The sequence below is a fragment of the Bactrocera dorsalis genome, chromosome 5, assembly GCF_023373825.1.
Source record: "Bactrocera dorsalis isolate Fly_Bdor chromosome 5, ASM2337382v1, whole genome shotgun sequence".
NCBI classification, from domain to species: domain Eukaryota; kingdom Metazoa; phylum Arthropoda; class Insecta; order Diptera; family Tephritidae; genus Bactrocera; species Bactrocera dorsalis.
In genome coordinates this window covers 33,095,316-33,165,736 of record NC_064307.1, presented here as the reverse complement: position 1 = coordinate 33,165,736, position 70,421 = coordinate 33,095,316, and the positions used below count along the sequence as shown (strand labels likewise).

The window sequence follows — 70,421 nt, the reverse complement described above, 5'->3', positions numbered from 1 at the left end:
GCTATAGCATATAGGCTTTAGTTACAAACTGAACACAAAGTTACTAACAGAAATGCACCTGTGAAGGGTATTTAGCTTCGGTGCAACCGAAGTTAACGTTTTTTCTTGTTTTTTATACAATAATATATTATACCTGTATTCCCAAAATTTTTGTAATGACCAAATATATTGGTCATGATCCGATTTTTTTATGATTGGGCTGGGGTCTTAATTCAATGATGCTATTCCCGAAAAATTTTCCGATGGGTTACGAGTTATTCAACATAATAAAAGGCAAATTTAAATACTCAATACAAAAATATATTTACTATACGTATATTAAACTAACAAAGTGAAAAAAGAGGTTATGTTTTATGATGTCACGTCTAAGCACATAAGCTCACAAAGTTTAACAATTAGCCATGTTATCACATCTGCTGGCATTGCATATAAAGGAAATTGTTAACAGAAAATATTTAGGTTTACAAGTAAAGAAATCTATTCACTGTGACTGACTTCTTCGGAATTTAGTAATAGTTTTTAACATGTCGAAAAATCAAATGACTGCAAGAGTATGTATAGAGATATAAAAATACAAGAGAGTAATCCTAAGCATTTAAACTTGAGCACAAATATGTTATTTTACGTTTACTTTACTGTCAACTGTTGCTTCTAGTATTTGCGATAGGGAGCGCCATATTGTTGTTGCGGTGCCGATGCACGAGAGTGCTGCGAAGCATACGATTGTTGCTGTTCCTCCTGGTATGGGTGGGTGCGAATGTATTCCAAAGCCTTGAGGATAGCTTCTGGCACTGGTGGTGGAGTGGGCAGATGAGCACCTTGTGGTTGGAAGCCATTCTCATCGGCGGTGTATGTGAGCTGGATCAATTGACCCTCTGGTGAATAGTATTGTGAGGAGCCGGTGGCATAATGTCCGCCAACGCCAGATTCTTGTGCCGCAATACCGTTAGTGGTTTCGAATTGGTAATTGTAGCTGCCGTCTTCTTTCAGGTCATTGGTGAGGCTGCGTATTTCGGCATGAGCGTCGGCACTGCTGGCAGCACCACCACCACGACCGCCAGCACCGTGATGAGGGGCACCGTACAGCTCACTGACACCGGGCAAAGCGTTCGTTAAGCAGATGGTGGCGCTAAGAGCGATGACGGCAAGAGCGAACTGTATAATAAAAAGTAAAGATTTTTAAGAATAAGAGTGATCAGAGAGATTATAAGACGGCATTCACACGACAACTCCTTAGTTTATTATTATTGTATTATAAGCAATTTATCTTCCGGGGTCGCACAAGTGACACCAGTTTAACTACTTGAGTTAGACAATTTTCTGCATTTTCATTCATATCACATTTTCAAATTCTTGTAGGGTTCACATGGCGCACAAAAATTAGCTATGTCTAGCCTTAATCTGAGCAGATGCAGTTCATTCGTCTTTCCTTGTCTTCCCCTCGCCTAAAAAGCCCCGGCATGAACGCCAAAAGTGTCCTTGTGTGAATACAGTCTACTATAAGTAACAGTTGGACTATGGGCGGGAATATTACTTTCAATGAGAATATGGTTATCCCTTCGTCTAATATACTTAGCAGAAGTTGAAAATTGGGTGTATGATTGGTTTGCTTTAAAAGACGAACATTTCTATTGACGTGAAATTGTGGATTTTAAATCATTGTTCTTAATAAAGAAAAGAATCAACTGTTTTGAAATTCCCCATATCAGTAAACAAAACGAAAAAGAAATACAGAAGTAAACTGGTTAATAGATTAAAATCAAGATCTTCGACAATATATTCAATTTATACTGCTCTACTATAGATTATTTCATCGATAGTTTTACGTAGTTTCATATGACAGCCCACTAGTTTTATGTACCATTTTTTGGAACCACAAATCAATATTAAGCAAATTGAGTCATTCGATTTTTTATAATATTTTATTTTTTTTTATACCCTGAACAAGATATATTAAGTTTACCATGAAGTTTGTAAGATATATATGTACATATATATAGATGATATGAGCTGAAATTATTAAGCAATATCCGTCATTCTCTTAGGAGCTGTTCGTTTGCCGAAACCGACAATAAAGGACCACTATAGCACGCAGCTGCCATACAAACAAAACGATCGGAATCAAGTAATTGTATAGACAACTTTTTTATTTGAAAAACGTATCTTCTAGTAATTTGGTATGGATTATTGTTTAAAGCAATGGCGGAAATTGTTCATATCGCCTCACTCTAGCATATAACTGTCATAAAAACTGATTTGTCAGGCTCAAGTCTTTATAGGGAAATATTTTTTATTTGACAATGAATCGTCATTTTTCTAAATAAAACGATTCAGGTTGCTTTTTGTCCCAAATTCGACAATTTTGCATGTTTATATATTCATTGAGCCAGAAATCGGCCTCATTGCCAAACAAAATTTGGCTGGAAAACGTCGTATCTTCTTGGATCTTTTCAAGACTTTTTTATTTCACAAGATCTCGTCATAAAAATTAGCAAAGCGTATAATCCAAGGCACTGGTACACTCTTTGACGAAATTGTTCAGATTGGAGCACTATAACATACATGTCATATAAACTGACTGATCAAAATCAAGACAAATAAATTTTTAACCGTTTTAGGGTATTACAGCTTCCGTTCAGCCGTATTTAAATATTTTCTTGTTTCAGCCTTGACTTTAGAATTGAGTTTTTTGTACGAAATTTGAGAATTTGTATTCTGTAAAAAAAAAATTGTGTTTTTTAAGTATTCTTCTACCAGAAATATTTATTAGTAGACTAAACAAAAAAATTTGGTCATCCTTTTTTGGTATTCCTTCAATTTTTTTATGTAATTTATATGTTATATCGCTTAAGGGGTTAAATGAGGAAAGTTCTCTGAACGCTATTCCCTTGGAGTGGCCAGAAACGATTACTTTACATATGGCTCAAGCAACTTACGAATTCCAGTCTTGGACCAAGTATCTTGAGGGTAGCCAACAAACATCCATTTGAAGACGAGTTAAAGTGAGAAGACGAAACATCCCTCCCCAGGGTTATGCGCTGGGTTTGGGACCTACCTAACCGAAAAGAAGAAAACAGCGTGGGATGAGAACGCTGTTGTAAACTGGGTTATAACCGCGTAGGTGGTGTCTACGCCAATAAAGAAAGTGTTTTTGAAGTCGTTTGGCAAGATTTCTCGAGAACTACTCAACCGATCTGCATGAAATTTTACTCAGGTCTTTTAAATAGAATTCTTAAAGACTTGGATGTTTTCGATTTGAAGAAAAAAATGTCGCGAAATTTTCACTAAAATTTTCATTTTTTGTAAAAATGTCTGCCAAAATCAAATTTTAAGGTTTTTTTCCTTCGTCCAAGTTCTAAGTTAAAGTTTTAACTAAAACAAGTATTTTTTCACTTTAGATGATCCTGCAAGACGTTATCCTGCCAACGCAGGCGCAGCTTTTACCGTGGGGTCAACAGAAATGGCGTCGAAATGACCGAGTAAAAAATATTTTTTCCTAAATTTTAAAATTTCTTTGTTAATAATGTATGTTTATAACAATAAAAAATCCTAATAAAATATTTCATTTTTATATGAGAAAAAAATTGTTGAAAAAGGCTGTTTTTTACCCGAAGAAACCCATGTAGCCTCTTAATTCACCCCCACCTGTCTATGCGTCTGCCTATATATACGCCAACTAGTTCCTGAGGTTTTTGACATATCGATCAAACATACAGATATACAAATTTTTTAGTAAATTATGTGTAATTTATATATTAAAAATTAAAATTTTGAAATATATTCTTTCAAAAGTTATTCTTTATTATTAGTTATTTTAATACTTTTAATACATTGTTTCCTTTAGTAAATTTTAAATATTTCATTTTGCTTGTTTTTCAAAATTTAAATATTTTGATATATATTCTTTCAAAAGTTGTTTTTTATATTATTTTATTAATTTTCGCATTACTTCCTTCCAGTTCTTTAGTAAATTTTCAATATTTAATATTTATTATTTTTCCATTTCCAGTCCTTATTATTGGCAACACTTTTTTAATAAACACGTCCATTTTTTTTATTTAATAATTCCCTGTTTTTCAATATATTTTTCAAATATTTATTATTTCACTCTTTTTTTTTTGCTTTTGCTTATATTTTTTTTATGTCAAAATATCCTATTTTTTAAATATTTTAAATTATTATCAAATTTTTAATAAATAGCACATTTGTATCCTTCAACTTCGACTACACTTACGATTTTCGACATTTTCTGAGTGCTTTGATTTGCGATCTAACGGTAACGGTTGGCACGTTGTGGATGCTTTAAAATACAAATTAATTTTGAGTGAAGAGCTGTCAACGTATTCGCATTTATACACGAAGATTTTAATTGCGACCCACAATTACTTAAGTGACTAAGCACACGCTTAAGTACATACCCACACACGCACATACTTAAGCAGAGCGTAGAGTAACTAACTGTATATAATACGTTCGTATGAATTGGCTACACTACGAAAATCGAAAAGTCAAAATCTATTCACAAACTGGAAATCAAAATAGTGGTAAAATAATAATTATTACAAAATACATAACTTGCGAATGTGCATGAGCTTAAAATGTATGTACATATGTATGTGCGGTATGTGTTTACTTGTTGTTGCAAGCGCAATGTGACTTAACCAACAGCGACACCGACCCGACACCGAGCGTTTGGCCTCTTTGAAGAGGAAACAGATTCGTAAAATGAAAAATTGAATAGCGGAAAATCGCCAAATGAACTTGATATGCATACAACACTACACACATACATACATATGTACATACTCGTATTTACGCCAGCGACTCATCGAAGTCCATCAGCGGTTTCGCATTCAAATAGCCATAAATTTCAATTTCGATACCGATTTGTTGCTCTCATTGCTGCACACTGAATGTGTGTGCGTTTGTGTGTGTGTGTTGGGTCACTTTATGCTCACAAGTTGGCAGTAAAATTTTAAGTGATTCGAAAAATATATTGGCAATCAACTTATTACACCGCCATTACAATAGCAACTCGTTGGCGCATTGGTGTTAGTGAGTTGCTAATTATTTTGTGGAGCAGCAAGTAGATTACAATGTTAATGATGATTTGAAATTTCAAGCATTTTTGGAGTTCGCTCCGCAGTATGTCGCCGTATTTGTTTCGGAATTTCTTTCTTTTTTTCTTCAAATTGCTCGAGGTATCTTTTTTTACATTAATTATCAGCGCTGTTGGCATTGGTGCAGCTAGTAATTTTAGCGTATAATGTTTATGGTATCATTAACAAGTTGGCAAAATGCGAGCGGCATTGCATTAAAGCCGCTGTGGCATCATGCAAGCTGCGCAGACTAATTAATATTCAACCCACATAAGTGCTTATTTGCACACCTATTCTTCTAAGAATTTAAGTTTGCCATTCTAGACATTCCTCAGAAGGCATTGAAATCAGTGTAATTGCCCCAGCATTTGAACACTTTTTGAAGGTATTTAAAACAGTTAAATTTCAGGTGCAATTTCAGACTTTATGGGTTAAATAGAACCGTTACACAGTGGTTCCATTTGTATGGAGGATAGCGACAAAAATAGTTAGAATAGAGATACTGACCTGCAATATACACAGCATATTTCTGTTCATGCAGGTACGATATTCTGAAAAAATCGCAATTGTATAACGCCCACTTTTCATATTCTACATACATATATAATTCTCACGTTAAAATACCTGAGCATGTGATAAATTTTGTTCCAATTCCCGGATTTATTATTAATAAATAGAAAGGAAAACAGATGTGGCATTTAATTTTATAAAATTAAACAATTTATTTTTTACAGTTCAAATAAAATTTGTATTAATTTGGAATAAAAATAAGGACGTTGTAAACCTCAATAAAAAATTCCTTTACGTAATTAGTCTTCCAACAATTCTATTGCAGATTTTAATAATGCGCTTTTCTTTTTGCATGGCAATTTTCGTTGACCTGTAATAAATGGATCTGAGCTCAACAATAACATATTAAGTAAATCCGTATTTGTTGCAATTCGAGAAGTTTTCCTCGTATGTTGAAGCCTATACCTCTTAATATCCTTGTTTTTGGCTTCCGCAGCTTCCTCTGATAGTTCTCCAATGGATATTATTGCACTTTCGATGACTTCGGAACCATGCACTAGGATCTTGTGAACTGAAGGTGGAAGATAGAACCAAGGGTACTTCTCTACAAGCCCTTTAGCAGTTTCAAGTGCGAATTGCTTAAATTTGTCCGCGTTTATTTTAATCTCAGAGAGAGAGAGTGAGACAACAACAACTAATTCCTACATTTGTTTATTGACATTACTTGCAAAAAACCAATGCTATAACACGCACATACATTTGATGTACAAAATACACTTTGAAACTAAAAAGTTAGGTTAGTTTAATGAACTTTATTTAGAAACCTGCAAATCCCTGCACATGAACTTAATATTATTTTAAACTATATACTTTTATCAACATTTACACACTAATCCGGTCACTGCATTCGGTTGACAAAGTTACTAAATCTCCAAATACATTTAACAAAGAACTACAAAACTGAATCAAAAAGACACTTCATTAAAATTTGTTATTCTAAAAACAACAGCACAATTTAAAAACTTGTTATTACTGAAAAATAATACTATTACCATCTACTTTAATTTCCATTTTCAGTATTTTTATTAAGAGACTTTCTTATATTAAACTTTTGCAGTTGAATGTACACGTTGCTTTCGCTTTTATTTTTGTCAACTATTTACTTCTGTGCAAGGCCGTACATATGTTGCTTTCACTCAAGAAGTTCCGTTAGAAATAATCAAAACAAACTCAAAATACATAAATTTGATGGCATATGCAACTATTTATTTAGCTACAAGCCCAATATATAAACATAGACTTTTTTATTTTTGTCGTATGGGAGGAACCACCGTGCGTTACTGCTCCACACCTTCAAGTATTAGGTAGCAATCACTAGTATTTCCTCTAGATACGCATAGAAGTACATATGCATACGTTAATATACATGCATTTTTATAAATTATCTAGAAAAAATAGTCATTATGCATCTTCACCTTGTTGCATTGTACATGTAACTTATGATCAGGCTATCTTGAAGTTTTGAAATTTATTAACGAATTTCTAACATCTTCATCTACATTTTATTCACTCCTTATTTATTCTGATCTAACATGCCCAACGATAGGAATCTAAGTGCACTATGCCTAACCCACAAAAAGGGAGACACACAATATGCGCCAACTGACGTGGGAAAAGTCTCCTTAACATCGCGTTTAAGGTTCTGTCGAGCGTATTGTGTGAAAGATTAAAGCCCACCGTCAACAAACTGATTGAACCTTATCAGTGTGGCTTTAGACCTGGCAAATGAACAACTGACCAAATATTCCTCATGTGCCAAATCTTGGAAAAGACCCGTGAAAGGAGAAACGAAGCCCATCACCTCTTCGTCGATTTCAAAGCTGCTTTTGACAGCACGAAAGAAAGCTGACTTCCTGCCGCGATGTCTGAACTTGTTATCCCCGCAAAACTAATACGGCGGTATAAACCGTGGAGTTGAATTAAACATCAACCCCTCGAAGACAACCATAGTCCCTTTTACAAGGCGCAGGTCCCCACCCGGCCTGAGGAATCTCACACTTGGGGGCAGAGAGATTGTAATGACTTACAAGGTTAAATACCTAGGTCTCACTCTGGATTCTACCCTGCGGTGGAAGCAGCACGTGAACCAAACGTTAGCCGAGGCAACAAAAGCACTGATGGTGTGCAAACGTGGTGGGGCTGTAAGCCAAAGAGCGTTAGGTGGTTATATACCATGATTGTCCGACCGATAATTACGTACGGGGCGGTGTCCTGGGCCTCCGTGGTGGCGCAGGCTTCGGTGGTAACCCAACTATCCAAGCTTCAGCGGCTAGCATGCGTGTGCATGACGGGAGCCATGGGGACCTGCCCTACGGCGGCTCTGGAGATCCTGATGGAACTCACTCCGCTCCATATAATAATAGGTCAAGTAGCCAAGCACTCACTTCTGCAGATAACAGCAGAGGGTTGTGGCAAAGGCAAGATAATTTCGTCCCAGAGGATGGAGAGGATAAGTGGCGATATTCCTATTGCCCTCCTCCCGAGGAACGGCATTAGCAAAACAACTCATTTCACAAAGAGGTTTAAGATTACCCTCGGTAGCAAGAGTGAGTGGAACGACCCCACTCTTGAGCAAATGCTTAGGGATAGTACATTGAGGTGGTACACCGACGGCTCGAAGACGTCGGAAGGAATAGGTGCGGGTATTGCGGGTCCTCGTACCAAGCTCTCCATTCCGATGGGGAACTTTCCGAGCATTTTCCAAGCCGAAGTTATGGCTATAAGACGGTGTATTGAGATAAACCTCCACCGCAACTATCGCAACGAGCGAATAGCTATACTCAGCGATAGTCAAGCGGCACTAAAAGCGATCTCTTCTCACGAGATCAAATCGCTACTAGTGCAGGAATGTAGAGGAAGGCTTGACAACGTAGCCGAAAAGAACCAGGTACACCTGATCTGGGTGCCTGGTCACAGGGGAATAACCGGCAATGAACTGGCTGACGAGCTTGCCCGCGCCGCAGCCTCCACTACTAGGGTGGGGCCCGAACCGTTCACTGGAGTGGGTCCCCATACGGTGAAGGAGCTGCTCCGCAAAGAGGAAAGAGCGTGCAGGGCGATACATTGGCAGCGAGCGCACGGGATGCGTCATGCCAAGCTATTAGTTGGGGGGTATAACCAAAAGAGGTTCGAGTCGATAATAAACCTCCCAAGAAATAAATTCAGGCTCCTGGTCGCATTCTGTACCTGCCACTGCAAGTTAAAGAGGCATCTAGCGAACATGGGCCTTTCATCTTGCGCTAACTGTCGGTTCTGCGACAGTGAGCCTGAAACCCCGGAGCACCTGCTATTCGACTGCACTGCAGTCTGTAGGCGCAGGTCGAAGGCCCTCGGATCCATGTTTCCGGATACGGATCACATCGCCTCGATAGCACCCAGCAGGATATTGGACTTTATCAATATGCTGGGGCTAAGCGAGTCTCTGTGAGTTAGGAGGGGGCACAATAGACCCATGGTCGCAGTGCATGCCTCAATTATTTATCTATCTATCTAAGTCACTCATTATTTCCGTCCTGATATATGGTGCAGAGACATAGACAATGACCACATCTGATGAGTCGCAACGGCCAATATCTCATTCGATGGAAGGATGAGCTGCATGAGATATACGACGACATTCATAATTTAGCGAATTAAGAGACAACGGCTACGCTGGCTAGGTGATCCCGTCCGATTGGATGCAAGCATTCTAGTTCTGAGAGTATTCGATGCAGTACCCGTCAGGGGAAGTAGAGGAAGAAGAATACCTACACTCCCTTTGAAAGGTCAGGTGGAGAAGGATCTATCTGCACTTGATATCTCGAATTGGCGCCAAATTTCGAAAATAAGAAACGACTGACGCGCTGTTGTTAACTCTTCTATAACCACGTAGTCGTGGTCTATATCAGTAAGGAAGAATAATAATGTTTTATTCATTTTAATTAGCTGACAATTTTTTTGTTTATAGTGGAAATGTGACATGGTTATACCTTTGCTCATTTACATTTACTTGCGAGGTGGTCAGCCATTTTTGACCAAAGCCTAATGCTCTGTAGTATCCTTGAAACTCTTATGGGACATGTATTACGGCATACTAAGGCTGTGTGATCTGCAAACCTGAAATCAATCCATTATTACCAGTAGGAACGATATTTAGAGTTATTCCCAACATACTCCCCTAAGCTGCACAAATACTTATCGGTCGTTCATTTGATATATATTATTTTCATATTTGACAGAAACATTTTTAAAATATTTTGAAAGGCAGAGGAGGACAGTTGACTTAAGTCTTTCCTGGTGTTTATTTAGCAACTTTTTCCATACTGAAAGCTTTATTAAAGATTCAAGGTATATTCAGATATTATGAGACGGAAAATGGAAATAGGTCAATAATGAGCGCTACTGGCAAAGGAAACCGATATTGATAAGCGAATTATGTCCAAAAATGTTCATATTAATTCTAAAAATCTCTAAAGAACACATCATAATTTTTATACTCTTGCAACCTGTTCCTACAGAGTATTACAATTCTGTTCAGCTAACGGTTGCATGTATCACTTAAAACTAGATAGATATAGTGATCAGGACGACGAGAAAAGTTGAAATCCGGGTGACTGTCTGTCTGTCCGTCCATCCGTCTGTGCTGTGCATTAATAGTATACACATATAAGATGCTTAGTTACTTGACAAAGTTTCTCCTCCCTTTTGTGATTTGCACTCATGTTAGCAAGAGTATTACAATTCTGTTCAGCTAACGGTTGCATGTATCACTTAAAACTAGATAGATATAGTGATCAGGACGACGAGAAAAGTTGAAATCCGGGTGACTGTCTGTCTGTCCGTCCATCCGTCTGTGCTGTGCATTAATAGTATACACATATAAGATGCTTAGTTACTTGACAAAGTTTCTCCTCCCTTTTGTGATTTGCACTCATGTTAGCAACGATTTGCTGAACATATTTTAAGATGATTGTTAACGGCTAATAGTTGTTAGAAAATACTTTTATTTATATGGCAGAAAAACACAAAAAAGTTTGCAATTTCCTGCAGAGAGGGCGAAAACTGGAATCGGCCGGAGATCCGCGAAATCTGACAAGCTACTTCAATTATAACATACTACAATACAGTATACAAATCAAAAAGCAATTAATATTAATATATTCAATTAAAACCGTTCAAGCCACTTTATACCTAATAATCGGACACCAGTGCCTATAGTTGACTTTTTACCGAAAATATTTTTCAATATCAATGTTCCTGTCAACAATATGTCTATATATCAAAAATGGGTTGAATCGGGTCAATACTTCCTTTAGCTCCCATATACGCAATACAAACATTTTCGAACAGTTTTTGTGGCTAAAATGGATAAAAAAGAGCAAAAACCTGACCTATCCCCCATATAAAAAACACATAACATCCGGGTGACTTTACTCCAAACGATTGGTGATGGTACTCGTATGTGAGGTGCCTAAATGAGTCTCAGAGAACATTTTATTAATATAATATATGGAATGCTATTAGCAAGTGGTACGAGTATTTGCAAAAATAGAAAATCGGGTTGATACTACCCCTAAATCCCATATACAACATATGATTTTCATTTTTCTAACAAACCTTATGTCAAATATTGGTTTGTCAAAAAAGTCTAGCGGTATTTTCTACCTTTTGGAAAGCTCATTTCCCGCGCTAACACGTGTTTGATTGATTGTCGTTTCTCTTAAGTCGTTCGTGAAATCAAAATTATGTGGATTCCTGGTCACGCTGGAATTATTGGCAATGAATTAGCGGATCTGAAAGCAAAATCAGTTGCAATGGAGCCATTATTTACTTTCAATTATATGGTGAGGAAGGATATCTTTCTACTCGTCAATAACTTCCTTAAAGAACAGAAAATAAATTCTTGGAACAGTGTGCAAAACCATTACTCGAACTCCAATACAACTGGCATGCAGCCGCATATTCCGTCCACTTGCCGAACAAACGACATTATTGCTTTTACTCGACTTCGGATTGGGCATACTATAGCCACGCACTCGTACCTGCTAAACGGTTCAAATAGGCTACGCTGCGAATTCTGCACTTATCCATCGCTTACAGTTAAACATCTTCTCGATGAATGCACTAAGTTCAGTACAACTAGAAACGTACTATTTGATGACCAACCCGTTTCAAATACGCTCAAGGTTTTTGCTGAGGAAAACATCCACAAAGTAGCCGAATTTTTGTCCAAAACTGGCCTTAGAAAGTTAATCTAATTCTCTAATTGTAAGTTATCTTAGATCCAATTAACTTCCTTTACTAACATCAATTATTTTAATAATTGTACTGACAGTAATATTGATCTCATATTTAACTTTTACTGGCTAATATATTAATATTCTAAGACAATATAGTTTTATTAGAGCAGTAAGCCGTAAGCCCTGGCAGCTAGTGCTTCTTACTCTGTAAGATAATAATTATATTATTATTTTTCTTTTAATAAATAAATAAATAAAATAAAAGAGAAAATACGGCATATTTTACAGTACTACTACGATAAAGGAAAAAATGCATCTCAAGCGCCAATAAAATTTGTGCAGTTTATGGACCCGATACAGTTTCCATTTCCACCGCACAACGATGGTTTCAACGTTTTCGTTCTGGTGTAGAGTTGGTCGAAGATGCGCCACGCTCCGGAAGGCCTGTCGTCGAAAATTGCGATAAAATCGCTGAATTGGTCGAAAGAGACCGCCATAATAGCATCCGTAGCATCGATCAAGAGCTGAGCATGAGTCAACAAAAATTCATTTCAATTTCAATAAAAAAAATTCAGTAAAAATACCGCAAGACTTTTTTGACAACCCAATATAAACAGTCACTGACGAACCAGCCTTTCTGTCTAGTTAACACAGTTGTCCGCTTAATAGAGCGCTCATTTAAAACAGTTTTCACTGTATTTCTTATTTCTGAATTGTTTTGACTATTCCTTCTTCAAACTTATATATATATACAGTTAAATTTCCATAACACCAACTCTTGAATTGGCAATAGAAGTCAAATTTCATAAAAAATTTCTTCCATAACTCGAATTTTTTTATGGATTAAGGTGATTTGAGTTAAAGAAGTTCAATTGTACATATAATTGCTTGGATTCCGAACCTCTGGTTGGCGGCTTCCAAGGGTATAAAATCTTCGGTTGCACCCGAACTGAGCCTTTCCTACTTGTTTTTAAATAAGGATACATAAAGATAAACAAACATTTCTTTTATAATATTTCAGTTGGCATTCTCTTTTTAAGGACCAGCAGTTCATACACTTATCTTTTGATAGTAAAGTCTAAGGTTAGATTCAATACTGGTGAAAATAAAATATTTTATGCAATCCATCACAGTTTTAAGGAGTCATTCTGCTTTTTTTAAAAGGCAACAGTACAACAACTCTATGGTAGCCTTTTCGGAGCTATCACCATCGGATATTTTATCAACCATATACTCCTCTAAATAACAAATCGCAGTTGTGTATAATTATATTATAAAGTACTCTCTCACATACATAGTTTTCACAACTTCGTAAATTCATACAGAAATTCACAGATATACATATATGCATAACTATACATACATACATAAATACATATGTACATAAGTGAGTTAATTTTGATTTATTATCCCATGACGGTTTTTGATTCATTAGCTCTTCCTATGGCAAACAAAGAAAAGGTTAATGATTAAAACTTTGTTGCAAATTAAGTTCAGCTTTCATAAAGCAGAAATAGTGTAAATTGCAAATGTGCGAATTTTTGAAGGTCTTGTCAGTCGGAAACACAGTATGCAGCTCCTAACTAATAACCCAATATAATAAAAAGAAAGATCATCGACTAAAACCCGGTCGGTATGTACTTTAATTTGCAAAGGCCATCACATGTCTGTATATTTAACCCTTGCTATGGCTCTTGGTAGTTAATTGTTAGACTCTAAATTTAGTATAATGCATATATTCTTGCTTAAGATCACCTCTTCGAGTATATTCCTTAGCAAGGGATTAATATTTCTTTAAATATTTGAACTTAAACAGCTAAAGATAATTTTATATGTATGTATACATATTACCCATTTTGTAAGTCGTTTATCAAGTCTTAAACTTCCGTGTCTAACTTAGTGCTTGATTAACAGTATATGTCAATTAAACTCTTTGCAGTTGCACGCTTTTTTAGTAAAAAATTAACGATCCGTCGGAGGCTAAACTATGTGACATTTATAGCAGTCGATAAATTCAAACGTCTTTTGTTTTCGTGAGATAGAAAAACTCTCAAATCAAATACCTGAAGCCGTTGTAGCTACTCGACAAAGATATCGCAGATAAAATGCTTTTGGTTGTGGGTCCGCTGCTTTGAGGCATTTGCAATGGCAAAGGTATGACCAATTTATTCCAGTAAAAAAACGCTCCAAAAGGAAAACGTTATCTTCAATTGAACCTGTGATCCTAAAACTATGATACAAACTTCGTAGTAAACTTAAGTCATCTTTTGTCAAAAGATTTACAGTTCAGAGTTTTGGGAACCGATTACATTACAGAAATCATTATGGTATATTGAAGAAAATGGGCTTAGGCCGTGAACATTTCATTCGTATTTTTTGAGACATTTGTTTACGAAAATAAAAAAAAAAATTAAATAACACTTTCCTCTGGCTTTTGTTAAGATACACAATATTTTTAACAAAAATTATGTTGTAATCCAACCGTTCAAATATTCGGTTTTAGGTTTTCGTTAAATGGCGTTTTGTGGGCGTAGCAAACGTCCAATTACGTCACCAATTACTTTACGAACACGTTTACCAAGTTTCTTCACGATATCAGAATTTTTACTCAAGTTACTGCTTGCATAGACAAATAGACAGACAGACGAATGAACACACAGTCATCCGAATTTCTAATCTCTTTATAACGGGTGATCCAAGTAGAAGTACTTTTTTCAAAAGCCTTTTTTGACAGATCACGCATGAGTCATGTCAAGCTGTCATGTTATTGTTCTTCGAATTGTTTGGCATTCCATCGCGGAAAGACATACATTCAACTTCATTACGAAAATTTGTGTTCTGAAAAGAATGAGTTTCGCTCGCTACACTCAACTTATCGTCAACATAATCGGCCTAATAGCCATACTATTCAAAACACCATCACCCATCTTGAGACCCAACATTCACTGTTAGACTACGTTCAGCATTCAGTGAAGAAAATATAGCAGTCGTAGCTGAGAGTATACACGAAGACTGTGGAAAGTCGATTCAGCGTCTTTCGCCGCAACTAGGAATGACGTATGAAACAATTGGCGAATTTCACGTCAAGATATAAAAAGCGTTTAAAATACAACTTTTGCAAGAACAGAAATCGCTCGACCATTTCAAAGCTCAATGAAAATTGCCGCATTTGGGACTAAGAGCAATAGTTTGTGGGTCGGTGGAATCATCGGTCCATATTTCTTCAAAAGCGTTAACCGTTATAGCAATATTGGTTGAAAATTTGGCGAAAAACTCACGAAGAATCAATACAGTAAGCGACGATGCATTATCGTGGTGCAAAAACCGAGAGTTGTCGGTCCATACGTAGGCTGCTATATATATCTCTGACGTAGGCAACACTAAGTGTTGCCAGGTGCAATCTGACATTTCCATTGGAAAGAACGTTTTGTCGTTTAATCGTAAATTGTTTTATTTTCAGGGAATTAAAAAATTTGTTGAAGTAAAGAAAGAGCGACCCTTTGTACTAATAAATACAACTCTGTAATATCATATGTTTATGCTGAATTAATGAATAAATATGTCCTCTCTCTTCCGGTTTGTATTTCACGCTAAACAGGTTGTTTTATTCTACTGTGTTAAATTATATCACAACTTTAACAGGTTATGGGCCTATGACACAAAATAAAATAGACAATTTTTCGGGAATCGTGTAAAATAAACGTTTTGGTATTTGTTAAACGCGGATTAATTATTTTTAACGAAATAATTTCGGATTTTGCTGCTTAAAAAATGGCGACAAACGCGGTAGCTTTCCCGTTCGAAAAATTGAAAGGGCGTGAAAATTTTGACACTTGGAAGCGCCACGCGAAGTCATATCTAGTGATAAAAAACTGCTGGAGGGTAGTTGAAAAAGAACTACCTGCAGAAATTTCGGACAAAGATAAAGAGTGTGACGAGCGTGCATTGGCTGAAATAACTTTAATGATAGAACCGAATAATTTTTCTCACATTGCCACAGCTGAAACGGCATATCAAGCGTGGAATGCATTGTTCTGTGCGTACGAAGACACGGGTCTTACGCGGAAGGTAGAACTTTTAAAACAATTAGTGCAGTGCAAGCTTAGTGACTATGTATCAGTGCAAGAATACGTGAATGCTGTTGTGATGACGTCACTAAAAGTCAGAAATGCTGGTCTCAATATAGACGATGAGCTGACAGCTTCGTTAATGTTAGCAGGTCTATCGGACGAATTTCGCCCACTCGTACTTGCCGTTGAAAATACGAAAGAGAAACTCACCATCGATAGTGTAAAAAATCTTCTGTTGCAAGACGTAAAATTTGATAATTCAAATAAGAGTGGTGAGAATGTATTATATTCGAAAGAAAAATCAAATTCGAAAGTGAGTTCTAATAAGTTTCGATGTCATTCTTGTAAGAAAATCGGTCATTTTGCTCGTGATTGTCCTAATAAGACTAAGCAAAATTATAACAATACAAGAAACAAAAATATTCTTTTCGCATCTTTACTTTCTCATGACATTCGTAATAAAGATGATTGGTTTATTGATTCGGGTGCTACTTCACATATGACAAAAAATCGTGAAATGATCGTAAATGAAGTGAAAATAGAAAATAAAAACATTCTAACTGCGAATAATGAAATAATTAAAGTTAACTCAAAAGGCGACGTGAATATGTGCTTATTTGCTAATAAAATAAAGACAAATGCTGTTGTAAAAAACGTTGAGTATGTGCCGGAGTTATGTGCAAATTTGTTATCAGTACGACAAATGACGAAAAATGGAAACAAAGTAGTGTTTGAAGGCGATAAATGCAAAATTTACAACAATGATAATAATTTGATAGCCACCGCAAATGTTGTAAATGATCTGTATCGTTTAAATTGTAATATTGAGTACAATCGTGATTCGCCAAATCAAAATGCATTTTATACTTGTGACGATTATAATTTATGGCATAGAAGAATGGGGCACATATGTCAAGAATATTTGAAAAAAGTAAAATGTACTTCTGATGGTATAAACTTTGGAAAAATTAATATGGAGAAATGCGTAGTCTGTGTGAAAGGAAAGCAAACGCGTGCATCCTTTAAAAGCAGTGTTACTCGGGCAGAAAACTTTCTCGATTTAATACATTCGGATGTAATGGGTCCATTTTCGGTAAAATCGTTTTCTGGTGCTCGTTTTCTGTTGACATTCGTAGATGATTTTTCGCATAAGCTGTTTGTGGTGCCAATCAAGCACAAATCAGAAGTGTTTGCTGAATTTGTAAAATTCAAAAAAACGATTGAAAATCAGTGTTCGCGAAAAATGAAAGTGTTTAGATCGGACAATGGCACAGAGTATGTGAATGAAAATTTTAAAAAATTTTGTGATTCAGAAGGAATTATACATCAAAAAACATCACCGTATACACCTGAGCAAAATGGTGTTGCTGAGAGACTGAACAGAACAATTATTGAAAAAGTGCGTTGTATGTTAATTGATTCTGGTTTACATAAAAAATTTTGGGCAGAGGCGGCAAATACAGCTGCGTATATATTAAATAGAGTTCCGTTCGGGTCACACGCGAAAAGTCCCTATGAAATGTGGACTGGTAAAAAACCTAACTTAAAGTTTTTAAAAGTGTTTGGCTGTAAAGCCATGATGCATGTGCCAAGTGAAAAGCGAAAGAAGCTGGATGATAAATCGATTGAATGCATAATGATGGGTTATTGTAATGCATCCAAAGCATATAGACTGTTCAATCCCAAAACGCAAAATATTGTAATAAGTCGTCATGTTGTTTTTATTGAAACAAAAAATAAAAATGTAATTGAAACGGACTATTGTTGTGAAATTCCTGACGGGTGTGAATCTTTCAACATTGACGATTCAGAAGAGGTAGAGAGTAAAGAATCGCCAATGGTTGAAAACATGCAAACGGAATGTATTAACAAACGCGACAGTCAGTTAGTGAATAATAAGGTAGACGCTGATTCATCTGAATATGAAAGTGCAAATGACTCTGATGAAATTAAAGTTTTGGGCAATCATATCTTAAGGCGTTCGAAAAGAATCGCGGCCAAGAAAGATAGCTATAATTTTTGTGTAACTGACTTTGTATCAAATGATCCTCAAAATCTAACTGATGCTATGACTAGTGAAAATGCAGATGAGTGGAAAGTGGCAGTTCAAGCTGAAATAGACTCTCTCAATTGTAACAAAACATGGTGTTTAGTTCAATTACCTGTTGGTAAGAAAGCCATTAAATCTAGGTGGGTATTCAAAACCAAAATGAACAGTAATGGTGAAGTGATACGACGTAAAGCTAGATTAGTGATCAAAGGATATAATCAGACAAAAGGTGTTGATTATGAAGAAACATTTGCTCCTGTAGTTCGATATACGTCATTACGTTTTTTATTGGCGTTAGCTGCACGAAACGACTTGTTAGTACATCAAATGGATGCTGTAACAGCATTTCTCAATGCTGAGTTAAATGATGAAATATATATGGTGCAACCTGACGGTTTTGATGACAACACTGGGCGTGTGTGTAAGCTGTTGAAATCCTTATATGGACTGAAGCAGTCCAGTCGATTGTGGAACGAGAAATTTAACAACGTTCTGCTGAAGTTAGGTCTTCTGCGAAGCAATGTAGATCAATGTGTTTATTACAAAGTAAAGGGTAATTCGATGCTATTTGTAGCTGTGTATGTTGACGATGTTCTGTTGTTTTCAAGCGACGAGAAAAGTATGAAAGCGTTAAAGAAACAACTTTCATCAGAATTTCATATGAAAGATCTTGGTGAAGTATCTTCAGTACTTGGTATGCGTGTTACAAGAGATACTACAAAGGGTACTATAGAAATAGATCAATCGCAATATATCTTCGATATGCTGAACCGTTTCGGAATGTCTAGCAGCAATCCGGTTGCGACACCAATCGACTTAAATCAACGTCTGAGTAATGAAATGTGTCCAACAGATGAAGCAGAGCAGCATGAAATGTCAAAAGTACCGTATATGCAGGCTGTTGGTTGCTTGTTATTCGCCTCACAAATAACTCGACCTGACATCAGTTTTGCAGTTAATCTACTAAGTCGTTTTTCTACAAATCCAGGAAAAGCACACTGGGTTGCGGTAAAACGTGTAATGCGTTATCTAAAAGGTACCATTGACAGCAGAATTGTGTATAGCAGGGAAGTAAATGATCTCACTGGATACTGTGACGCAGATTGGGCTAGTGATCTTGACGAAAGACGATCTACGACGGGGTATATGTTTAAGCTTCAGGGTGGTCCGATATCCTGGTGCACACGAAGGCAGCGTACTGTTGCTTTATCATCGACAGAAGCCGAATTCATGGCCATGACATCAGCTATTCAAGAAGCAACTTGGTTAATACGTCTACAGTCTGAATTGACATCAGTTATGGTAAAAGGTATGGTACTTTACTGTGACAATAAAAGTGCTATACAAGTGGCCTTGAATAACTCATATTCACCTCGTACAAAACACGTGGATATAAAAGGTAAATTTATTCGGCAGCATCTAGAAAGCGGCAAGATTAAATTGATTTATATTCCAACGAACGAGATGTTAGCAGACATTTTGACAAAAGGTATTGCTAAAGAAAATCATTTTAATATTTGTAAGTCACTTGGACTTTTTAAGAATTAAAATAAAAAATGTTTTCTTTTCTATTATTTAAAAAACGAAACTATGTATCAAAATGTATGCAAGAAATGTAAAGAACAAAAGTTAATTTATAAATATTTATTATAAAAGTGTCGTTCAGGAAAAGTGTTGAAGTAAAGAAAGAGCGACCCTTTGTACTAATAAATACAACTCTGTAATATCATATGTTTATGCTGAATTAATGAATAAATATGTCCTCTCTCTTCCGGTTTGTATTTCACGCTAAACAGGTTGTTTTATTCTACTGTGTTAAATTATATCACAACTTTAACAAAATTCATCTCTGGTACAACGAATTCAATCGTGGCCGACGCTTGCTCAAAGACGAATTCCGTGAAGGTCGTCCTAAAACAACCGTTGTGCCAGAAAACATCGATGCCGTACGTGAACTGATAATGCGAGACCGTCATGTAGCATACCTTCAGATAGAGGCATGCCTATGCATTTCTCCCACCAGCATACATTCGATATTGCATGAGCACCTGGCCGTAAAAAAGGTTTGTTCTCGTTGGATCCCGCACAATTTGACAATCGCTCAAAAAAAGGCTCGTGTGGATTGGTGTAAAGAAATGCTGAAAAAATACGATCGCGGTGCTTCAAAAGACGTTTATAAGATCGTCACAGGTGACGAATCATGGATTTATGCGTATGAGCCCGAAACAAAACAGCAATCGACCGTGAGGGTCTTCCAAATCCAACGAAAAAAAAAAACAAAAAAAAATACCATTTTCGTTGATAAATATGCCTATTTACATTATTAGGCCAGAAATATATATAGCAACCCTCGTAATTCTGAACTCCTTTTACGAATAGCTTCACGGAAACGACGTATAACACTCCTCGTTGACATTTTGGCCGTTCGGAATACACCACATCTTGATAATCGAAGAAAACCTTGAATTTTGACCTGCGTTGACGTGGTTTTTCGGCTTCGACTCACCTTTGCCACTATATTCGGCTGTTCTGTTTCTGGGTCGTAAGCATAGATTCAAGACTCATCGCCAGTAATAATACGTTTCATGACATCTTAGTTCTCGGAAAGCATTGATTCACAGACGTTAACGCGACGCTGTTTTTCGAAAAATTTTAGTGATTTTGGATTCAGTTGTAGCTTCACTTTTACTAAGCCCAAATGATATTTAAAGTGGTTTTCACTTTTCCTTACGATGCCAGTAAGATCTTTGACTATTAATCGTAGACTCGCAAGCACCAATTCCTTTATTTTAATGACGTGTCGGTAGATGTTGATAACGCTCTTTGAATAATTTTTACCGGAATACAAGCTTATGGTCTTCAGAAAGACAAAAGCGTATGTTAAACACTAATGATTATTTTGATGTGACATTTGGCACAGATGTCAGTGACTATTTTTTGCTCACAGTAATAACTCTATATCTGTCTCGATAAGTTTTAGGTGACACAAATAACCGTTGGGTGAACAAAACTATTACACTCTGTAGTTGCAAGACAAATATGAACAAAAACTTGCTTTTGACAATACCTAACTTAAAGCTAAAAAAAATATTTCAATGGTGCATCAAATGACAAATTTGTTATCGATCCGGACATGTATTCGAGCAATGAAATGGGCAACAATTTACAGAACACTTTAGAAAAATAACTACCATAAGTACTATTGTCGCTCATATGCTGCTTTGAACAATGACTGAAAACTTCCTTCCATTAAGAGAAAACAACAGAAGACAAAGAATACCTCTCAGTTTTTGGCAGTGAACAATACTTGTACATCCTTTGAGAATCTGGAAACTGAGTTTTTCCCCCCAAAAAAGCAAGTAAAATGGCGTTGATAAATTGTTGGAATTAAAAAGGATGACTTTGTGTGCATGTGGGCTTGAAGGTACGAACTACTCTGATGTACAACCACTTAGTTGCGCGCCGATGTGCTGTCATATACACAATACAGAAACGCACTTTTCGCGGGTTTTTCGACAGGTGAAGTCAAACGGCACACATTACCAGCTACCCGCCGCTTACGCTGTTAGCGCGCCGCATACAAAGTGGCAGTACTTAAAACCTGACATACGCGCAAGCTTCATAAATTGCTGGCGATGTGCGCGTGTAGAGATTCCCACATTCAGGCGAATATTCACTCAAACGTAGCTGTCAATGTGCAACTGCGCGGCAACACGGGACGTGAAGGCGAACAATGTGTAGACTGATAAAAGCATCGAGCCATATGCCAGCGCCGGCAGCAAAGCTTTCGCACGTGTTTAAAAGCGTGCAGCGGTGTGTGTGTTTACGTCCGTGGAAGCATGTTGCATTTGCACAACGGAATATTGCACTTGCTACGTACGTGCAAAGCAGGTTCTGTGGCATCATATTCTGCCTGCGTCCCCGCTGCCACTGTGCGCTGTGCGCGTAGGTTCATATCCAATATTTCCTGTTTGTGGCACGTACTCGCCAGCTTCGCTACGGAGGCAGTGCTTTTCATTTTCGTTTTTGCGAATTTCGCTTTCGGCAAACCTGACCTAAATTCAATGGGATGCATTAATCTTGAACCGCGTTCGTTCATGTATACATATGACCAGCGGAGTCAGCGAGCAGGGAAAGGCGTTGCACAGTGAACCACTTTTTTGTTGGCTAACAAGGTCAACATGAATTCAAAGTCATCTTCCTGTCCACGCTGGGCAGTCGTCCATTCACCAAGCACACAAAGCACCCAGCATATATTTACATATTCATACATACACCTGTTTCCATTACAAAGCCTACAATGTAAGCGTGTAGCTTTGCTCAGTCAAAACGAAATGCTTAATCACTATAGACATATTTTAGTTGGCTTTTGTGCGCCATTTAATTCACAGCCATTTATCAGCAGTTTATGCTAATTTACGTAATCTTTTGTGTAGCTAATATGTAGCGGCGTTGAATGAAAAATGTTCAAAAGATATTTTTAGCAAACATTTTTTCTAGCTACACAACAACAACAAAACGACCAATCGGCCACTCTTAGTTTCTCATCCATTTACGTTATATGTTATTGCTATTGTTATTACTTTTTCGTTTATATTTTTGACCACCTTTGCAAGCCATACAACAATAGCTCATCATTATTGTGTCTATAATGGGTCTTCAGCTGTTGCTTTTACAGCTTCTTCTGCTGCTCCATTTGTGTCATTTCGTTAATTCCAAAGATAAATTGGTCATTCGAACAAGTTTCGATTTCTTTGGCTGTTGGTCGTTGCCATCGTAAGCTTTTCACACTTAATGATGAACCAAAATAAAGAAACAATGTAAAAATATAAAAGACGAACCACTGTCATTTTCATAATATTAAATATTATGCCTGTCAAATAGCATAATATTAAAAAATACAGTAAAGCACGTTTACATCAGTCAGAGACCCTCGGATTTATTTAAAAATTACACCAACGTTGCAATGAGCTTTATTAACATGCCAAAAGGTCGTCGTGCATTCATTCAACCTACATAGATCTCTTACCTTTACCACATATGTACGAGGTATGACAATTAAGTAATGAGAGTGATTCCATAAAAACCGTATATTTGAAAATTATTCTACAACTCTGTCATCCCCTTCAAAGTAGTCCCCTTGGGCAGCTATACAGCGATTCCAGCGCGTTTTCCATGCTTCGTAACATTTCTGGAACGCTTCGACTGGGATGTCCGCGAGTGCCCTCGTCACTGCCGCCTGGATGTCCGTAATCGACTCAAAATGGGTTCCTTTGACCACCGATTTTGATTGACAGTTTTCCCCGGTAGAACGAATTTTTTGTGGACGATTCCACGGCTATCAAAAAAGGCAATAATTATCGTTTTCACCTTCGACTTGCTCATGCGAGCTTTTTTCGGGCGGGGGGCGCGCCATTGTGAGCTTTGGCGTTTGGTTTCCGGGTCGTATTGGAAAAACAGCTCTCATCGCCTGTTAATAACTCGATCAAGCAGCGTGGGATCGTTTTCCAAACAGTCTTCGACGGTCATTCGAAGTGCTCTAGATTTCGTTTTTCCATTTTCATGACGAGCACTACAAACACACGTCAACTCGACTTGACGCAGCAGGCGAACTAAACAAGCTAGAGCGATGGTACATACATCAGTGGAGAGGGGAGAGATGCCGGAAAAAGAGAAAGGGAATTTCAAGGTCACAGGTTTACCACAAGCGCGGCAATAAAATTAGTCTCATTACTTAATTGTCAAACCTCGTATATCTAAATTTTCATAAAATATTCCACATTTCAAAAAATTTCGACACAAGCTTTGAAAAAAGTAATATTCATTACAATTGAAATGTGATGCACGTCGAATCTAGTGCCGAATTTTGATCTGAGATTCTGGTCAATTAAGCTTAACCTAACATTACTGCCCTTTTGTTGTCGTTTTTGTTGTTGTTGTAACAGTCGAATTTACAGTCCTTGGCCGAATAAATAATCCGGGTTTGTTCCGGTTACATAGACCCTACTGTCGTGGGAACCACTACCATGCTATAAGTATTATTCAATAATTCTATAAGTATTTAAATGAGCACAACTAGGTCATCGGAGACAAAGAGCGTTATGTGGGTTAGAAATTTTTTTGATCGAAAAGAACAAAGAAAAAGTTTCGCACCCAAAAGTTTAAGTTCCACAAAATAATATTGTTCTATTTATCTTCATATATTTTCTATTTGAAAGGAGTTCAGCCATAAATTTTAATGAGTTCAACAAAGCCACATAATGAGTTGATTCATCCATCCGTATTTACAGCAGAAGCAAGTATTGATTGATTTTACCAAATACCTGCCCAAGACCGAGTTTCCAATAGATTAGGGTCTAAGAGTCATTTTGGCCATTTTTAATATCTTATGAGCTGTAATCGGTTTTCATGGTATTAAGTAATGTTTACAATTTCAACACGGAAAGATATTCTCAAGAACGAGCGTTTTACATCCCGGTTATTTGTAGATAACATTACCTAATTTTAATGTCATACTGAGGTTAAATTATGGAAGAGATTATTGATTGTTGCTTTGAGCTTTAATTCAAGTGAGGGCTTTTATCGGATTTGAAATCCTCACTTATTTTATGTGGACTCCATGCGCTGATATCGTATTATCGAAACAGAGTGTTCCTTAATATTCCCTGGAGTTTCAACAACGTTTTTACAGATTCTATTCTGAATAGTATAACAACATTTGAGTGTACCTAGATCCTCTTAAGCTAGCCTCTAATGTATCAACAGATCCAGAGTCAGCATCTACGTAGCCCTCGTATCGCATATCGCCCAAAAGTGCCTTGGGAAGCAGTGCAGCTGTGGAGAATGTCGCCAGGAACAAGTGACTTCACTTCTACTAGGTGCCAGATCACAAATGCATCGATGACAATGAGATAGTAGACGAGATTGGCAAGAGTGATGTACGGCAGTCAAGCGAAAAGATGAACGATATTTATAAACCCTTGCATTATCTAAACGATGATATGGTAAGAAGCATAGCAAGAGGCAGATTAAAATGATATGGAACGGTCTACTTGGGTGCATTGATCAGAAATTCACAAAGTTCTTACTCTTGATAGAAGAGACATGCTTGGAATACTCACTGGTCACAGTCAGGTGACAGCACACACCTTTAGAATGCAGTTGACAGATCGAGAGAGCTGCTGGAAATGACAATGGGAAGACACCAGACAAATAGTGTAGCATCTCTTGTGCACTTATCCTGTACAACAACGCTTCTCAACAACGCTTAGCAAGTCTACGCTTCTCAGGAACTAAGAACTTCAAACAAATGTACTGTTTTACCAAAGAAAGATCTGATCATAACATAAATTTGTAGAAATTTTGAGCTCTCAAAGGTATGAAAAAGTACTATAACGGGTCTTCGAATCAATGAAGGTCAGCCACAGAACCTTTTTATCTGAAAGTACACCCTCAATACAGATATAGTCTGTAGGCGAAATTTTCACATAAAAAAAAAAATCATAAGAAATTTAAATAAACCAATTCTAGCACCTTTTATTTGGATTAACACCAAAAAAATTCCAGAGAAGACTTTCGGTTAAACATTACCTTAAATAAGAAATATCATTTTTTTATAAAAAAAAGTTATCAAATTCATTATTAATCATCAAACGATTGGACAGCTGAAATATTTTTGTAAAACAACTAGCATCCCTAATTAATTAGATGCTTCTACTCGGAACACACCTCATCCGTCTTCTCAGAAACAAATCGAACAAAAGCGTTCTAATGTTGAGTTCTCACAGCGCAACTTTGTATTCTAAAGGTATATACATACTCATACATATTTACAACTAAACCACTTGCCAATTTTTATTATAATTAATTAGCGGGTAACCCGTAAATGACACAAAGGTATTCGGTAACCCGTCAAAAAGGTGGTGATGCTGTTTGCTTTTGAAAAATTAACGCTCAATATAGCTTTTAATGGGAACCGCCATAAAACCGCAGAGCATATGCAGCATAACATAAGCAAATATAAAATAAAAGAAATACAATAATCAGATGCCAGTAGGAAATACATAACGTTGTTATTTGATATATCTGAAATAATTCTAAAGGTGTGTGATGTCAGCTGACTGTGTGGCATAGTAGATAAAACGCAGAGACGTGCTAATTTTTTTCTTTTCTATAACTTTACATTATATCCCATGATTATTAAAATAAAAAAGTGTATTTGCTGATGAATTCAAAACTGGAGAAAAATACGATTTTTTGACATTAGTAATAATTCAGCCCTGAAAACATCCCAAGCTCAAGTTCTTCATACTGTATATTTCTCATCACTATGTGAAGTATCGCACATTTAATATTTAGTCGACATAATCGCCCATCGGTACTTGGAGCAACCATAAATCGGTTTCACACCACATTTACTATAAAGGATACCAGGGACGCCGTTCAGGGCACTCCGAAAACTGTGTAGCAGAATATCGAAGAAGACCCGTATAAATACATCTGTCATCAGACGCAACAATTGGTGCCGAGCACATTTACTTTATGGAAGCTTTGGCGAAAGGGTCTGACTGACCATCTGCCCGTCTCAGATTAGGTGAATGGGTCAAAAACGTGATGACCACCGATTCTGATTTTCACAATCCAAATTGTCATATTTGTGATGGTAATCCACAAGCCATTGTTGAGACGCTCTTACATCCTAAAACAGTCACTGTTTGGTGTGCTCTATGGCCATATTTCTTCAAATATGCAGACGCCCATAATGTTACAGCCAATGGGGAATACTAAAAAGCCATGATTAATGACTTTTTCGTGTCTGAGTTGGAGGATATTGATGAAGAGGACTTTGGACTGTGAAGATGATGCCATGGGTGAAGATAATGCTGATGAAGGTGCTGGTGCCGAAGAGATTTGAAGAATTGGTTGTTTAAGATTTTAAATGAATTTTTATAGAGTATGTAATAAAGAAAATTATTTTGTGAATCCTGAAAAAAAAAAAAATAAAAATAAAAAAAAACAACCGCCACAGTCACTTGCCCGAAATTGTATTCAAAATATATTCTAAAAATATACACTTTAGTTGTACTACTTTAGCTCTAGTTAATCTACAATTTCCAAAGAAAACTAAGTAAGGCAGGCTCGCACTTCCAGTCTTCCTTAATAATGCTCCGAAATTAGAGATGATTTAAAAAGACTTCCCTAGCATCCGCTCCCCAGAGTTGTGCGCTTGGTTTGGGACCGGCCACGTCAAAAATACTACCAATGAAAAGAAGAAAACAACCTCGGTTGAAAGGGGAATGCTCCTTGATGATACTTCGGACTGAGTAAGCAATTGAGAAGTAAAGTCCCCTCTCGACGAAAAAGACCAAACTCTATAAGTTACTCATTATTCCCGCCCTAGTATAGGGTGCATGACAACATCTATTGAGTCGGCGTTACGAGTTTTCGACAGAAAGGTTGTGCGGCAGATTTATAGTCCTTTACGCATTTGCCACAGGGAATATCGCATTCAATGGAACGATGAGCTCTACGTGATATACGACGACCTTGACATATTTCAAGAAATTGAGAGACAGCGGCTACGCTGACTAGGTCATGTCGTCCGAATGGACGAAATACTCCAGCTCAGAAAGTATTCGACGCAGTACCCGCCGGTAAAAGTAGAGAAAGAGAAAGACCCCTACTCCTTTGGAAAAACCAGGTAGAGAAGGGCCTGTCTACACTTGGAATTGGTAAACAGTGAAAAAGTAGGACGACTACATGCAGGAGAATAAGAAACGTGTCTAGCTTCTCTGCCGACATTAAAACAAGGGCTCACCCAACACAGAGACTCCCACAAGATGAGAAAGCCCTTTCGTTTCTAGTAAGTCATCGCTCTGTATTCCTTCGAAGTGTTTGTTTATGTCTTTCCATGCATACGTAATCTTGAACCCCATAAGATTACATATGTAACAGATCACATATGTAAGGAAAGACATAAACAAACACTTCGAGGATAAAGTATCGAAATACCCAGCGATGACTCACCAGCAACGAAAGGGTTTTCTCACCGGGTATGTGACGGCAACAAATTTGTGTTAGTTTGTGTCATTAATGTTGTGGAACTATTTTTTATGTGCACAAACACTAATTCACGCCCCTTAAATTTTATTAGGAAGCCTGTAATGACTGAGGGAAAAGTAAACAAACACTGAAAGCTAACCGAAGCAGCTCAAATAATGTTCCGCATATTTTGGAGCATAAAAAGTGTTAATAAAGTTACACAGAGCAAAAACAAAATTTATATTTGAGGCAATTTAAAAATGAAAATGCACTACAATGGTGGCCACTGTGCAGCTCGGCTTTAATATTTGGGCTTTAATTTGATTATTTTTTTGCTCATCTCGGCTTTATTTATCGTTTCGTAGTAATCGTGTTTTTTCTCCAGAAAGGTACAATCTGGTTCAGCGACTCGATGAAACACTTCGAAGTGAAACAGAAGAAACTGGTACAATTTCTTACTATAAATGCGCCAGTGGACACTTGGACACATATTCATTCTTGTGTAAACTTTCGAGGCAGAAGCATCTATTTCAACAACAAGCCAACACCAGTCAGCCAGCAAAATGTCAAAAACAGTAAGTGTTGAGAGCGAGAGCTCGTGTATATTTCCAGTTTTCGAGAATGAAAAGGCGTTGCATTCACAATTGTACATTGTCATCGAATTACTTACAGCGCACCACTTCCATTGCCATCGCATTCGTTGCCACTATCATACTCTGTCATTGCAACCACTTCGTAGCAGCGCGTCCTGATCAATACGATGCCGCTGCTGAGACGCGAAATTTCAAAAGCGAAGTGAAAGAGGACGGCAGTTACCAATATCAGTACGAAACTTCGAACGGCATTGCCGCTGGCGAATCCGGTGTAGGCGGCTATTATGCGAGCGGCTCTTCAGCCTATTATGCGCCAGATGGTCAGCTCATTCAACTGAGCTATACCGCCGATGAGAATGGTTTCCATCCGGCTGGCGAACATTTGCCCACACCACCGCCAATACCAGAGGCTATTCTCAAAGCGCTTGAATACATTCGCACACATCCGCAGCAGGAGGACCGCAAGGGAGCCAGCGGCCAAGCTCAATTCTAAGTCCTTAACTGAATAAGTCCACAAACACATACATGCATATAATGTAGAAACATGTGTAAGCATATAAATGCGAGTACATATAGTGAGTAAATGGGTTTTTTACTTTTGTTGAAATCGAAAAAAATTATTGTTGTCTACGTTGCTTTGATTGCAAGCCTGCACAATTCGCTTATAAATATCATTAGTATGTATATACATATAAATCATGAATTTTTGTTATAAAATGATAATAAAATACATTCTTAAAATCAAAAAGTGTTGTTGCCGATATTTTAGTCAACTTATTGGATCCCTAAAATGGTATTCGCTAGCCTCGGCCAAACCTTGGAACTTGTAACTAAATTCATGTTTCTCACAATATACTATATAACATCCATATTATTTGTTCGATTTCGTATATTCATGATACAATTTAGCGATAATGCTGATCCTACGAGTGGTACTTGAAGGAGTAACAGGACCGTACATATACTATATATTTATTAGACTAGCTTGCTAATCATTTTGCCACCCTTTTAGTAAAAAAATTCATTGCTCACAAATCTCTTCTTATGATTGATAACTCATTCCCTGTGTTCTCATTTCTCTTCTTCTTCTTTGGCACTACAACCGTGGTTCGTGGCCGAAAACACACGTGCAGACAGGTCGTTGTGCTCTTGGTCCTTCTTTTGGATGCGAGGGCGCCCTTGCTACTGTTGTCCATCCAAAGGTCTCGAGTCGAAAGAGCTTTTTTCTGGAGCATCATCTTCCAGAAGAGCAACATAGCCTAACCAGGCCTTAACTATATCCTTGTCACCATAGAGCTCATACCATACAGTTCGCGGTTCCATCTTCTATTCATCACTTATTCGGACGGCTTCAAAGATTTTGCGGAGAACAGTTCGCTTGAAGTGCTTTTTCATCATCTTGAGAAGGATCTGCTTCTTAATGCCTACTGAGCTCAAAGTAGCACCTTTTGGTAAAAGTTATTTTGTTTAGATTATTGGTGGAATTTATGCTTGTTCCGATATACATAAAGTTCTTAAGTTTTTCAAATGTATAGCTGCCAATAATGACGTAGCTCCCAAATCGACATGAACATTTATGATTACGATACCGCTCACTTTAAGGTAGAATTTCATATCTAAGTAACTACTCGATCAACTTCATTTTCTTATCATTCTTGTAATGCAACTTCAATATGGGACTACAACCATTCCTATTTCATATGGATCCCCGTATTAAAATAGATCAGATTTTTTCGCTATACATTACGTTAATCATCACCAATAATGATATCGGAACAGGAGCTGAGACAACTTTTCAGATACAGGATATGAAAACCTATCTTAAAAATTAATAACCATACCGGTAACGTAATATACGCTCCCCTAAACCCTTTCATACCCAATATAAAGGGTACATAATCAGAACGTTGTGACAAACAAGCGCTATTAATGTTTTTTACAGTAGAAATAGAATAAAATTTTAGGTTCTGCACCGCGACCTAGGGTCTATTGTGCCCTCCCCTATATCACATGACCTCCCAGAGCCCCAGCAGCCTGAACAGTTCCAGTAGTTTGCCGGGCGCCAGTGAGGTGATGTGATCCCTGCTGCTTTTTACAATAACTTTAAATATTCATCTCGGCCATAAAATGGAACGAAATCGCGAACTGTGGATTAACTCCAACAATGCATCGATGAAGTTTCATTAAGGAGCAGTGTTTATCGATGGTATGGTAAATTCATTCAATGCCGCAGATCACTCCATGACGAACCTAGTGAAGGTCGTCCAAAATCAGTTGTTGTTTCGGAAACGATAGCGGTGCTTCGAAACACGTCTATGACATCTAGATGATAAATCACGAATTTACGCGTAACCGCTCGAAAGTAGAGAGCAGTCGACTGTATGGATGTTTCCAAATGAGCCGATTCTAACAAAAGTTGTTCGACTACGAAGTATTTGCAAGCAAATGGAAAAAAATGGAAATGTGGCAGCCATACCGCTAGAACAACGCAGAACAGTAAACTCTTTCAAGAAATCAGGAAAACCAACCGCCATAGACAGATCATTCTTCACATCACATCTCACACACCGAACGGCGGTTGATGCGTTCATACTCCGCATGTTTTGGAGCTGCCTCAATCATTGGGGCGGCAATACTTCAACAATTGATTCACACGCGTACAAAAAGTTTATAGAGTTTAATGGAGAAAATTTTGAGAAACAACAATGCGATTTTATATGATTCATATTTTCTGTTTTTCTCTAATCCCGATTATAAAAAGCAACCCTCATGTAGTGATATGTGTTTGTAATATTGATTTTAATACGATAATAATATTTAGTCATATGTCTAGCATATGACCTATAATATAAATTATTTGTATACATTATTAACAAGTAATTCGGATATAACCAAACATTTTATACCCTCCAACTTCAATAGACCAGACATTTTTAGACAAATTGTCCACGTAATTTCATTAAAATATCCCCCATATTAACAGACATAAATCAAATGGGATGGAAGTCACTATATTGAGTAAATTAGAACTAGAGAACAAAACTCAAGTATACATTGTGACAAAAAAGTTCAGCTTCTTCAGCGAATTTTGTTTTAACCCTCCGATCGACTGAAAACAAATTCAACCGAGCCGCAATTTCAATTTCAGGGACAAAAAAATCACACGGAGCCAAATCTGGTGAATACGGTGGTTGATCGATGGTATTCATTGCGATATTGGCTTTAAAATCGGTTACAATCGTCTCGATATGAAAATAAAAATTGCTTTATCGGGAGGAGTCAAGCAAGAACGCTTTCATACCCAAAGTATCTATCAAAATTACTCGAACGGACTCACGGAAGATATCGAGCTCTCTTGGCATCACTCTAATACTTGTCTGACGATTTCCAAGCACCTTTTTTAAAACTTTCATTAACGTACTACTGAGGTGTACCGACTTAAGCAGTTTGTGTAAACAACTTGGTCCTTATATTTCGATCATTAAACATTATATGATCCTTAATATTCATTCAGTATATACGGCATAAAGCCAAGTTTACAATTCTTATATTGGATATATTGGGGCTACGGGTACTATTACCCGATGTCATACAATTTTGCCATTACGACATAAGAAATTCATAAGATATATCACCGGTTGACCAATCTATTGTGGGGGTTATGGAAACCAAACCGATTTTACCCATTTTTAGTAACGGGACAAGGGGATAAAGTATCAGAAAAAAACGTTCTCTTCTTGGAGCTTTTACAGAGCCCATAAAGCGAAGCTATGTCGCTTGTCGAATGGCTTCATTTTGTACGCTTTCAATTTAAGATCTCGATGTAAAATGCTCCAAATCGTTCCATACGTCAATTCGAGTTGCTGCGAACGGCGCCGGATTTTTTTCACTGCTTGCTGAACGTGATCTATCCGGTCGAAAATTATCCAATAATAAATGCTGGGTCCCAAGATGGGTGATGATGTTGCGAATAGTACGCTCAAAAGGCCGATTATGTTGAACATAAATTGAGCGAAGCGCGCAAAACACATTCTTTACAGAACGTGAGTTTTCATAAAGACTATAGAAAAAAGTGCCTAACTTGGATCACCCGTTATTTCTAATTCTAATAATGTTCAACTGCAACCAAACGAAACACTTCCCAACATATTTAGTAGAGAAATAAGACAAAATATGTACATTTGTGTGCAAATATTTTTATTTTTCGATTTTCGATGCGAAGTGTGAATTTTTTTTTTAACTCATAACCGCCTTCTGAAATGTAAGTTTAGTCACGTTATGACGACTTACGAAGCTTTTTCAAAGCTTTTACATTTCGTGCTTTGTTTACTACCAAAATTAATTTTTCCATTTCCTGACAGGTTATAACCACTATTGTCAAATATTTTTTCTATTATTAAAAAAATGAGCTTTGTTTGGAACTCACTTACACGCCAGTAATAAATTTGTTAGCGTATTTAGTGCCAAATTTAACCATAAAAGAAACCTACAACTTTAAAGATTCCGTGTACATATATGGCTACATTCAATTTGAAATAAAAGATAATATTTTTTTATTTCCATATAGTATTAACTTACTAAGTTTGTGTATGTTTGTGTGCTCGCGGTTCATTCAAAAATTAATGATGCTTAACCAAGCAAGACAAACGCTTTTCTGTTATTTTAATTAGTTTTTATATATTTTACATTTGCTAATTTTATTAGCCCTCGATGCACTTGCTCAGACTAAATGTGTGGTCATATGAATATGTTTGTATGTGTATGTGCATGTGTGATGTTGTTCACATTCGTTTATTATTTGACCGCATTTCGCTTTCAAACCCTAAATAGACAAACCGATCTTATACTAGGCATGTTCCACACCCATTCAAGCCATATGCAGACGCGTTCACCGGGTCAATTGTCTGAGCTATAGCTCGATACGCAAGTCGCTGATTGTGATTAACGCCTTGACGCTTGATATGCATAACAAAAGCCAAACTTGACAGCATTTTGATGTGAATCATGTAGGTTGACAAATGATTTTTCGTATAAAACTAGAGCGATTTTTGCTAATCTGCATCAAATCGATTTAGTGTCTTCGTTAGCAAACTACTGCTTCAGACGTTTCCGAAAGATAAACCGATTAACTTAAAAATGAATAAATTTGTGAGTTTTTGGGATTGGAAAAAATTAAGATTTTACTTATTTGCCGCCCGCTCGTATTTTTCAGATCCTCATTGCCACCATCGCTTCACTAGCCTGTGTTGCCCACGGAGCCATTAGCCACGGCACTCACGCTGAGACGCTGAAGCATAACAGCCAACTGAACCAGGATGGCAGCTACAAACACGACTACCAGACTTCCAATGGTATTAGCGCTCAAGAAGAAGGCTACGGTGGTCATCATGCCAGCGGCGGTTTCGCATACTACTCACCCGAAGGAGAACTCATTCAGCTCTCCTATTTGGCTGATGAGAATGGCTTCAAACCACAAGGCAATCACTTGCCCACACCTCCACCAATTCCACCACAAATCCTCAAATCTTTGGAATACATTCGCCTACATCCATACGATGAGGATGCCGCTCACCATAAGCAACAGCACCAGCAACAACAACATCGTCCACAGCAACAGGCTCGCCAGCAACAGTTCCATCATGTGGCGGCACCAAGCCATCAAGTGAAGAACTTGCGTCGCCCAGCTCAACGTAGACACTTTTAAGAAACCAAAAGACGAATAGTTATTTTTAATAATGGACAAGTTCCTACATCAAAGCTCAAAGCATTGCATTGTACATATTATTCCTAATGTCAATAAATACCATTAACAAACGAAAGATTACTATAAAACCTCACAAATTCAAACCAATATAGTTTAATGTTTCTATAAATAAACAGTCCTTTCCGTATTCATTAAGACCTGTTATTCGGTAAAAAGTACGGAAATCAAGCTCGCATGTGAATAAGATTCTGCCTACTCATCGTCGACTGTGCGTACAAAACATAAATCACACGAAGAAGCGATAACTCTAACGTTCTCAATAATAATATTCCACAACTTTAGAGAGCTAGTTCCATAAAAGCTTAATAGTTGTAAAGCGTTCAACCGACTTGTTGACCAAAGTGAAATTGTGTTGAGTTCCCGATGAATTAATATCTAAAAATCGCCATATTTACCTGCGGACTAAGGTTTCGCGTTATAAGGCATCTGAAATGGTGCTACAATCTTCGAAACATTTGTTAAAAAATACATATGTTAGCTTCACAAAATAACCTTTCTACTTTTTATGACGTATATTCTTCATGCCGAGAGTATAAATTTTAGGCCTTTAAGTAATTTGCATATTTGGTGCCTGTACTTCGCTTTTTATCTGCAGAATACTTGCGCTCAATAATGAAAGTCTTTCCAAGATAATTAGTCAAATATATTGAAATATGGTAAGTTACATATTTATACCCTGAATAGGGTATATTAAGTTCGCAACGAGTTTGTAACACCTAGAATGAAATGTCAGAGCCACTATACAATATGGCATGACCGGAGTCGGTCGATTTGTCTGTATATACGCGAACAAATCCCTAAGTTTTTGAGATATCGATCAGTACACGTCCTTTTCTCTCTAAAAAGCTTTACTCAAACCGTCGAAATTGGAATACTATAGCATATAGCATTTATCAAGTGCTTGCAGGATTATTAACTAAGGCAATAATGTTATCTCCCAGGAAATTGTTTAGATTGAATCGCTATAGCATGTACAAACTGAACGATCGGAATCAAGTTCTTGTAGGGAATGCTTTGTACATGTGGAGGCTATAATAGCTTCGTCTTCCTTGTAACTTCGTGGAGAATAGCCCCCAAGGGAATCGGAGGTTGAAAGTCGAAGCGCAAATTTTTGTTGGGATAGAGCGAAAGGGTATGTCAGAATGCGTGGCCTTCTGAGCTCGGTTATTTTAGGTGTGGATAGGCAGTGCAAAAACGCATCTTATTCGCCCAGCCATTTCTCCGACAGATGTAATAAAAAAATTCCGAAGAAATTTGTTTATGCACTCCACGATATACCTCATGATATGTGAAAAATTATTAAAAACAGGCCAGATTACCCTACTGACCCCTTAATAATCATGGCAGTTTTCCAATAACTCTCTCTACCCAAACTCTGCTTCGTGCGGAACAGCTGTTTTATGGTGTGGGACCGCACCGCAATGCAAGGCTCTGGTTCCATGTTCGTAGAAGAAGAAGGCTGCAGCGACTTTTATGAAAAATTTGGTCAGATAACAATCTTTCCTTCATACCTAGGATATAAAGATTACCTTTGCTATTCTCCGCGGTTCTGAGATATACGCCACATCAGGTGTGGCAATAAAGCTTTCACTACTTGTTGCAAAAATGTTGGGAAGATGCCGTCTTGCAACGAATAAGTCCCTGACAGCTGTCTAATCCGCGCGATCGAACCTATGTGCGACTACTGGTGGAATTTCGTCGGCCCGATTGTGCAACCAGGAGTGTCTTTGTCCTTTCCTTTGTGTTGGTCGTATAAGTCAAATCAGATCTTTTGGCTAATGGTGTGCCCGTCTTACCTCTAGCTAACTTTATACAGTTGGCTATCTCTAGGTCTGGGGAGACGTTATCTCACAGGTATATTTTCAGATGGTCAACATTTGTGGGAACTGATACTTGCGAGGCAGCTTCGCTATCTGTATGCCTTTTAGGGCTACCGAATATTTGCGTAGGCCCACAACCACCGATGAAGTGGGGAGATATTAGGTATTTGGAGATCGCCTGTTGCTGCTTCCTCTTTTGCCTGTTAGAACCGGAGATTCCTGAGACGTTATTTGCCCTATCTTCTGTTTCGCGGTTTGTCCTACTGCATTCGTTGGGGTAGGGGTAATGCACTACCACGCATTTCTGAAGGAGTTGTAGTAGGATCCACATCCCCTGCAACTGCTGCAGTAAACACTGTCTTTTGAGAGCCGCTGTAAGAGCTCAAAGGAAAAAGCGTCAAGGAAACTAAACTTATGCCGAGTTACAAACTTTATGACAAAGTTAATATATCCTACTCTGGGTATTAAAATAATTGACCTATTATCTTCGTCTATTATTCTTGCCTATGTTCCTGGAGAAACGGCGGTTACGCTACCGTGGATCAACACACCATCATGAAAAGGCTTCCGTAATGCAGAGGGTTAAAAAAGGAAGTTATTGGCATGCAGAAGAGATTGGAAATTTGACTCCACAAAGAGTAAGAGTAAGATCATTTACCGAAATGTACATATACTTTTATACTGATCACAGAAGAAGTGATCATAAGAAGAACTGAAGTTTGAAAGGCACATTGAATTATTGACTGCTGTGCATAGCATAAGAAAAATTTATCCTTGCATACTTTTAGGTGCTTTGAAAATTTAGTTTTCTCATTTATGTATAAATAGTGATGGTAGCTGATGATCAATGATGCCTTCACATACATGTATCAATGTATCTTAAAAAACACATGTTTGACTATTGTGGCAGCAGTCAACGGTTTTGCTATTTGTTTTATTCACACTCAATATGTGGTCGTCCGGTATTTTCTGAATAGCTGCTCATTTATTTCAAGGGTTTAGTGACATCTGCGACAAGCGTATGCAAAATATGATAACCGATATGCAAATACAACTAACAATAAAACTAAAAGACGATGCATGTCAACTGCATGTTTTCAAAATATTTTACGCGTAACACTTTTATGGTCAAAACATGCGAAATACATATTTCTAAAAGTATGTGCAGATGTATTTATGTGTATGTATGTATATGTATATGTGCATATGAGCATAACTTGAACATGATGAGACAGATTTGCATATTAATAATGACTTTCATTATTTTTCTAAAAACGCATTATTCGGTTGCTCTGCTTTGGCTTCGTCAATGGAACTCTCTGTGGCTAAATCCGATTAATAAATTAAAATAATCTGGCATTTATTTGTTTATGTGCGTATCGGTCGTTACATTTATAATCAGTTTTTTACAACTATTCAGCTACTGACCCGTGCTAAAGCGGCGCTAAAACATATACAAAAACAACAAGCAACAGAAAGCTCAGCAAACGCGGTCAAATGGTCAAATTAGAATTGCAAACTGATAAGCGCGTTAAATAAACTTGTTTCGAGCACATACAACAATTGTGTTTCGGAAATAATAGTAATCGACATAATCTTCATACTCGGATCGATTATTTGCATATAATCGGCGATATTTCATATTTCCAATGATGGTATTGTACTACACACATACGCACGCACATAGAGCTGGCGCGCATCGATGGGTGCAGCAGAAATATCTAGTTGTGCTTGAAGCACACACCAGGGGTCTACACTTGTGAAATATATAAAAGTGTTTAGAAGCTCATAGCAAATCAGTAACAGAATTACCTCCACAACGCAAGACAACGCAGAGACTCGTAGTCTACATACCTAAACAAAATTTAATAAAATCTCAATCACAAACAAAACCGAAAAACAAAATGTTCAAATTGGTAAGCTTGGCTTAACCGGCCAAACAACTACAGTTTACCTGTCTTAACATTATATCCACTTTCTCTTCTTTGTTGCACAGCTTCTTGTCGCCACAACACTTTTCGCCTTCACCTACGCTGCTGGTGATCCTGCGGATGCTCACGCCACCATCCTGAAGTATGAGAATGAAGTGAACCCCGATGGCAGCTACAATTACGCGTACGCAACGTCAAATCGGATTCAGGCGCAGGAGAGCGGTGTTGGGAGCTCGTATGCCGCCGGCTCATACTCGTACACCTCGCCCGAGGGCCAGCCCATCCAATTGACTTACACAGCCGATGAAAATGGTTATCAACCCAAAGGTGATCATTTGCCTACGCCGCCACCAATTCCAGATTACATTCTGAGAGCGCTGGCTTACATTGAAGCGCATCCTTTCGAAAAGATTCAGCTGAAAGGAAAGTAAATAAGAATTTGTAGAAAAAAGTGGAATTCCCAGTCTCATCTGCCTTTCTAGAAAGCGCATTAGTTTAAGAAATTAGCAAGTTTTCGTTTACTCACTTTAGACAAATATCACTCAGGCATATACATATATACACATACCATATACTTTGCATAACACATTAACCACTGTTGTTTACTTACATACTATATAAACATAGATAATTGTATTTGTAAATTGTAAATAAAATCATTACTGTAAGAGTATGAAAAAAAAATTTACTTACATTCATACATATATTGATGAACTAATTTAAAAAGGGAATTCTCATATTACTCACAGAGGCTGATTAAATACTGATAACTGTCTCATTTAAATAGCTCCAATCTGTCGAGTAAGTGATGAGTGGAGTTGATGATGTAAGCCCTTCACATTTGTATACCCGTTGGTCTGGATTCCAGTGGAACCAGGCTGTTCTGCTGAGCTCTAAGCTACCGGGGAGGTCGGCAGGTCGCGGATAGCCGGACGGCTTGTAGTAGCAGGTTAGTTGCGAAATAACTTATGACGAATAAGCAACCCCTGACGAGGAGCGGTGGGAGTGAAGAGTGCGGTATAAAAGTCAGCTAAGCCAATGAAACCCCTGCAACAGAGGCGAGTAGATACCGCCTCTCAATAATAGGTAACCGCGACCCCCATCACCATGTCAGGTAGAGCAGTTAAAGTTATTTGACCGATATACATTGGGACGCACGCAAATCTCGACAACGACTTCCCTGCTACCAAGCCCTTTAGACTCTAGTCAAAGAGTTCTTCTTCTTCTTTATTGGCGTAGACCCCGCTTACGCGGGTATAGCCGAGTTTACAAGAGCGCGCCAGTCGTTCTTCCTTTTAGTTGTTTGAGATTCCAAGTGTAGCCAGATCCTTTTACACATAGTCTTTCCAACGGAATGGAGGTCTTCTTCTTCCTCTGCTTCCCTCGGCGGGTACTGCGTCGATACTCTCAAAGCTGCAGTGTTTTCATTCATTCGTAGCCGCTGTCTCCTAATTCGCTGAACTATGTAAATGTCGTCGTATATTTCGTACAGCTCATCGTTCCATCGACTGCAATATTCGCCGTTTCCACTGCGCAAAGGACCATAAATCTTTCGCAGAACCTTTCAGTTTTCTAGAAAACTGGTAACGCCGACCCATCAGTGGTTGTCATCGTCCATGACTCTGCGCCATATAGCAAGATGGGGATGATGAGTGACTTGTAGAATTTAGTCTTTGTTCATCGAGAGAGGACTTTACATCTCAATGACAGGAGATATTTCGTCTTGCCCTCGTTCACTACCAGACCCCTTTGCTTCGCATCTTTGTCTATTCTGAAGAAAGCAGAAATAACGGCGCGGTAATGAGCACGTTCTCTGGCAGAAATATATGTAAAACGACTGAATTCTTCCGAGAATGAATAAAGAGAAATGCTTTGAAGAAAAATATACAAAGTAAAGAAGCATTCTCTACGTCACATACGCATGATTATCTTGTATCATATGAACCATTTTTTTCAGAAAAATGGTAAAAACGTTAATTTTTTTTACAAAATCGTGAAATTTTAAATAAAACATAATTTAATTTTATTTTTTAATTTTTAAATTATTTCAAAAAAGTTATATTTATTTCGAATATTACAAAAAGAAGATGTGCCAATTGAACTGAAATGTGCTCATATAAACACGTCATTCCTTTCATTTCTTCAAAAAAAATCTAATGACCTTCAAATTCGTACCAATTCTACGGCTTACGCACACAAGCTATAGAAGCATAATACATACATATGTACATACTTATGTAGATACTTATAAATATTCATACGCATGTGAAAAAAATTAGAGCTAAGTCAGAGAAACTAAAAACATACAAAAGGTGCAAATTGAGTTCTGTTTGATGTTCGATTGGACGGCTAACAGAACTTATAAGATTGTAGTACGGAACGGTAAAACGAAAAGATCAGAGAGAGTTGCTCAGAGACGGTCAAAGAGTACAGTCGCAAATATCAGAATCAGTGAAACCGGGCGCTACGCAAGACTTGGTTGACCGTGACAACGGAGATGCGAAAGATGCGTGCGACACTTGTTATTATGAATGTACTATATGTACATATGTATGTGGCTCGCATTTGCTTTCGTAAACATACTGACAAATGTGCCGAAGAAATAATATATGTACATATGTATATGCCATAGAAATTCTATTGCTGCAAATATGGAAATGATAAGGATGTAATGCGAATATTCATATTTCATGAAGGTCATCAGTTTTCTTTCAAGAAATACGTAAAGTTCATTTGACACATCTTCACTTTGTAATAGTCGAAATAAATATAACTTTTTTGAAATATTAATTTATTTAAAAATTAAAAAATAAAATTCAAATTATTTTTATCAAATTTTTCCCGATTTTGTAAAAAAAAATTAAAATGTTTACCATTTTTCGGAAAAAAGGGTTCATTTGATACAAAATAATCACGCATATGTGACGCAGTGAATGCTTTTTTACATTCTCTGTGTGACTTTGTATATTTTTCTTCAAAGTATTTCTCTTTATTCTCTTATCTCGCATGAATTCAGTCGTTTTACATAAACGTCGTTTTACATTGAACGTGCTCAATTCTGCTAAATAGCAGCGAGAATGGTGAAATTCCGTATCACAATCTTGTAAGTTCTGTTAACCGTCCAATCGAACACCATACAGAATTCAATTTGCTCCTTCTCTGTTTTATGTTATCTGGGTGAGTTCCGTCCTACAACCCTATAAAAGGTTCGACATCGCACGTGTACCTTCTCTATGTTTATACATTCTCTGGCTGGTACATATTAAAATCGGAATCATTTTGTTTGGATAACGTGTAGTTCGTATTGTGCGACTAATTTGGATATTTATAATAGTGAATCACGCATTAACAGTGACTGAGGTAAAAACTTAAAAAATCATCGTACTTGTTTCGTTGGTCATCCCATACATTAGCTGGTGATCTATTAGGGGAAACGGAACATTTGGAAGTCGGGTTTTGTGTAAACAGCGCATTTTGCGCCAACACAGATTTCTGGGCTATAAGTCCAAATTGCAAACGTATATATGTACATACATATATATCACAACAGTCATGTGATTTCTTATTCATTTACTTGCAGTTTGTTTTGTATGTTTGTATTTCGCTCAGCGTTAATTAACGTACTTATATCCCAGTATTTTCAACAAACTTACTTCAACATATCCACATATGTACATACATATGCATGTATTTACAAAAATAATATGTAAAACATGCTTAGTGTGATGACGAAGAAAATAGCAAAGTAGCAGTTTTAAGGTTCTTCATTTTTTGGCAAACCGCAGATTTTATATGCTTATCAGCGAGCGTTTTGTTGTCAAGTACTAACAAGTAAGGAAGGGCTAAGTTCGGGTGTCACCGAACATTTTATACTCTCGCATGATAAAGTGACAATCGGGATTTCATTATCCGTCATTTACATATTTTTTTATTTTGCTGTAAAATTAATCAGAATTAAATTCTGAGAGATTTACCGATATTTTCGGTGAAAAATTAGGTTAGGTTAGGTTAGCCACTGAGTTCTTCGTGTTCGATATCAGGGACCTTGAAAAGTTATAGTCCGATCACGACAATTTTTCCACAAGGGATACCTCAGCTCAAATACCGTATTTGTGTAAAGTTTTATTCCGCTATGATCATTGGTTCCTAATGTATATATTATACAGAGAAGGCATCAGATGGAATTCAAAAGAGCGTTATATTGGAAGAAGGCGTGGTTGTGAACCGATTTCGCCCATATTTCGTACATGTCATCAGGGTGTCAAGAAAATATTATATACCGAATTTCATTGAAATCGGTACAGTAGTTCCTGAGATATGGTTTTTGGTCAATAAGTGGGCGACGCCATGCCCATTTTCAATTTAAAAAAAAGTCTGGGTGCAGCTTCCTTCTGCCATTCCTTCCGTAAAATTTAGTGTTTCTGACGTTTTTTGTTAGTCGGTTAACGCGCTTTTAGTGATTTTCAACATAACCTTTGTATGGGAGGTGGGCGTGGTTATTATCCGATTTTTTCCGTTTTTGAACTGTATATGGAAATTGCTGAAAGAAACGACTCTATAGAGTTTGGTTGACATAGCTATAGTAGTTTCCGAGATATGTACACAAAACTTAGTAGGGGCGGGGCCACGCCCACTTTTCCAAAAAAATTAAATCCAAATATGCCCCTCCGTAATGCGATCTTTTGTGACAAATTTCACTTTAATATCTTTATTTATGGCTTAGTTATGACACTTTATAGGTTTTCGGTTTCCGCCTTTTTGTGGACGTGGCAGTGGACCGATTTTGCCCATCTTCGAACTTAACCTTCTTATGAAGCCAAGAAATACGTTTACCAAGTTTCATCATATCGCAATTTTTACTCAAGTTACAGCTTGCACGGACGGACGGACAGACAGACATCCGGATCTCAACTCTACTCGTCAGCCTGATCACTTTGGTATATATAACCCTATATCTGACTCTTTTAGTTTTAGGACTTACAAACAACCGTTATGTGAACAAAACTATAATACTCTCCTTAGCAACTTTGTTGCGAGAGTATAAAAATATACTCGTACTATGTATATGGACATTTATACACACATACGTATGTACATATATAGGCAGTACTGTTATTATTGCGTTGGTAGCCGATAACACAGTCGGCTTTAAGCCACATTACTTATTAGTTTTAATTATGTTCTTTTCCATGACTTTTACTTCGCCACTTTCATCTTATTACGCATAATACGAGGTGTGTTCAAAGAGTATCGCGAATTTTGTGTTTTTTCAAAAAATTATTTATTTATTCATGAATATCTGTTTTGTCCCCTTCAAAGTAATCCCTATGAGATATTATACATTTGTGCCAACGGTTTTTCCAATCTTCGAAGCACTTCAAAAAATCATTTTTTTTTATCTTCTTCAGCTCCTCCTTTGATGCCGTCTTTATCTCGTCAAGGGAGGCGTAACGTCGTCCTTTCATGGGCCTCTTCAGTTTAGGGAACAAGAAAAAGTCACAGGGGGCCAGATCTGGGGAATACGATGGCTGCGGCATCATTAGTGTGTTGTTTTTGGCCAAAAAGTCGCGAACAAGCAACGATGTGTGAGCAGGGGCGTTATCGTGGTGCAAAAGCCAATTTTTGTTCTTCCACAAATTCGGGCGTTTCTGGCGGATTGCTTCGCGCAAATTGCGCATAACTAGCAGGTAATATTCCTTATTGACCGTTCTTCCCTGTGGCAAGAACTTATGATGCACCACGCCCCTGAAATCGAAGAAAACTGTCAGTTACGATTCGCGATACTTTTTGAACACACCTCGTATATGTGCAAACTGATAACATTATCTATCTATCGCTGACAACTTTAAATGGTATTTCCAATTGGATAAATGTATTTCTGATAATTTTTTCACAAAATACATTACTTCCAAAATTACGTACTTTTTTCAACGTATTCATGAATATGCAATATATAATGGACACACGTACATATGTAGATATGCTTTATCTTATAATCACTTTATGTACATGTCTGATTGTCACTTTCAACATAAGTGATTAAAGTTAATTGTGTTATCGGCATTAGTAGCACTTACTGGAATCGCTATGGGCACGAGAGTATTTTTAAGACTACTTACCGTTCCAAACAGGGCTAGATCACCTAAATAACAGTTATATGACGAATACAATCCCGGTCAATTCCTGTAACGTTGAAACGGCTGCTGTGGTTTTAAGAGCATTTGCAGACCTACTCTGGGATATGATAAATAGGGTTTGCCGCGAAAATTTAGGCGCCGCTGATAGTTTTAATTGAGTTCAATTTCGAAGATTTATAATAATATTTAAAAGTAGAAGACCTAGTTGGTTTTCTCATATATGTACATATGTACCTGAAGCTGAAAAATTTTCATCCCCCCACAACAACAAAACAATATAATTTCTTGTCAAATTTTCAAAAGCTGCAACACTATAAAATCTCCATTCCCAGTACATAGTAAATAATTTGTCGTTAGCGTAGAATTTAAAGTTTGTTACTGCGCAAAAACTAAAATTAATTTATTCATGTTTACGCTTACTGACGTTAACAAGTCTCTAAATTTGGTCAATTGTTTTCTGTTACATATTAAACTATCTTTGGTAAGAGCTGGTTAGGTTTTTTGGATGTTATCTTCGAACAGTGTGCGCAGAAAGTTTTCAACATCGAAATTTCGATATCGTTTCGAAAAGAGAAAAATCAAAATTTAGTAAAACTTTTGTAATCTCTACTTAAAAAAAGAAAAACATTAACTTCGGTTGCACCGAAGCTATAATACTTTACAAAAATGCATAATGTTGCTATGGTTAGTCTTTGAAAGAGCTAGTCGCGAATTTCTTTAATGGTGTTTCGATTATCGAAAAATAAAATTTCACACATCTTCCTTTACACCAAGACCGCAAAGTAATTCTCGTCACGGTAAGTAATTGTCAATTCAATTGAATACATTATGATATTTCTGATTTGTTTTTTTTTTTTTTGTCTGTGGTGAAACTCTTCCATCTCGACCGAGTTAGCCAAAAATATTTTAACGATCTCCGCGCCGTGAACCTTCTCTATGATAAACGTTCTCTGGTTCAACAACAACAAAAAGTACAAGGACAAAATATTAATCTCGATATAGTCCCCGAGGTATTGCCGTATTTGAGGAAAAAGCTAGGTATACTATTGTATAATAGAACCGCACATAAGAAACATAATGAAGTTGCAATTCTCATTAATTTTATCATCCTTTTTTTATTTTTCAGATAGAATAATATTTCGATTGCTCATCAGAATAAAATCAATAGGTAAAGAAAGAGAAATAGTGATAGATGTATTTAATTTTTTTATTAATCGTTGATTGAATCATTCAGTGATGAATCAACCAAATAAATACGCTGCAACGAGTGCTACCCTGCATCGTAATATATTCGAATTGATCGATCAATTTTCGGAGGAGTTCAGGAACATGAATGGTCGAATTATCGATATAGGCTGCGGTCCTGGAAATACCACAAGAGATATACTTGTCCCATGTGTCGGCAGGGAGGCTGTTATTGTTGGTAAATACTGCAAATTGGAAAAATAATGTTTGACAAAGTTTTAGTGGCAAATGATTTCCATCATATATGATTTCCTTTCATGTTTAAATATTTTGGTGGTGATCATACGATTATTTTGTCTGTAGGTGCTGATATATCCCCAGAAATGATTGAGTATGCAAATCAGCATTATGCAGTTAGTGATAAACTATCATTCCTTGAGTTAGATATGCAAACGTCTGAGCTACCAAAAAACTTGATCGAACAATTTGATCATGCAGTTTCGTTCTATGCTCTCCACTGGTGTAAGAATACACAGAAAGCATTACAGAACATCTACAAACTTCTTCGACCAGGGGGTAAAGCCATTATTTTAACCATTTCCCATCACTTGAACTACGATATGTATCTGGAACAGGAAAAAGATCCAAGATTTGCACCATACATGCAGGTAATATTCATAAGCTTTCGCTTCTTAAATCTTTCTCATTTTTCAATGGGTGAGTTCATTTGAAATTTGAAAATTTTTCAGGGTTCAGAGAAGTGGACACCTCCTCACCAGGGTTGTGCAAATGCTGACGAGATGATGAAGAAAGATCTAATTGCAGCCAAATTCAAAGTAGAGTACTGTGTTAACAAATGGAATACATTCACCTATCCAAGTTTGGACACTCTAGTTGGTAAGATTTTTTCTAGACTAGAGACTAGGATAAGAAAAACATAAATCAAAAGAGGATTATTGTAAATCAAATGTTTTTCATTTTTCAGTGTTTTTTTTTCAAATTTCTAACAAGCGGTTGATAAAATTTATCTGAGGGAATAAAAAGTTTTCAAAATTTCTTATTATTCAATGGGGTGAAGTTTTATCAGTGGGGGAATAACTATGTTCTTACTTTTTCACCAAATTAAGTAAAGATTGGGGAAAAATAGGCGCACGACTATGAAAGTTCATTTTAAAGGTCATCATTACGTGACCACGAATAAGAAAAATAGATAAATCAGAATATTCGAAATTCAAATATTTTCCATTGTAGATTTGGTGATGTCTGTTAATCCATGTGTAAATAAAATGCCAAATGATGTCCAGAGAGAATGCAGGGAAGATATGAAGGAGCGTCTCAAGACCAAGACTGTTTCCACCAAAGGAGGTTCCACTGTAGATTGTCCCATTTCGGTACTCAGAATTGTAATCCAAAAACCCGAGAATTCAGAGGAAATTAATTAACAGACTTGTCTAATTGTTGTCTAGAAAAGCAAGCTAAATTTCGTGCAAATTAAATTTATTGAATGTTGAGTTATTAATCCATAAAATAAAATATGTGAATGTTTTCTTGTTAAAGCATGTGCTAGTCGCATACCATTTGTAATTGTATTGTAAGAATAAAGAATGTATACTTATGAAAACAAAAAATATATAAATGAAATTTTATTTATTTATTGATCTAATATATTTTTTATAAATAAAAATAAAATAGGATTTCCTGCAACTGTTGTGAATGAAATTAAGAAGTGGCCGAGTTTAATTCAATTCAATTTAAGACTCATACAAAATATTTGAAACACATTTCGGCTACAAATACAAATCAGCTCACAGTTTCAATTTTCCATTTCATAAATTAAAAATGTTCCTAAAAATCATTGAAAAACATGGGGAAAAACGGAACACGAAAGATAACAAAACTCATTTAATTAATATCGTTTCGCAAGCGAATGAAATCATTGGACCGCCTTTGCTGTATCATAGAACACACGTTCCATCACCTAGAATCCGTAGAAACGGTTTTTACTGAGTTTTTAGCGGGATTCTGTAACCAGTCTCTAGTCTCTAGTTGAGACATTTTGAGGTAAAGTCTCAATTTGTGACTAGCCTCAAATTTGAGACCTGGTAGTTAGCAGGTCACAAAACTAAAAAGAACTCTTGTCTGCCATTTTGAATATACTCAATAGAGATCATCATAGATATAATCGATTGTAGTTTTTTTATATGTTGTAAGCAGCTCAATCACGAAAAGGTTAAAAAGACAATCAATTTACTATAAATTCGTAAATATTATGAAACAAAGTGAACACATAACTATTATATTTCTATCATAATTTATGTTTTTTGACTATGTTCAAGGAAAAATTTACATATTTGTTATAGACATAATTATTTTTCATTACGTGTAAAAACCATCTCTGAATGATGAAATGTAATAGATTTTGTGACTGTCACTTACAGAATAGCAAAATCGTCTCAAGTCTTAAAAATTGCCTCTAACTTAAAATCTCAAATTTAGAGACTTGAGACAGTATCACAGTACAGAATCGCACGGTTTAAGTTGTTTGTCAAAAGTTTATTGCGCCTCATCGCGAGAAACACTTTTGCAATATATATAAATAAAAATGAATCGCCAAACTGTATGTACGCTCATAACTTTCATACGACTGAACCTAATTTGATAATTCTTTTTTTAATGTGTTCGTTACTGTCAGGACAAGGTTTGCATGTTCGAAAATTATAAAAAAACAAACAGTGAAGTATTAAAAAACGCATTTAAGACAAATTAATGTGTAAATGAGACAGAAGATAGTGTGGACGCACACCTTAATATATTGACACAGCATTGACAGATTGACAATTCACAGTAGAAACCTACCCCCAAGTGTACGTTCACAATAAAACCATCATGGCCGCCTCTGGTGAATCATGGTGAGTCATGGTGACGAGAGGTCAAAACGGGTTGCAAAAAGCACAAAATGCTGTAATAATTATTTAAAACAAATTTCAATTTTGACTATGGAATGTTGTTTAATGCTGTTAATAAAAAATTATATTATACCATTCTGATATGAATAATATTTATGTATGTATGTATGTATTTTTAAGCGTCTTATATTTTAGCGGCAACGTAATCTTATATATGTATGTAAATACATATGTATGTACATATCTTATTCTTATATCTTATATGTACATATATAAAAATGAATCGCAAAATGTGTTGGTAAGCGCATAACTCAAAAACGGACCAATTTTGCCAATTCTTTTTTCAAATGTTCGTTGAGGCTCAAGGATTTGAATATTTGCCGGAAAACCCCTAAAAACAGCCCTTTTCTTTTTCCAATACAAACGAATGAATGTTTGTTTATTAGTAACGCTAAGGGAACGCCTGAACCAATCTCGATGAAATTTTCAGAGAATGTTTTGTGTGGATCGGGGATGTGGATTTAGAAATAAAAAACGGTAGGCTTTTCGTGAGGAAAAGTCGTAAAATTGGATTATTTCAAAAAGTTAATTTTTTCCATACAATTTTTTTTTAATTTTTTTGTTTTGTTTTTCAATTATTTGAATCGTTCAAATTTGTCGTTTGCTTCAAAAATTTTTGAAAATTATTCAATGAAAATGTTATGTGTGTTGCACACAAAGTGATCAATTACAGATTGAAATTTGTTAGGATGCCACCAAGAGGTCGCGCAAATATTGGTCGGCGTTCTTTTTGGCATCAACATACATTAGCAGCCCAAGGCACATGACCCAGTACTCCCAAGGATGCGACGCCATACGTGCGGTATTATGGATCGACGGTCAAATTAATCAGGGCGAGCTTCATCGATTGTCACAAGCAACAGTCCTTCGATGGAACTATATCTTATAAGCAACGTTATATGGTGCTGTTAGATTAGATGCTAGATGTATCTCTTTGAGTGGCAAAAGAGAGGTTTGCCGCACAGCGAGTACATTCTTCTTTGGGCTGCGGATTCATTGACAGTTTGGTGAAATTCATATAAAATGCCTTTGTAAGTACGTCACACAAAGGAAGCCAATACGATTACGGTCGATACGTGAACTGCACTTAAGCGCTTTGTAGGGCATATTGACTATCGTAATTTCCTGAACGTTTTCCCGTCTGTTGTGCGTTCTCCGCAATTTTAACTTGGGAGAATGGCCAACAGGAGTGTATTTTCACACCCGAGAATACACGTTCAGACCAGTCAGAAACACCGCTCAGCAAACAACAATTACATCTACGAATTTTTGTTTCAACTTTACGTCAGTTATTCCGTTTGCGGAGAAACATTGCTCTATTGCGAAATACGTTGATATTATATAGGGTGATTTTTTAAGAGGCTTTTGATAAACTTTTTTTTCCCCCCCAAAAAAAAACGGCCCTTAAAAATTTGCAAAATCTCATCGGGTTCTTTATTTGTAAACGTTAGATTGGTTCATGACATTTACTTTTTGAAGATAATTTCATTTGAAAATGTTGACCGCGGCTGAGTCTGTAGGTGTTGGTCCATTCGGGATAAGTCCAATTTTTGGGGCAACTTTTTCGAGCATTTCGGCCGGGAATAGCCCGAATTTCTTCGGAAATGTTGTATTCCAAAGCTGGAATAGTTGCTGGTTAGTTCTGCTAGCATTTAGACTTGACGTATCGCCCCACCAAAAAATAGTCTAAAGGCTTTAAATCGCATGATCTTGGTGGCCAAAACTTACGGGGTCCAATCTTGAGATGAAATTGTTGTCCGAAGTTTTTCCTCAAAATGGCCATATAGAATCGCGAGCTGTCGTGTCATGTAGCGCACATCTTGTTTGAAACCACATGTCAACCACAGTTCAGTTCTTCCATTTTTGGCAACCAAAAAGTTGTTAGCATCGTACGATAGCGATCGCCATTTCACCGATAAAACGGTTTGCGTCCAACCAGGCATTTTTTTTTCTGTTGAAAAAATACGGTCCGATGATTCCACCAGAGTACAAACCACACCAAAACAGTGCATTTTTCGGGATGCATGGCAGTTCTTGAACGTGCTTCTGGGTTGCTCTTCACCCCAAACTGCGGCCAATTTTTGCCTTATTTACGTAGCCATTTAAACCAGAAATGAGGGCCTCATCGATGAACAAAATTTGTCGGACGTAAAGCTGCGAAACAACATTTCGAACCGAAAAACACTGATTTTGGTATAATAAAAATTCCACTGATTTGCGAAGCGTTTTGCCATCGTTAGATAAGTTATCTCATGATGAAATGTCAAAGGCACTACCTGAGATCTTTCTCTTTGACACTATGTCCGAAATCACCACGTGATCTGTCAAATAATGATATGTCATGAAAATCTACCTCAAAAAAATCACCCCGTTACATGGGATGCATCATCGAAGAAATTGTTACGCAGAGAAAGCAGGGTCATCAGTAGGATGGACATACGCAGGTTCTATTTATCCAACTAATGCATGAGTCGAATTTACCACAATACTACTCGAAAAAAAAAACGGACGAATTGCTCCTTATCTTCGGTTGCTATTGATTAATGAACGCAGGTTCAAACGTCATTTGAGTCATTCATTTACTGTGAATGGGTACGGGGTCTGCGGAAATTTTGGGAGAAGTTAAACAGGGCAACTACAATTGCCGAAAATGTCCAATCCCTGCAATGAAATGAAGTTTCGCACAACCCTTTTTTGTTTTTGTTTCGCGATAATCCATTTCGATATATCAGCCTTCAAATCCGCATCTATTATGGGAGTCACGAACAAAAAAAAAAAAAAAAAAAAAAAATAACATTAGCCGGAAAGGACATCTTATACCACCCGTATTCCCGCTAAAAAAACTTGGGGAAATGGGGTCCGATTTCCGGATGATACTTCCCAATCGACGGCAATATGTCGCCGTTTTCCACTGCGGCAAAAAAAATAAAAAAAGGTGGGGGGACCAGTAAATTCTTTCGCAGAACCTTTTAAGTGTTCTAGCAAAAACTGGTTAAAAACGCAGACCCCCAATCCAGTGTTTGTCAATCGTCCATGACTCTGCGCCATATGTAGCAAGATAGAATAGGGATGCATGAGTGGACTTGTAGAAATTTAGTCCTTTGTTCATCGAGAGAGGGACTGTACATCCTCCAAAATGACCAGGAGATATGTTCGTCGTGCCCTCGTTAACTACCAGACCCCATTTGCCTTCGCCATCTTTGTCTATTCTGAAGAAAAGCAAAAAATAACGGTCGCGGGTAAATGAGGCACGTTCTTTGGCAGAAATATTTGTTAAAAACGGACTGAAATTCTTCCGAGAATGGAATAAAAGAGGAAAAATGCTTTGAAAGAAAAATAGTATACCAAAAGTAAAGAGCCTTTATACAAGCCCATTTCTCTTACGGTCACAATTACGAAGATTAATCTTGTGTATCATATGGAACCATTGTTTTTCAGAAAAAAATGGTTAAAAAAATGTTAATTTTTTTTAGAAAATCGTTGAAAATTAAATAAAAAATAGATTAAATTTTATTTTTTTAATTTTTTTTTAAAAATTGATTTCAAAAAAAGTTATATTTATTTCGAAATAATTACAAAAAAGAAAGATGTGCCAATTGAACTGAAAATGTGCGCATTTTTATAAACACGTCATTCCTTTCAATTTCTTCAAAAAAAACATGAATGACCTTCAAATTCCCGTACCAAATTCTACGGGCTTACGCACACAAGCTATAGAAGGACATAATAAAAGGTTAAGGGTATTCCAAAAGTGCCAAACTGTTGGTCATCAACATAGGCGTTAACAAAATATAACACCAAGTCATTGGTTCTATAATTTGAGTTGATCCAATTCTTGCACTCAAGTTTTGCCAAAGTACCCGATATGTGCCAGTTATGTGCATGGCTATTCGCTCATTGGACAGGCACTGCAAACCAACAAACGACACCCACGGGGTGTCCCCCCCCAGCTTCGGTTTTCCCGCCAAAAACTCACGACTTGCGATTGATCCAGCATTACAGCAACAAAACAACAACTACAAACTCAACTATACGCATATAGGATCAGCGATCACTTTAATTAAAGTCCTAATTTTAGTATGAGCACTAAGAAAAACTTGTAAACCAAAGCGCAGCAAACATCGCAGCTTTAGATTAAAAAGTAATGAATAATAGAAATAATACAAAGATTACAGTGCAAAACAAAAAACTAACTGGCGCCCAACGCAAGGACTTTCTTATAATATCCTTACAAGTGGATTATAATATCCAAGGTAATAAAAGAAAGGACACTTATCTTGCAGAAAAAGGACTACTTCCACTGAGGACAGGCAATCTCAAATAAATAGAGATAAAAAAAAATAAATAAATTTTTGTATTGTGAGTCTACAATGTAAGATCAATAAAAGATGCGTTCGTATTGTGTTCAATACAAAGTTAATAAAGCTCTGAAAAATTTTGTTATAAAAAAAGAGGAGTAATTACTTATGTGCGCATAAAATAAAGTTTGTTTTAAATAACAAAAGGGAAAAAATATCTTTTTTAGTTACAAACTTAATTTTTTCATTTAAAGGGATAATAGAGCACGTTGCTCTAAACATTTAATTCTTATTAAATATTTTCTTCACAACACGGTTTATTTTCTGATCGGAAAGCCAACAATTTTTGTATGTTAAAACTTGTGAAAAAAGTGCGAATAATAATAAAATTTATTTAATTAAAGCAATACAACATTCTGCTTTTTAAGTTCTCGTTTTTGATGACCCATTGGCATAAAAAATTATAATCCCCATTGGCCTGTAAAAGGGTCTCTTTCATTGCTCACATATCGTTTTAAATAAACTTATTTTTTCTCCACCGTTTCAAAATAAGATGTCGTCTTATAAACTTAATATCCTTGTGATATTTGCCTACAAACCGCGAGTTTTAAAGTTTATAAAAATGTGAAAATTTAAGTGTTTTTAAATATCAACATGAACATTAGAACAGGGAAAACAAGTTGCAGAAATAGTTAACGCTGCCTACTGAGCGGTAATAGGCGAAGCATTGTGTCCGAGCAGCTTGACCAATTAAGCCTTACAACTGGAAGGCGATAGCGCAGATCCCACTGTGCAGAATATGCTCGGTATCCAATACAACCCCTTAGTGCACAAGATAATGCTAGCTTGGACTATAATTAAAGTCGCTTCCAGAATTTAAAGGCGATTCTTCATCATATCCGGCCATGGCGCACCGCCTGGAAAAATATTATATTGCAATGGGCCATATTTCGAAACAAGATTAATGATCTGCTAACTCATACTACTTCATCGTTCAAGACAGTTTCTTAATTGTTTCAAAGCAAGTATTGCGACGGTTAGATCAAATTCGTACTCCGATAAAAGGGAACCAGTGTTACGTTCTAGGAAACGAAACGTTAAGCGTGTTGTAAGGCAAGATAGGTTGTGCAATTTCTGACTACTATGACAGAGTCGACAAAGCAAATTAAACTTCATATAATTAACAAAACAAATAATGACCCATCAGTGGTAATAGCGGGAAATTATTTCAGCTTCTTAACGATCGAGCGATGAGAACACGCTTTGCGGCGTGTTCAATATCAGGGCTTCGTCGATCCAATGTGCGGACTTTTCTATTTTCGGCACAAGGCACAAACTTATCTGTCCTCGGTATTTACGCAATCCTCCCTTAAATCACCACACCCCTAAACAAAAATGCAAAAAGTTAACTTCATGCCTGAAAAAAGAAAACATTAGACCAATAAAGATTGGGGAAGGGTCATGTAATGAAAATAAATTTTCATAGGTGACAGTTTAAGAAATTATTGCTGAAAGTTATTTGCTTTGATGGTAATACTCACAATAAACGTTGATGTCGATACACAACAAGTCAGCAGGAAACTAATTTTTTAAACCTAAAGTTCGCTCCTGCCCATTTATAACTAAAAACTACCAAAAAGCGGTCAGAGAGCTTAGGTTCTTTTAATTGACACTGGAAACTTCTAAGAACTATGTTAAAAAATTTTTTTCGTGTCTGCACGGCATCTAAAAGTATCGATAAAAGCGATTACAAGTTAAAAGTCTATCAATGGGTTCGAATTTAATAAATAAAAAAAAAAAACAAAAAAAAAAAAAACTTTTGGGGGGGGGGGCCTAATGAATGTTTTCGGTGTCATACCGCAACGTTTTACTTACTTCCTGCCGTTTGACAGGTATCATGGATACGATTTCCTTAGAGAAATATGAGGCAAATGGTTGATGCTGAGAATGGGATACTTGTCTTCAGCGTAACTCGGGTAGAGAAACTAAAGACTCTTCATGGCAACCAAAGCAATTCATATTACAATAGAAAAAGGCTCTGTTCCATTTCCACATTAAATCTTATATTTCAAGAAATGATTAAAAGAAACATAAATGCATTTGCTGACGCCAAATAGCGCACTACATCTTAAACACTAGTGTAAGACTAATGGATTAGCACTTCCAAAAAAAAACGATCACAATTTATTAGCAAAAGCTATCCGTATCCGGTATCAGTTGCCGCCGTTCACATTAATAATGAAAATAAAAAAAACACTCCTCAAAGACGGTATAATCAGAGGAATCCTGCTCTCACATATAATTTCTCACGTTCATGTTGTATCCCCCCAAAAAGGGTTCTAGATGGAAGGCGGTAATCCGAAGCTACGGATGGTAATCGATATAGGGGAAGATTAAACGAAAAAACAATTCCTGATCCCGATTACCCAAATACCTGATACTACCACCCATTTTAGCCAATTTTGGGAAAGTCGAACATTTTTCACCACCTCAGATTTAAAAATCGGTTTCCATCAGATTGTTACGTGCGAGGAAGATAGCAAAAAAAAACTGCGTTTAGCATTAACAATGGGGAAGTATTGAATATCAAGTCATATTTCAGAGAAGCGATAGACGATGTCCGCGAGCGAAGATATCGGAAAATGTTCTCACGTTTCTATATCGATGATATAATTATTTAATTCACCCGGACGAAAAATCGAATTGGCTAGCATCGCTAAAAATCTTAGGCCAAGTCTGAGAAGAAAAGCGGGAATGAGAGGTTGTCGAGCAGAAAAAGTTCGAAGTTTTATAAAATTGAAGTTGGAGTTTCTGGGTTTTTTTGGTTTCAGAAAAGGCGTATAAGAACTTTCCAGATAAAGTCCAATGCAAGTTTTGATTATAATCTTCCAATGAAACACTGCGAGCGCTGCGATTCTTTTCTCGGTCTTTCAGGCTACTATCGTCGTTTGTAAAAAATTATGCCGATTATGGTAAAGGCATTAACCAAATATCTTCGTGGCGAGATATGGGCATGTCGAGTGAGCAAAAAAGTCGAAAAAATGTTGAAAAATAACACTTGATTTGAGCGGCGCTAAAGCAACCTTGAAAAGGTTGAAGCGTCTTGAGTGTTAGCTCCGAAGGACGGTACTTCTTCAATATCCAAATTACAAAAACCCCCCCATTCGAATTGACAACGGGACGCCCTCGTCAAAACGCCTTAGGTGCAGTTTTGTGTCAAAATTCCCGCCCCATTACAATGAATTTTTAAGAACTCTTTTCTGATACAGAACCAAAAATTACGCCACCAACAATGAAACGCGAATTGCTTGGTAAGTCATGGGCTTTGAAACAAACGTTGCGACATTATCCTAGACTACGGAGTAAAAATATAGGAAATTTTTACCGATCACCAACCCTTATGTGGTCAATATTCCGAAAAAAATCCAAAACAGTTAAAAATAAAGAGATGGCGCGCATTTTATAGAGGAATTTTCGCCAAACTTCACATATAAAACCAGGAAAAGAGAATAAGGTAGCTGACGCGCTCTCTTAGGCAGTAACGTTAAATAACTTCAAGAAGAATCTGAAACAAATGAAACCGCTCTCATGAGTGAAGAGTCATCTAAGTTAACATTATAAAAAACCATAAAGAAACCCAATTAATCAATTCAAGAATCAGGGCTCATTTTAACTAAATCGAATTTACTTTTAGTAAAAAACCACTAACATTTGTTTTAAAAAAATTTATTCAGATACACAATTTTTTTTAAACACTGCCAGAACAATTAAATTACTACTCCTAAAATCTTCAATAAATTATAACGTAACAAATGGAAGCATTGTGACCTTCCCTATTTTTTCGGCCCGAAAACTAATAAGAACCTGCATATTATCTAAATTTCCAAGTGTTAAAATTTGTTTCACACAGACTTAACTCGTTATATCGATCTGACAAACAAGGAATGGACCAACTGGAAAACAGTCGCTACTGAGCCTAATCGAGCACACCGCTGCTTATCTGGAAAAACTTTAAATCAAATTTCCAAAGAAATATTACTTTACGAATTTAAAAACACATGTTATAATGTTAAAAAAAATCTAATCGCAAAATTTTAAGAATTTGGTTTGGAGAATAAGTACCCAGCGCACAAACCACACCAGACCTTAGGCATCGCAAAACAGCCTATCCCAAACTTACCGGGGGGGGGAAATCATCCCATCTTAGACAATTTTTATTACCAACCAAACAAAAATTTTTGAACATGCGTCGACAAAATTTTTCTAGAAATTGCCGTTCGTGAAGCCATCGCATCAAGATCCACTGTTGATGTCAAAGATGCTCTTCTACCAAATTTTATTATTGTTCAAGAATACAAACAGCTATTGACTCTGACAACGAAAAAGCTTTACACTCTAAATCTAATAAAAAACAATTAATGAGAGATCACTGTCCTTTTTATTGGATCAATTCTATGTAGTACCCACAACTTTTCACAGCCCCGAAAGCAACGGCCAAGTGGAAAGGTTTCACTTCCACCTTGCTTGAAATAGCTCGTTGTATTAGGGAACATGCAGGAATTACTATGAAAACTATTGGACATATAATTTTTACTAGCAACCCACAAATACAATCACGCAACTTACTCTGTCATAAACGCTAAGCTATGGGACACGTGTTTCATAAGCATCCGGCTGAAATTTTGAAATGTTGTTAGAAGAAGCGTTAGCAAAAGCTCAGGAAAACTCTTAACGTAACTCTGAAAAAGACTTAAAACGCCAAAGAAAACACCCAAAAACCTACGAAGGTGGGAGAAAAAGTTTTTTTGCAGAAGAAACAAGACGATTAGGTAATAAATTTGATAAAATTTTTATAGAAAAAGTTGTCGAAAAAGAAATCTCGGTACTGCAGTTATGATACGAAGGGAAAAGAATTCCGACTAAAAGCAATTTGCGAAAATCCTCTTTAATGATTTCATGATGAAATTAAGGTTAAAATAATGAACTAAAGTAAAATAACAGGTTGTAAGCCACATAAAAATTAAACAAACTAATTGAATTACAGAAACATATTTTTTTTTGATCTTGAATTATTACCATTTTATTAAAAACAAACTTGTAAAGCAAAAACTTAGTTCTAGCTACTACAATGTAAAAAACAGAAACAAAACAAAAACATTTGACCTGCTTCCACTAGACCGCGATTTTGAGATTGAAAACAGGACCTTATCTGAAAACGGGGACGTTCGGAGTTTAAACCAAGGAGCAGTAGTTAAGGTATCAAAAGTGCAACTGTTGGTCAACAGTATAGGGTTAACAAAATATAACACCAATCATTGTCCTATAATTTGCGTTGATCCAATTCTTGCACTCAAGTTTTGCATAAGTAACCCGATAGTGGCAGTATGTAGCATGGCATTACGCCTCATTGGCCAGACACGGCAAAACCAACAAACGACCACCCACGCAGCTCGGTTTCACGCCAAAAACTCACGATTTGCTGATGATCCAGAATACAGACAACAAAACAAAAACAACTCAAACTCAAACTATAAGCATATGGAGGCAGATTACTTTAATTAAAGGCCTAATTTTAGTAGAGCACTAAGAAAACTGTAACCAAGCGAGACAACATCGCGCCAACATAGATTAACAAAGTAAGTGAAATAATAGAAATAATAAAAAGGTACAGTGAACAAAAAACGAACATTACAATAGTGTATGTTACATACTTATTGTAGATACTTTATCAAATATTCATACGCATGTGAAAAAAAAAAATTTAGAGGCTAAGTCAGGAGAAACTTAAAAACATAGAAGAACGTAGACAAATTGAATTCGCTGTTTGATGTTCGATATGGACGGTCTACAGAACTTATAAGATTGTAATACGGAATTCACCATTCTCGCTGCTGCTTAAGCAGAATATGAGCACGCACATTATATGGCAGGAAATTTATGTGGTAAAACGACTGCAAATTCATGCAAGAAAGAATCAGAGAGAAATGCTGTGAAGAAAAATAGTATACAAAGTAAAGAAGCATCTCTACGTCACTACGCATGATTTATCTTGTATCATATGAACCATTTTTTTCCAGAAAAATGTTAATTTTTCTACCAAAATCGTAATAAACAATTAAATAAAAACATAATTTAATTTTATTGTATTTTAAATTATTTCCCAAAAAAGCGATATTATTGTATTCGAATTATTACAGAAAGAAGATGCCTTGCGTGCCAATTGAACTGAAATGTGATCATATAAAACACGTGATATCCTGTCATTTCTTCAAAAAAAAAAAATTCTAAATGACCTTCTAAATTAGTAACCAAGTTCTACGGCCTTATAGCACCACAAGCTATAGAAGCATAATACATATGTACATACATACTTATTGTAGATACTTATAAATATTCATAAGCATTGCTGAAAAAAATTAGAAGCGTAAGCGTCAGCGCAAACAAAAAACATACCAATAGGTGCAAATTTGAAATTCTGGTATGATTGTTCCGATTGGACGGCTAACAGGAACTTCTTGAGATTGTAGTACGGAAACGGGTAAAACCCCCCGTGAAAAGATCCAGAGAGAGTTTACTCAGAGACGGTCAAAGAGTACAGTCGCAAATATCAGAATCAGTGAAAACCGCGGGCGCTAAGCAAGACTTGGTTGGACGTGACAACGGAGATGCACGAAAAGATGCGGTGCGACACTTGTTATTAGGAATGTCACTATATCTGTACCTATGTATGTATGTTGTGCATCGCATGGGCCTTTCGTGAAACCATACTGACAAATGTGCCGAAAGAAAGAATAAATATATGCCGACATGTTATATTGCCATAGAAATTCTATTGAGTGCGGAAATATTGGAACTGATAAGGAAAATAAGGTGAATATTCCATATTTCATTGAAGGTCATCAATTTCTTTCAAGCCAATTACGTTAAAGTTCATTTGACACATCTCACTTTGTAATAGTCGAAATAACAGATAACTTTTTGAAATATTAATTTATTGTTCAAAAATTAAAAAATAAAATTCAAATTATTTTTATCTAATTTGTCCGATTTTGTGAAAAAAAAAATTAAAATGTTTATCCATTTTTCGGAAAGAGATGGAGTTCATGTTGATTAACAAAAGTAATTACGCCATTATGATGACGCAGTGAATGCTTTTTACATTCTCTGTGTGGACTTGGTATATTTGTTTCTTCAAAGTCTTTCTCTTTATTCTCTTATCCTCGCATGACTTCCCCCCCCCCCAGTCGTTATTACATTGCAACGTGCTAAATTCTGCTGACAATAGCAGCGAGAATGGTGAAATTCCGTATCAGAATCTTGTAAGTTCTGGTTAAACCGTCCAATCGAACACCATTACAGATTCAATTCTGCTCCTTCTCGGTTTATGTATATCTGGCGTGAGTTCCGTACTAACAACCCTATAAAAGGTTCGACATCGCAACGTGTACGTACCCTCTTATGTTTATACATTCTCTGGCTGGTACTATTAAAATTCGGAATCATTTTGTTTGGATAACGTTGTAGTTCGCTTATTGTACGACTAATTGGAAAATTTATTAATAGTGAACCAACGCATATTAACACGTGACTGAGGTTAAAAACTTTAAAAAATCATTCGTACTTGCACTTCGTTGGTCATCCCACATACATTAGATAGTGATTCTCATTAAGGGGAAACGGAACATTTTGGAAGTCAGAGTTTTGTGTAAAACAGCCGCATTTTGCGCCAACACAGATTTCTGGAGTGCCATTCGGGCATATAAGTCCCCAAATTGCAAAAACGTATATATGTATCGTAGCATATGTAATATATCACAACCCAGTCATGTGTTTGAACACAACTAATCGTCGGGGGTGTGGTATGCCACTTCAATTAGACAGGTATACAATAAAGACACGGCCTATTTGGCGATAGACGGTTTAATAATGGAAGGCATTACCACGCACCAATTAGTTGGAGTTGATTAAGTTGGAGCTAGAATTGCCCTTGGTCGCTACATACGACAACAACTGTTAATACAATTTTCAGGCCAACTTCATTTTGAATATCACTTCTACTGCTCAAAACATGAGTTCGGCAGGTGTTGCTTTACTATTATATATAGGGACGCGGCTCTCTTCGACAAGCCGAAAAAAAAAAATGGCGAAATCGTTTGAAAATCGCACGACCAGCACTCGGGTGAGATCCAATAACACAACCAACTTGACAAAAATATCAAAAAAGTTTGCAATGTTCATCCAATCAGTTGGTTACAACTCACTCAACTGCCTCATATATGTAACGTAACAAATCATTTGTTACCCAATTCGCTGAAATTGGTAGACAATAATTGGTGCGCGTATACCGTTTGCATGTAACATACAGATGTGCTTTTTTTTTAATACAATTCTTGTACACATGTATTTAAAGAATTTTCTACGGGATTCATTGTGATGGAAAATTAACTGTTGGTAATCTCTTGCAATTTCAATCACAAAGTCATCTGAATTTTTAATGGTGTGAGTTTGAATTCGATTCCAATAAAAAACGGTTAGTGAAATTGTAATTTATTTATAATTTATTAGATATTGTTAATGAACATTTTTCATTATCGGGCAATAAGTGTTAAATGTTAAATGAAGTTGGCAATTTTGTCTTTGCGGATACGATTTGATCAAGTTGGAGGACATGGCATTGAAAATTATATTTGATCAAGAAATTGATTCTTTTCCTGTATTATATATAGCACATTATTTATATCGCTTGAAACTTCTTATCCTGAATTCAAATTCAACTTGTACGATATTCAGAAACCATGTAATCTCCTTCTTCCTATAGTACCGCCGAATCACCGAATCGTTCAACAACAACAAAAAGTAGAAGGACAAAATTTTAATCTCGATATAATCCCCGAGGTATTGCCGTATTTGAGGAAAAAGCTAGGTATACTATTGTATAATAGAACCGCACATAAGAGACATAATGATGTTGCAATTCTCATTAATTTTATCATCCTATTTTTATTTTTCAGATAGAATAATATTTCGATTGCTCATCAGAATAAAATCAATAGGTAAAGAAAGAGTATTTGTATTTGTGTTTGGTGAAGAGGTTGATTGGTTCATCGAGCATCTTTATTAATCGTTGATTGAATATTTCAGTGATGAATCAACCAAATGAATACGCTGCAACGAATGCTACCCAGATTCGTAATATATTGGAATTGATCGGTCAATTTTCGGAGGAGTTCAGGAACATGAATGGTCGAATTATCGATATAGGCTGCGGTCCTGGAAATACCACAAGAGATGTACTTGTCCCATGTGTCGGCAGGGAGGCTGTTATTGTTGGTAAATATTGCAAATTGGAAAAAATAATGTTTGACAAAGTTTTAGTGGCAAATGATTTCCTTCATATACATACATACATATGTTTAACTATTTTGGTGGTGATCATACGATTATTTTGTCTGTAGGTGCTGATATATCCCCAGAAATGATTGAGTATGCAAATCAGCATTATGCAGTTAGTGATAAACTATCATTCCTTGAGTTAGATATGCAAACGTCTGAGCTACCAAAAGACTTGATCGAACAATTTGATCATGCAGTTTCGTTCTATGCTCTCCACTGGTGTAAGAATACACAGAAAGCATTACAGAACATCTATAAACTTCTTCGACCAGGGGGTAAAGCCATTATTGTAACCATTTCCCATCACATGATATACGATATGTATCCGGAACAGGAAAAAGATCCAAGATTTGCACCATACATGCAGGTAATATTCATAAGCATTCGCTTCTTAAATCTTTCTCATTTTTCAATGGATTTCACATTCAGTAAAAATAAGACTTTCGTGCTTTGGACACGGCCAACTTACCGCAAAATATTCCATGAAAATGTCTTTCTTCTTTTATGAATTCATTATGAGTTCATTTGAAATTTGAAATTTTTTCAGGGTTCAGAGAAGTGGACACCTCCTCACCAGGGTTGTGCAGATGCTGACGAGATGATGAAGAAAGATCTAATTGCAGCCAAATTCAAAGTAGAGTACTGTGTTAACAAATGGAATACATACACCTATCCAAGTTTGGACACTCTAGTTGGTAAGATTTTTTCTAGACTAGAGACTAAGATAAGAAAAACATAAATCAAAAGAAGATTATTGTAAATCAAATTTTTTTCATTTTTCAATGTCTTTCCATTGTAGATTTGGTGATGGCTGTTAATCCATGTGTAAATAAAATGCCAAATGATGTCCAGAAAGAATGCAGGGAAGATATGAAGGAACGTCTCAAGACCAAGTGTGTTTTCACCAAAGGAAGTTCCAGTGTAGGTTGTCGCTTTTCGGTACTCACAATTGTAATCCAAAAACCCGAGAATTCAGAGGAAATTAATTAACAGACTTGTCTAATTGTTGTCTAGAAAAGCAAGCTAAATTTCGTGCAAATTGAATTTATTGAATGTTGAATTATTAATCCATAAAATAAAATATATGAATGTTTTCTTGTTAAAGCATGTGCTAGTCGCATGCCATTTGTAATTGTATTGTAAGAATAAAGAATGTATACTTATGAAAACAAAAAATATATAAATGAAATTTTATTTCTTTATTGATCCAATATATCTTTAATAAATAAAAATAAAATAGGATTTCCTGCAACTGTTGTGAATGAAATTAAGAAGTGGCCGAGTTTAATTCAATTCAATTTAAGACTCATACAAAATATTTGAAACACATTACGGCTACAAATACAAATCAGCTCACAGTTTCAATTTTCCATTTCATAAATTAAAAATGTTCCTAAAAATCATTGAAAAACATGGGGAAAAACGGAACACGAAAGATAACAAAACTCATTTAATTAATATGAAATCATTGGACCGCCTTTGCTGTATCATAAAACACACGTTCCATCGCCTAGAATCCGTAGAAACGGTTTTTACTGACTTAAAGTTTTTTGTCAAAAGTTGATTTCACATATCGCGAGAAACACTTTTGCAATAAGTAATAAATATCATCTCTTTAACATGATTCGTGTTCAGAAAGATGCCACGAGGCCAGAACAGGTCGATTGCTGAACGTGCTTAGATCGTAATTCGAGAAAAACCAATTTAAATCGATCAAAATTTCGGACAATCGCGAAACCGACTATCTACTAAATCATTTCGCAAGCGCATGAAATCGCGAATGAAATTGCGAGCACCGCTTTTGCGATAACTAATAAATATGATCCACTTAGCACGAATCGTATCCAAAATGATGCCACTAGGCCAGAATAGGTCGATCTATGAAAGTCATTGGATCTCAATTCGAGAAAATCTCATTCATTTCTCTCAAATTTTCGGACAATCGTAAAACCGGAATTCTAGTAAATCGTTTCGCAAGCGAATGAAATCATTGAACCGCCTTTGCTGTATCATAGAACACACGTTCCATCGCCTAGAATCCGTAGAAACGGTTTTTACTGAGTTTTTTAGCGGGATTCTGTAACCAGTCTCTAGTCTCTATTTGAGACATTTTGAGGTAAAGTATCAATTTGAGACTAGTTACTATTCACCAAACAGTCTCTAGCGTTAGTCTCAAAATATTGAGACCTGGTAGTTAGCCGGTCACAAAACTAAAAAAAGCTCTTGTCTGCCATTTTGAATATACTGAATAGAGATCATCATAGATATTAATCGATTGTCGTTTCTTTATATGTTGTAAGCAGCTCAATCACGAAAAGGTTAAAAATAAATCAATTTTACATAAATTTCGTAAATATTATGAAAGAAGGTGAACACATATTTATATTTTTATTCATAATTATGTTTTTTGACTATGTCAAAGAAAATATAATATTTGTTATCGACATAATTATTTTCATTCAAGTGTAAAAACATCTCTGAATGATGAAATGTAATAGATTTTGTGACTGTCACTTACAGAATAGCAAAATCGTCTCAAGTTTTAAAAATTGCCTCTAACTTAAAATCTCAAATTTAGAGACTTGAGACAGTATCACAGTACAGAATCGCACGGTAAATTTTATTAAAATGGGGAGCAAAAAATGTGAAACCAACGAATCTCAGCGGAAAATAATATTATATTTGCATAATCAGGGTAAATCGTACGCCGAGATTGGTGAAATGATGGACAGAAGCCGATATACCATACGGAGTATTATTCAACGTTTTAGAGATACTGCACTTTACAAAGCGAAAAACGAACAGGCAGACCTAAGGCTTTAAGTGATCGCGAACGTAGTCAAATAGTCAGGAAGGTAAAAAAGAACCCCAGAATATCATCCACGCAAATCGCTGCGGAAGTTAAAGAAGAGGTGGGAAAAAATATTCATCCAATAACGGCCCGGAGGACACTGCATGAAGCTAATTACAGTTCTCGCGTAGCTAGACGTAAACCTCTCATTTCGAAAGCGAACCAAACGAAGCGTTTAGCTTATGCGAAGGAGTACATAAGCAAGTCAAGGGACTTTTGGGACAGTGTACTCTTCTCAGATGAGAGTAAGTTCAATATTTTTCAATCTGATGGTCGGCAAACTGTGTGGAGAAAACCTAACACCGAACTGCAAAAAAAGAACCTTGCTGCTACTGTAAAACATGGCGGTGGAGGGATAATGGTGTGGGGTTGTATGTCCGCTGCAGGTGTTGGTGAGCTGGAATTCATAGACGGCATTATGGACAAGAAATATTATATGGAAATTCTGAAGAGAAATGTAAAAAAAAGTGCCGAGAAATTGAAATTGCCAGAGTCATTTCAACACGATAATGACCCGAAGCATACGGCTTATGATGAACGCATGTGGCTGGCACATCACATAAAACATACATTACCACATCCCCCTCAATCGCCCGATCTTAACCCAATAGAACATTTGTGGGAATAACTAGATAGGCGCGTTAAAAAGAGAGCGATATCAACAAAAGCTGAGTTGAAGGTGGCACTAATGGAGGAATGGCAGAATATTGGCGCAGAAACGACACAAAAATTGGTTTCATCAATGCCAAACCAGCTGGAAGCAGTCATCAAGCAAAAGGGCTTGGCCACAAAATATTAGTTTTATATATAGTTTAATACTTTGTTATTGTTTTTTTTTGTATTTTTATAGAGTGTGCCAATACTTTTGTTTCGCTATAATTAGCACTTTTTTTCCTTAATAATTACTGTTAATTAAATATAAGAGATAATTAAATGAATTAAAGCAAATATAATTGATAATTACTCGTCCTATCTAAGAATTTTTGTTTTGTAATCAAAACTTATTTTATAAGTGGTAAACAACAGTGCTAAAGTCAAGGTATCTTGCTGTGCCAATACTTTAGTTCATCACTGTACATACATATGTACATATCTTATATAATATATAAAAATGAATCGCAAAATGTGTTGGTAAGCGCAAAACTCATAAACGCCTGGACCAATTTTGCCAATTATTTTTTTAAAATGTTCGTTGAGGGTCAAGGATGGCTTTACGGCAAGAAAAATTTGAATAATTGCCGAAAACTCCCTAAAAACAGCCCTTTCCTTCCAACCAATCTTGATGAAATTTTCAGAGAATGTTCTGTGGGGATCGTGGAAGGTTTAGAAATAAAAAAAACGGTATGCTTTTCTTGAGGAAAAGTCGGAAAATTGGATTATTTCAAAAAGATAATTTTTTCCATACATTTTTTTTTATTTTGTTGTTCAATTATTTGAATAGTTCAAATTTGTCGTGAAATGCGAAAATGTTATGTGTGTTGCACACAAAGTGATCAATTACAGATTGAAATTTGCTACGGTCGGCGTTCTTTTTGGCATCAACATGTTGAGTATTACAGTTTTTTGAAATCTATAAAATGCGTTTGTAAGGACGTCACCAAAGAATTCAATACGATACGGTTGGTACGTGAACTGCAATAAAGCGCTTTGTAGAATATTTACTTTTGCAATTCATGAAAAGATGAACTCATCACGAATGTTCGGCCATTGCCAAATTATCGTAACTACGATTCCTTAAGTGCACGCACAATGTTAACTGCCAAAAATACCGATGTTATTGACTTAAACTGGAAGATTCAAAGTTAAATTCCGGGAGACTTGCGCTCATACAAATCGATCGATTGATTTGACAATGAAGACGACGCCGTGAATTATCCAGTGGAATTTCTAAATTTTTTGGAGAGGCTTGGTAGTATGCCACCGCATGTTTGCGTCTCAAAGTTGGATCTGTCGTTATTATGTTCCGCAATCTGCGCTATCGAATACAAGAGGGCAGAATGCTTGATTCTAAAATATCCTTTGAGTTTTAACGATTTGCCATTTCAGTTGAAACGTATTCCGTTTCCAGTGAAAACTGCATTTGAGATGACAATCAACAGGAAACAAGGATAGTCGCATGGTATGTAGCATAAATTTGGAAATGCTCTGTTTTTCACACGGTCAGATAAACGTGGCGTACTCAGGAGTTGGAAAACCATCTTTTCTGTTTACCGGAACAAAAACCAAAAAAATAGGTTTGTCAAGCTGCTTTAAATTGAAAAAAAAAATGCAACATGAAATTTAACTTTCTTTTCATTTCAAACCACATAATTTCACGCAGAACAACGGCTGCGGTTCGAGCTTGTTGTAAATAAAATCATTACTGTAAGAGTATGACAAAAAAATTTACTTACATACATACATATATTGATGAACTAATTTAAAAAGCGAATTCTCATATTACTCACAGAGGCTGATTAAATACTGATAACTGTCTCATTTAAATAGCTCTAATCTGTCGAGTAAGTGATGAGTGGAGTTGATGATGTGAGCCCTTCACATTTGTATACCCGTTGGTCTGGATTGCAGTGGGACTGGGCTGTAAGCTATCGGGGAGGTAGGCAAGTCGCGGATAGCCTGACGGCTTGTAGTAGCAGGTTAGTTGCGAAATAACTTATGACGAATAACAACCCCTGACGAGGAGCGGTGTGAGTGGAGAGTGCGATATAAAAGTCAGCTAAGCCAATGAAACCCCTGCAACAGAGGCGAGTAGATACCGCCTCTCAATAATAGGTAACCGCGACCCCCATCTCCATGTCAGGTAGAGCAGTTAAAGTTATTTGATCGATATACATTGGGACGCACGCAAATCTCGACAACAACTTCTCTGCTGCTAAGCGCTTTTGGGCTCTAGTCTAGGAGTTCTTCTTCTTCTTTATTGGCGTAGACGTTTCCACTGCGCAAAGGAAAACTGGTAACGCCGACCCATCAGTGGTTGTCACCGTCCATGACTCTGCGCCATATAGCAAGATGGGGATGATGAGTGACTTGTAGAATTTAGTCTTTATTCATCGAGAGAGGACTTTACTTCTCAATGACAGGAGATATTTCGTCTTGCCCTCGTTCACTACCAGACCCCTTTGCGTCGCATCTTTGTCTATTCTGAAGAAAGCAGAAATAACGGCGCGGTAATGCGCACATTCTCTGGCAGAAATACATATATGTAAAACGACTGAATTCATGCGAGAATGAATAAAGAGAAATGGTTTGAAGAAAAATATACAAAGTAAAGAAGCATTCTCTAAGTCACATACGCATGATTATCTTGTATCATATGAACCATTTTTTCCAGAAAAATGGTAAAAATGTTAATTTTTTTTAGAAAATCGTGAAAAATTAAATAAAAAATAATTAAATTTTATTTTTTAATTTTTAAATTATTTCAAAAAAATTATAGTTATTTCGATTATTACAGAAAGAAGATGTGCCAATTGAACTGAAATGTGCTCATATAAACACGTCATTCCTTTCATTTCTTCAAAAAAAATCTAATGACCTTCAAATTCGTACCAATTCTACGGCTTACGCACACAAGCTTTAGAAGCATAATACATACTTATGTAGATACTTATAAATATTCATACGCATGTGAAAAAAAACTAGAGCTAAGTCGGAGAAACTAAAAACAGAGAAGGTGCAAATTGAGTTCTGTTTGATGTTCGATTGGACGGCTAACAGAACTTATAAGATTGTAGTACGGAATTCACCATTATCGATGCTATTTAGCAGAAATGAGCACATTATCTGGCAGAAATATATATATTGTAAAACGATTGAATTCTTGCGAGAATGAATAAAGAGAAATGGTTTGAAGAAAAATATACAAAGTAAAGAAGCATTCTCTAAGCCCCATACGCATGATTATCTTGTATCATATGAACCATTTTTTCCAGAAAAATGGTAAAAATGTTAATTTTTTTTAGAAAATCGTGAAAAATTAAATAAAAAATAATTAAATTTTATTTTTTAATTTTTAAATTATTTCAAAAAAGTTATTTTTGTTTCGAATATTACAAAAAGAAGATGTGCCAATTGAACTGAAATGTGATCATATAAACACGTCATTCCTTTCATTTCTTCAAAAAAAATCTAATGACCTTCAAATTCGTACCAATTCTACGGCTTACGCACACAAGCTATAGAAGCATAATACATACATATGTACATACTTATGTAGATACTTATAAATATTCATACGCATGTGAAAAAAACTAGAGCTAAGTCGGAGAAACTAAAAACAGAGAAGGTGCAAATTGAGTTCTGTTTGATGTTCGATTGGACGGCTAACAGAACTTATAAGATTGTAGTACGGAATTCACCATTATCGATGCTATTTAGCAGAAATGAGCACATTATCTGGCAGAAATATTTGTAAAACGATTGAATTCTTGCGAGAATGAATAAAGAGAAATGGTTTGAAGAAAAATATACAAAGTAAAGAAGCATTCTCTAAGTTCCATACGCTTGATTATCTTGTATCATATGAACCATTTTTTCCAGAAAAATGGCAAAAATGTTAATTTTTTTTAGAAAATCGTGAAAAATTAAATAAAAAATAATTAAATTTTATTTTTTAATTTTTAAATTATTTCAAAAAAGTTATATTTATTTCGAATATTACAAAAAGAAGATGTGCCAATTGAACTGAAATGTGCTCATATAAACACGTCATTCCTTTCATTTCTTCAAAAAAAAATTAATGACCTTCAAATTCGTACCAATTCTACGGCTTACGCACACAAGCTATAGAAGCATAATACATACATATGTACATACTTATTATTATTCATACGCATGTGAAAAAAATTAGAGCTAAGTCAGAGAAACTAAAAACAGAGAAGGTGCAAATTGAGTTCTGTTTGATGTTCGATTGGACGGCTAACAGAACTTATAAGATTGTAGTACGGAATTCACCATTATCGATGCTATTTAGCAGAAATGAGCACATTATCTGGCAGAAATATTTGTAAAACGATTGAATTCTTGCGAGAATGAATAAAGAGAAATGCTTTGAAGAAAAATATACAAAGTAAAGAAGCATTCTCTAAGTCCCATACGCATGATTATCTTGTATCATATGAACCATTTTTTCCAGAAAAATGGTAAAAATGTTAATTTTTTTTAGAAAATCGTGAAAAATTAAATAAAAAATAATTAAATTTTATTTTTTAATTTTTAAATTATTTCAAAAAAGTTATATTTATTTCGAATATTACAAAAAGAAGATGTCCCAATTGAACTGAAATGTGCTCATATAAACACGTCATTCCTTTCATTTCTTCAAAAAAAATCTAATGACCTTCCAATTCGTACCAATTCTACGGCTTACGCACACAAGCTTTAGAAGCATAATACATACTTATGTAGATACTTATAAATATTCATACGCATGTGAA

The 70,421-nt window shown here is 36.3% G+C and overlaps 6 protein-coding genes across 9 annotated transcripts; 5 read left to right on the top strand and 1 right to left on the bottom strand.

The window, feature by feature from the left end:
* Positions 1–278: 278 nt before the first annotated feature.
* On the bottom strand, positions 279–4,368 carry LOC105227146 (pupal cuticle protein Edg-78E). The gene is made up of 2 exons (XM_011206357.4): positions 4,235–4,368; positions 279–1,155 (listed from the first exon to the last, which is right to left on the bottom strand). The coding sequence occupies exons 1-2, from the start codon at positions 4,244–4,246 to the stop codon at positions 652–654; spliced, it is 516 nt and encodes a 171-aa protein (XP_011204659.1). The 5' UTR covers positions 4,247–4,368; the 3' UTR covers positions 279–651.
* Positions 4,369–28,465: 24,097 nt separating this feature from the next.
* LOC105227147 (pupal cuticle protein Edg-78E) lies at positions 28,466–29,361 on the top strand. Its single transcript, XM_011206358.4, has 2 exons — positions 28,466–28,623; positions 28,721–29,361. Exons 1-2 carry the CDS (start codon positions 28,612–28,614, stop codon positions 29,132–29,134), a joined length of 426 nt encoding a protein of 141 aa, XP_011204660.1. The 5' UTR covers positions 28,466–28,611; the 3' UTR covers positions 29,135–29,361.
* Positions 29,362–33,443: 4,082 nt separating this feature from the next.
* LOC105227148 (pupal cuticle protein Edg-78E) lies at positions 33,444–34,509 on the top strand. Its single transcript, XM_011206359.4, has 2 exons — positions 33,444–33,789; positions 33,854–34,509. Exons 1-2 carry the CDS (start codon positions 33,778–33,780, stop codon positions 34,343–34,345), a joined length of 504 nt encoding a protein of 167 aa, XP_011204661.1. The 5' UTR covers positions 33,444–33,777; the 3' UTR covers positions 34,346–34,509.
* A 3,232-nt stretch (positions 34,510–37,741) lies between these two features.
* Positions 37,742–38,844, top strand: LOC125779006 (pupal cuticle protein Edg-78E-like). Its single transcript, XM_049459276.1, has 2 exons — positions 37,742–38,141; positions 38,222–38,844. Exons 1-2 carry the CDS (start codon positions 38,130–38,132, stop codon positions 38,585–38,587), a joined length of 378 nt encoding a protein of 125 aa, XP_049315233.1. The 5' UTR covers positions 37,742–38,129; the 3' UTR covers positions 38,588–38,844.
* Positions 38,845–38,998: 154 nt separating this feature from the next.
* On the top strand, positions 38,999–47,096 carry LOC105227167 (juvenile hormone acid O-methyltransferase-like). 4 transcript variants are annotated; one of them, XM_049459257.1, is made up of 7 exons: positions 41,391–41,516; positions 45,189–45,331; positions 45,420–45,461; positions 45,528–45,716; positions 45,842–46,146; positions 46,228–46,375; positions 46,730–47,093. In XM_049459257.1, exons 4-7 carry the CDS (start codon positions 45,530–45,532, stop codon positions 46,918–46,920), a joined length of 831 nt encoding a protein of 276 aa, XP_049315214.1. In that variant the 5' UTR covers positions 41,391–41,516; positions 45,189–45,331; positions 45,420–45,461; positions 45,528–45,529; the 3' UTR covers positions 46,921–47,093. The 4 variants fall into 4 exon arrangements, with proteins under 4 accessions (XP_049315215.1, XP_049315213.1, XP_049315214.1 ...); XM_049459258.1 differs by lacking the exons at positions 41,391–41,516; positions 45,189–45,331 and adding an exon at positions 38,999–39,105; XM_049459256.1 differs by lacking the exon at positions 45,189–45,331 and having other exon boundaries at positions 41,380–41,516; positions 46,730–47,092.
* Positions 47,097–61,239: 14,143 nt separating this feature from the next.
* Positions 61,240–63,932, top strand: LOC125779003 (juvenile hormone acid O-methyltransferase-like). Its single transcript, XM_049459273.1, has 7 exons — positions 61,240–61,272; positions 61,561–61,665; positions 61,754–61,795; positions 61,884–62,072; positions 62,198–62,502; positions 62,683–62,830; positions 62,935–63,932. Exons 4-7 carry the CDS (start codon positions 61,886–61,888, stop codon positions 63,123–63,125), a joined length of 831 nt encoding a protein of 276 aa, XP_049315230.1. The 5' UTR covers positions 61,240–61,272; positions 61,561–61,665; positions 61,754–61,795; positions 61,884–61,885; the 3' UTR covers positions 63,126–63,932.
* Positions 63,933–70,421: the final 6,489 nt, after the last annotated feature.

Coding starts and splice junctions, on each gene's coding strand:
- LOC105227167 (XM_049459259.1), top strand. CDS start 45,530: ATGAATCAACCAAATAAATACGCTGCAACGAGTGCTACCCTGCATCGT. Junction 45,717..45,841: donor CAGGGAGGCTGTTATTGTTG/GTAAATACTGCA, acceptor TTTTGTCTGTAG/GTGCTGATATATCCCCAGAA. Junction 46,147..46,227: donor GATTTGCACCATACATGCAG/GTAATATTCATA, acceptor AAAATTTTTCAG/GGTTCAGAGAAGTGGACACC.
- LOC125779003 (XM_049459273.1), top strand. CDS start 61,886: ATGAATCAACCAAATGAATACGCTGCAACGAATGCTACCCAGATTCGT. Junction 62,503..62,682: donor GATTTGCACCATACATGCAG/GTAATATTCATA, acceptor AAATTTTTTCAG/GGTTCAGAGAAGTGGACACC. Junction 62,831..62,934: donor AAGTTTGGACACTCTAGTTG/GTAAGATTTTTT, acceptor TTTCCATTGTAG/ATTTGGTGATGGCTGTTAAT.